General features: G+C 35.7%; 1 protein-coding gene across 1 annotated transcript; it reads left to right on the top strand.

The window, feature by feature from the left end:
- The first annotated feature begins 210 nt into the window (after positions 1 to 210).
- Positions 211 to 46849, top strand: LOC149542364 (ecotropic viral integration site protein). Its single transcript, XM_089797330.1, has 3 exons — positions 211 to 382; positions 46130 to 46237; positions 46391 to 46849. The coding sequence occupies exons 1-3, from the start codon at positions 317 to 319 to the stop codon at positions 46607 to 46609; spliced, it is 393 nt and encodes a 130-aa protein (XP_089653456.1). The 5' UTR covers positions 211 to 316; the 3' UTR covers positions 46610 to 46849.
- Positions 46850 to 72089: the final 25240 nt, after the last annotated feature.

Consider the following 72089-nt stretch of genomic DNA (forward strand, 5'->3'; position numbering starts at 1 on the left):
TATATTTGCATGTAATCTCTTTAATCCTAACAACTTAAAAATATTATAAAATTTAAAATAACATTAAAAAGTCACTAAAATTATAATTGATAATTTTAATATATTTTATTTAACAAATACATTTTATTATTAAATTAAAATTTATATTTAATTTAAATATATAAATATTATATTACAGTTTATATATTATAAATTCCTATATTTAAATTCATAATTTACAGTTTGGAAAATAATAACTTCAACTAAACTAGACTTTGTATGGTTTGAGAGGAAAACCTATCGAACTGTTTCCCTCGAGGTTTAGGGGTTGATAGCCATGGCAGCCAAGGCAGAAGCTGCAAATGCGCACCTATATCAATTTCTCAGTGATCTGATCGACCGGGTAATTGTTATAGTTATATCGCAAGTAGTTTTTTTAAACCCAATTTTCACGACATATTAGATCCGTCGTTCTATCTGCACTAGAATGAGTTGATCGGGTAGGGATCAATTTTTCATCCAGTTAAACCATAATTGAAGGGAACACTTCTGGAGTTGGATTCGTCTTATGCAATTTTTTAATCACTTTTTTGTATTTTTCGTGAAAGGAGGTTGATGCTATCGGGCTTTTGAAATGATTATGTTTCTTAGTGTTCGTCGGAATCTCTCTAGAATGTTATCTCGTATTGTGAAACCGACACACCATGGTACAAGGATTGATTGTTCCCTTTTTTTGGGGTATATTTTATTCTTGTGTGGGGTAACCTTGGGGATGACTCTTCTATCAAATTCATCCAGATCTTGCTTCCAGCTTGTATGTTGCAGTTATTTATGCAATTGGACACTTGTTTGTCTACCGGAGTTTCGCACATAGTGATTCATTACCTATACCCTGGTGATTTAGTACCCAAAGTTACCTTATTTGATGAACGATTTGTGCATGCTGAAGAGGAGAACGGCTAGAGTTTAATTCATCTTAGGGCTACTGGGTACTAACCCATATCTCCAATGAATTGCAAATGTGTTTTTTATTTGTTAAAAACAAGGTTCGGGCTTTTTTGAACTTTGAAGAGTTTGTGTTAATTTTCTAATCGCAAAGAAATACATGCCTACTTAACTCACTTGAGTTTTTAAAAAATAAAATAAAAATTAAAACAGGTGGTGAAGGTTATTTGGTTTGGAGTGGCTCTCTATGGCTTAAGGGTTCTGGAAAGAAATTTTGTCAAGTTTTAATGATATATGACAAACTTTGATGATTGTAAATGTCAAATTGTAGGGATCTGTTGCAAGTGCCAATATTGCGAAACACTTATTAGTAAAATTCAACATTAGCAATATATTATATCTCTCGAAGATCCTGGGATAATTTTCTTTTTTTACTAAGATTTCTATTGTAATGAGTGCATGTTCATGTTCAAATCGATAACCATCAACCCAGCAGTCAACACCAGATCACAAGGGCACTAAATGAACCACTATTTAACTCAGGAATAAGCTTTAATTTATTGTTTTCCAAGAATAGATAGAACATAGGTCCCGATTCCTGATGAAGAAAGTTTCACACTTGTACTTATTTTAACTGAAATTACATTGCCAATTGGGTTGCATGGTCCTCCTTGGAAATATAGAAACTCTTCTGAAACAAAAACTATTCCTTTGTACCACAGTGTCTGAAGGTAACACGATCTTCTGTAGATAATATTGCTGTTAGGGTTGGATGATGTTCTCTCTGCTGCTTATATTATATACTTCTGCTGCCTCCTTCATGGAATAATAAGACTGCTGTTTCTTGTGTTCTGTACTCTTGGGCGCTTAATCTCTTGGATGCTTAATCTGCTGCTTATATATCCCCTTCATTGGCTGGAAGGGTATGTCTCTTCCACGGACCAGCCTCCTTAAAAAATTGGTGACTCATATCATGTGATCTCTGCTGCTAATTAATTGTCGTCATTGTGATTGCTTCTCAACAAGTGTTATTAGTAATACTTGTCATTTTAAGCACAATTCTCCTTAATTTCATTTGCTATCATGCTGGTTTGGATTGCTGCCCTTAATCTTCAATTTTCATAAACTAATTATTAGTTCATATCTTACTTCCTGCAATTATGCTATGACTGATAAAGTGATGGTTGCCTTCTATTGCATATTCTTCATGAATCTGTTCTTGCCTTTCCTGATCTATCATATTTTTGTTAGAATATATAGTCCACCAATATAACTGGGGAGGAGGGGGGAGTGAATCAATTATCCAACTATTATCACAATTATCAACTTTAAACAAACTTAACCATATGAGTAATATAATCAAAAACCATAACAAGATACTCATACGCAATAACACTAGATATTTTAATTAGGGAAACCCTTGATCAGAGGGAAAACCTCGGTGGGGATGGTACCCACAAGATGATGTACTAATATAAATATTCCTTGTTAGAGGATGGACTTTGTTAGGATTTTATAACAACATTCAGTACATCAGTCCCTGTTAGGAGACTTTGAATCCCTATTAGGAGATTCCAACCTTATTAGGAGTTGTGCCAACCCTGTTAGGAGTTATGCCAATCCTGTTAGGAGTTGTGGAAAACAGCTGGACCTACTACCCAAACAGCTTCAAGGTTAAGACCAATGAACCCACTGTCCAAATGATCTCTATATTATTCCTTGTAGAATAATAGAATTGAATAGTACTTCCTTCCTCTGTCCTGTCAACTGGACCTCTACTCTGTAATGTCCCCATTTTAGCAGTTGACCAAGTGTGTGTGTGTTAGCCTTGTTCTACATGGTCCCGAGGGCTAACGAAGGGTTTAATGGGATCCTGGAGTGTCTTGGCCTAGTCATTTCCAGTTTGGGCCAAAACGAAGTTGATTTACTCAGTTTTAGGCATACTTACTATTTTTAGTAAGTCGGCAGGACCCAGTGCAGGTCAATTTTGGTGATTGGATTTGATACTCCTCGGTGAGAGCTTTCCGATGAGCTATCACTCGCATTATTCGGAGTCCGATTGCTAATACATTTTAATGCCTGAAGTTTTATTAAAGTAACGTCTAATTTAATTGTAAAATATTAAAGTGTTACTTTAATATTTATTTTATGGGGATGTGTACCCAAGGGAGACATAAGGGGTATTTTAATATATGTTTTATATACTACACATCTTTTATCCCACATTGCCCATATGAGTTGAGCGGACCCTTGGAAATAGAATAAAAGGAAGCATTTGTGGCTTCATTAGCCAGGGTTGAATATGAGAAGAAATTGGTGTGTGAGTTGCAGCTCCGTTCTTGGCATTTGAGGACGTCTATCCTCTCTTGTAACATTCTAGACGTCATTCCCTTGGGGTTTGGCCTTTGGAATTCTTTGTTATTGGCTTCATTACAGGTAATTTAGTTGCATTTTCAGCTGCAGGCAGATTTGGTATTTTGCTCATATCTTTTTCACTACTTTTCCGACGCTTATGCTGCTTTGAGGGAAATGATATTACGAAGGTAGTGGACTGATTGAAGGACAAAGCACTGTAGCAGCAAGTTCGAAAGCATGGGCTGGAGTATTATGTAAATATTACTGAAGTAATTAGTGAGTTGATAAATCTGCCATGTATTTGGTTTTATGAATTCTGAAAATAACATTTTATTAGCAGCAGTTCATTTCCACTTTGCATATTATTGTAGTTACTTTCTTGTTTATGTTGTATGATACCAATTCCATGCACAAAACACAACAAACAAATAAAACGTTTGATTTCCGGAGTTATAAGGAGTTTAAGACATTAAACGGAGAAATAAGAGGTTGAATGCAAACTATTTGACAAAATTCCTTTCAACAAATTGTTTTAGTTTTTTGAGACATCCAGGGGTGCCCATTACATACTCCTTCTGATCTTGTTACTAGATCACAAATCTCGCATCTAGTAATCCCTTGGATCGCTCACTCACATTCAGTAATCTCTCTGATCCTTTTCGCACTTCACACTTAATACAACGATCACAACACATTACAAACAAGGAAAACATCTTTCCTTTATACCCTATCTTCAAAAAATTCCTTGAGTCGGCCTTGAGGCTTTCCTAGTTAATTATAATAAGATAATTAATTAATTACAATTGAAATAGTCAGCTCACAGTCTATACAAAACTTCACACATGTGATACTAGGGCTTGCGCATCCAGTAACGTCATTATCTGACTGTCCTCTGTCACTGTCTGACCATGCATCTCTTTATTACATCTCAAATGAAAGATATAATATAAACATTAGAAACTACTTTTCAAGCACTTTATCTCTGAACTGCTCTCTGTAGATCAGGTACAACTTCCGTACGTCTTTGACTTATGTGCTGCGCATTGAACCACGTGATTAGGACACTGTACTGAACATGTCCATGGCTGTGCATCACCAGACAAGCAAAACCTTGTCCGTACAACTATGATCTCTCTTTGTAACTCTGCCAGTCTTTACAGACTTACTGCTATGTTGACATTAATGACAAACACAATCATGAATGCGATATGTCAATACTCTCCAATGCTTAGGAAACTCCCCCAATGTAGTATCGTCAGTATTTGTTGAAGATGGTAGCTGTAATAGAGATCTTTATCTCTGAAAATATGAACGTTATTACTGTTATTGTTATGTTCAGCTGAAAAGGACACTTATGTATAAATTGTAATATTAAATGTAATGACGTGTCATTCACATGCATTGAGGCATGAATATTCGAAGAATTATTATTAATTATAGGAGTTATGGGAATCTCAAGAGACCTTCGGTTATTATGTGAATAGTCTCTCCTTTTGCTATATATTCGCATCTTCCAAAGGATATTGTACACTCGAACTTTCATTATCAATAAATATATATTTTGTTGTGTGGCTGGGTTTTTTCCTTCATTCTAGAAGGGTTTTTTCTAGGATATTTCTGATGTTCCTTGTTTCAGTTTTGTCTTCTTCTTATTGCTGGTTATCTTTATGGTTTTCTAGGCTTGAGATTTAACATGGTATCAGAGCCAAGTTTGATATCAGCTTGAGGGAGTCTTCCTCTAATGATAGTCGTTCGAGCTATGGTTATGATCATACCTATTTTGAGTCTTACTATTATGGGTATTTGTTATGTGTAAAGTTTTTTGTTTGCTATAATTTCCCTCTAGAATGTCTCAGTTCTATTTCTCATGATCTCTACATCAGTATTTGTCTGTTACTTTTCTTTGGTGTTTTCAGTTGTGGTAGTGATCTCTCACCGACATTGGCTCTCTCACCAAGTTATTGAAAGTTATCATTTATGAGATAATTTGATGCTTGCATGTACTCGATTTTGTTTCACCATATTCTGCTATTAGCCTTCATGTCTGATTTAAGTTATAATTTTTATTTATTGTGGAGCATCTTTGATTGCTTGCACTTGTATGTTAGGGGTATCAAAGGGTTCGTTAAATTTAAAATTTTATTTATCTGCTTAGGCGTAGAATCTTCAATTTTAAAAAAATCACTGCAGATAAATAATCCTTATCGAAAGTTTACTTCTTGATTAAGATATCATGATTGTAGAGTTTCTTGTTTAAGTAACTTTGATAAGGTTGGCAAGACAGCTTGGAAAGGAATATCATTTTTCTTTTACAACATCTTTATTAACATCAATCTTTATATTTGCCATGTCATTATTGGTTTCCTTTTTTTGGCTTTAGGCGTTACTTATTATTTTATGATTTTAATGTTTGTATCACTCTTCTACGGGTCTTGCTTGTAATAATAATAAAAAAGGAAGGATTTGGTCTCTCCAGCCAATCACATATATGGCAACTGTCACATTTAAGTATTGAATGTCAACGTGCAAGATCATTCCTCCATCATCGCTTGCTTCAGGATAATATTCATTCTGTCAGTGATGGTGGTATCTCAAGTTTTATCGTTACCGCATGTTTTCACTTTGCATTTGAAAAGCTTCCTTCAGATATATGACATTTGGAAAAACGACTTTGTTTGTATGCACGACCTCTCCATTTCTATCGACTGCTTCTCAGATTTAAGTTTTTTTTGGTATTTTTGTTTTGGAAAATCGCATCACTCAAATTTGATGATGATAACCTTAGATAGGTGTGTTCTATAACATCTGCGAATTGCTTGGATCAGTGGTGATTTCAGTGAATGATTATTCCTATGTTCCCAGAGTAGTAGCTCTGATATATATATTGATCAACTTATCTTTCATCTGTTCTGGCATCTCACATTGAACATGAGCTTGTAATGGAAATTCCTATCTTGTCTCTGTGAAGCTTCTGGTCATGCATGGATCAATTCTGTTATGGGTCATGCACGATGAGACCAGCTCTGCTATAGATATAACACTAAGAGGGAGCTTTTTTTTTTTCTTTTTAGGAGGTTTCTTTAGCTATCTTCTTATGATACTCAAAGTTATATTTCAATCATTAAATGCATGTTACTAATAAGGTTCCTTATTTGTGATAAGTTATTGGTATTGTAGAATTTAAGATTCTTGCTGGAAAAGATTATCAGATGTGATTGCATTCTTTAGCTACAAAGTGGGACTTTGTTGTGAAATAGTATTGCATGGAATTGAAGAAGTATTATTGTTATGTTGATATCATATCCTTAATATTATTGATGCTGTGAGATTTACAAACATTATACTGAATCTCTTTGTTAATGTGTGTTTATTGAAATTCGGCCACAAAGAGATGAGTATACTATTGTTTGATATCTTTGACTGATTAATCTTTTATATCTCATTGTTGCAGCTGCAACAAGAAAGGCAATAGGTTGCTTTGGGAGATATTAGATTCAGAGGGAGACTTCATAATTAAGAGGGAGTGCTTATGGAATTCCCTTCATTATCATACATGCTTGTGATGCTTGTGGTATTTGTATAATTTGACTTAAATGGAACTTAGTCTTATTTTGTTATTTCTACTTCAATTATGTGTGAATAAATGAGATTGTAAGATCAACTATGATAACTCTTTCACTATTCGATAGTGAACATCATGTTGAGAGAGTCCACGATGTCATCACGTTGAGAGAGTCCATGAACATTGTGTTGAGAGTCCATGATGTCATCATGTTGAGAGATTCCGTGATGGGAGTTCGATGTCATGTTGAGAGATTCCATGACAATTCATGAGATCATGATAAATTGTTACAGTGTTTCATGTTGAGTGATTTCATGAATGTGATTAATTGTTACAGTGTTTCATGTTGAGTGATTCCATGAATGTGATTAATTGTTACAGGGTTTCATGTTGAGCGATTCCATGAATGTGATAAATTGTTATAGGGTTTCATGTTGAGCGATTCCATGAATGTGATTAATTGTTACAGGGTTTTATGTTGAGCGATTCCATGAATGTGATAAATTGTTATAGGGTTTCATGTTGAGCGATTCCATGAATGTGAGTGATTGTTATAGGTTTTCATGAATCTTATAGGATATAGGGGATGGGATTTCATTATTAACATATTGGTTGCAGTCTTGTGTGATTGTTTAGCTAAAGGTCTCTCTCTGGCTAAGAGGGAGTGTTCAAGATGGTAGCTGTGATAGAGATCTTTATCTTTGGAAATATGAACGTTATTACTGTTATTGGTACGTTCAGCTGAAAAGGACACTTATATTTAAATTGTAATATTAAATGTAATGACATGTGTCATTCACATGCATTGAGGCATGAATATTCAAAGAATTATTATTAATTATAGGAGTTATGGTAATCTCAAGAGACCTTCGGTTATTTTGTGAAGAGTCTCTCCTATTGCTATATATTTGCATCTTCCAAAGGATATTGTACACTCGAACTTTCATTATCAATAAAGATATATTTTGTTGTGTGGCTGGGTTTTTCCCTTCATTCTAGAAGGGTTTTTCCTAGGATATTTTTGGTGTCCCTTGTTTCAGTTTTGTTTTCTTCTTATTGCTAGTTATCTTTATGGTTTTCTGTGCTTGAGATTTAACAGTATTCATGCTAACAATCTCCCCCTTTGGCATTGATGGCAACACAGATGAAAAACATCTAAGTTCCAAGAACACCAAAACGATACTCTGCTATTGCTGTTGCTGTTCTCATGTTCTCAAATCCTCTTCATTGATCAAATCTGAAATCATCTAGAACATTGCACTATTCTTCTTTTTCTTTACGATCGGCAACAATTGTTCATAGTAAACAACTCGCAATACATATCTTCCCCATAGAGATATTCCTCCTTTACATGAATCTTTCTAAATCTCCCTAATAAAGTAGAGATTTCTCTCCCATTCATACTTTTCTTATGCATTCTCTCCCCCATTCCACTAGAGGCTGTTTTTCATGCATATTCTCTCCCCCATTGACATCAATGACAAAGTCCTTATAATGTCAATTTATTGCTCCAAGTCTTCAACCAGCTCAAGTGTCCAAAGACATCGCTCAAGACCAAATAACAAGAGTCCTTAATGACTCAGCTCATTATAGATACTCCCCCATATGGAAGCATCAACATTCAGTATAGTTTAACAATAGTGCTTTGTACCACTGGACTGATGCACTTACTGCATCATCTACTCTGAAGTAGGCAGGGGCATAACCCCAAGCATACCTCTCTAGTACTCAAATGTATCTTTAGGGAAAGGCATCGTAAAGGTATCTGCAATCTGATCTTTAGTATTCACATACTCTAATTTGATCTCCTTTTCTACTGCTTTCTGTCTCAACACATGATACTTAATAGATATATTTTAGTCTTAGAATGCAATACAAGATTCATAGACATACTCCTTGTACTTGTGTTATCACAATAAATGATAACAGGTTCTGCAAACTCAATTTTGATATCTTTTAGCATATGTTTCATCCACATCACTTGATTGCAATTATTTGTTGCTGCAACATACTTTGCCTTAGTTGTACTCTGAGAAATACAATCTTGTTTTTTGCTCAGCCAAGAAACCAATCTTCCTCCAAATAAGAATGCTTCACCACTGGTGCTCTTTCTGTCATCCATACTGCCTGCCCAATCTGCATCAGTGTATGCACATAGAGTGAAATCACTCGATCTATCATGTTGGTTATCAAAATCATTGATTAGAAACCTACGAGTCTTCCTTGCTCAATGCTGGGATATCTAATCGATTTTGGCCTACTTGACAGGATAAATCAAATTGACTTAAATCCTTCGCACTTTTGGCTCCGCTAAACCAAGGCCTGTACACCTGATCCTGGACAGCAAAACTTGGATCCAAGATGTCTTATAGCGAATTGATTATAATGCAAAGGCAATCTCCTTAAATGGCAAGATTCTAAGGAAAAACTTCTAGATTACGAATGATGAATAATCGTCGAATTTTAATTACTTTTGTAGAATTGTGAATTGCTGAAAGGAAAATTTAAAATGAATTACTAAAACAGATAAGTATCAAATCCTTCGAAGAAAAAGATTAGAAAATCGCTAGCACATGAATTGAGAAGCATGAACAGTTAAATGATCAGTGCCGAATTTCAAATGGGCAATAGAGTCAATAGTATACTTTCTCACATACAATTTTATGATATGCAGTATCTATAAACAATTCAGTTATCATGATGCATCAAATTATTATGCGTATTTAAACTAGTCTATAATGTTTTAACCTATAATAGGACAAAATAGATACAAATATGAGAACAATTTTATTTTACTGTATTTGTTTTTATCAAGTTCAAATAGCAGTGAATAATTTGATATACTTATCGTGATAATGAATTGTTGATAAATAAAAATAAAATGATCACAAAAGATGAATTATATAATATTTGACTTTAGCACAAATGAAATTCTTACTGGTTTTACTGCAAATAAGTTATGTTGAAGACATCCAATTATCAACGCTCCATTCAACACAATTTCTCACAATATTTGAAATATACATCCAATACCCTCAATATGTAGGAGCTTAGTTCAACTTTAATCTTTTCAGAAAATGAATTTAATAATATATGCCTTAGAAGGTTTCCTTTTCAAAGCAATACGAGTGGTCCCTTTTTGATGTTCTATTACATATATTTATAGAGGACCAAATGGTTACCTCACCAAGCGTTGCAACCTTTCATTAAAACTAAACAATGTTGAATAACCTTTAATATGGTTCGAATTTTAATCAGCAGTTGCATTTCTCCCATGGATAATAGTTTTTAATGCGATATTCTCCATTCCCGTGGGCGTTTATCTGCTATACTGTTTATCTACCAAGCGTTAATTCACATGGAAGTCTCCTTTACTGTCCTCCCACGCGTGAAGACTCCTCTTGACCGCATACCTGCCATAGAAAAATGAAGTTAGACGACAACATAAATAACTGTGTTCTATTTCGATATCCCTAACGATGGGAGCCATAACCACGACCAATAAACGTATGAAAACTCTCGCAATTGTTCACAGGGACTCCTCAATCATACATACTAACTTAGGTGCCATCGGTGAGCAAATACGCAAATGATTCCGATCCGATTCAGAATGAATAAAAAGAAGACTGCGAATTGTCCATTCCAAATACAGGGTTTCATTATCAGGCTCTCTTCCTTCACCTAAAGTGGCAATGATGTGCAAATCTCCCGACCATCTTGCCCATAAAGTGTTAAACTAGCCCCTTCAGTATGTTGGTGTGCGACACCATAAATTACATTCCCACCTTGTGGTATGGCCATATTTGCTTCACGAATGTCAATGCAATCGCCAGGAGAATGAATGCCAACACTACATTGTGGAACATCATATTCAACATGGCAACCAACATAATATTGAGAGCTTGATTGATCAACAGACCATTCTCCAATATCTATAACGTCAAGAATATATACCTTAACAGGAACAATAGTCTTCTCCCAATCCATCAAATATACAGTGTATTTCAAGTAAAGAATTTTTTTTTCTCTCCTAAATTCCTTTCTTTCAGTTGACGCTAGGTACCATCATAGCAACAACTTAAGCCTCCTATGTAATCTTTTCTAAGTGGACGATGATGTCTATCTTCTATAACATTGTAGAGATCACATTTGCATTCTGTACAACCAAGAGAGTTTACAACACCCCTTGTATCAATAGCATGCACATTCAACAACCATGACTCTTCATATCTTGCTAGTATTTTACTAGGATCTCCAATTGTAATTCCATATGGATCAGGAATGGATGTACTGGTATGATGTGCTTTAGACCCAAGCCCCAAGTAGTGGCTAAGAATGTTAGCTTGGCAAATACCATCATTTCCTACTGAGATATAGTCTGAAATGCCAAGTCTTTTAGTTTTTTGCCTTTTTCTATTCCTCTGTAATAGGTGTCTTGTGGTAAAACCTGCTAACTACCTAGTGATGCAGGTAAGTCTCAGACAAAGGGACTGGGTTTCCATCTTCATCTACAACCTCTGCATTAATACCCTTAAGTGCAATGTGGCCTTTGGGAAAATCAATGCCATAATACCATTCATCTTGCACTTGTCCAGGTCCTGAAATAAGTGCTGGGGACTTAAAGATGGCAGACTTGACTTTTCTAGCACTTAATTCAAAAGACGTGTCTGTTATTATTTGGGCATGCACTATTGCCATCCGCAAGAAACATGAAAGTATCCATGCTCTCATATGCTGATACATGCTGTGTCGATTTCTTTGTTCCCATTGATCTGCAACCTTATCTCTTAAGTTTATTAGACAAAAATGGAGCTTTTGAATTTTGGCTCCATCATATCATACCAAATTCCATAGTCAGACGTTCCTTTCAAATATTTGAATATCCTTTTTATTGCTGCATAATGATACTCTCAGCTTGAAATCTAGCTACAATCCCAACTGCATTTGCTATATCTGGTCTGGTGTGAGTCAGATATTGCAAACCTTCAATCATGGATCTGTACTTCTTTTGCTCAACTATAGTTGTCTCATCCTTGCTAGATAACTTGTGACTAGTTATCATCATTCTTCATTTCTTCAACAAACTTATCACTTGCTTCATCATTACCTCCAAATATGATGTCATCAACAAATATTACTATTATTAGCAAACCATTCTCAATTTCTTTCAAATACAAGTTACTATCTACCATACCTTTAGCAAATCCAAGCTTTGCCAAATAGCTGTCCAACCTTGCATACCAAGTTCTAGGTGCTTGCTTTAGACCATATAGGGCTTTCTTTAGTCTGCATACCATATCTTTGTCTTCTGTTAGAGGAAAACCTTCAGGCTGCTCAATAAATACTTCAAGTTCCCCATTTAGGAAGGTTGATTTAACATCCATCTGATATACCTTGCACTTCGTATCCACTGTATAAGCCAAGAACATTCTTACTGCTTCCACTCTAGCTACATGTGCATATGTCTCCTCGTAGTCTATGCCTTCTTGTTGTGAGTAACCTATGCACACAAGTCTAGCCTTGTTCCTTTCAACTTCACCTTATTCATTCATCTTGTTTGATATTTTTCTGCTAAGAGTTGTCAACTCAACTCTTTCTTCTGCTCTAGGCTCCAATCCCTGCTCTTCAATCTGATTCCCATTCTGCAAATCATTGTTAGTCTCAATGATAACTTCCACATTTTCATAGTTAGCCTTTGGATCAAGAATGGTTACCAAAGCTATCTCTTCTATTACTTCATCTTTCTTAACCAATTCAATCTCATCATCACAGTCATTCAAGAATCTTTTCATACTTGCTTTAAATTCTTCATCTTCATTAGAAAGCAAACTCTTTCTAGTTTTTCTTACCCTCTTAGGGCATCTAGACGAAAGAAGACCAAACTCTTTACATGTCCAACAAACTAAAATTTCCATACCTTCTAGCTCTTTTTTCATAAGTAGATCAATATTTTCTTAGATCCTCTTGACTTCTTTGGATCTATATTTGTCTATACTTTTGCTTCAGTTCTTTTGTATGCAACAAAAAGATTCTGGATTAGGAAACTCAATGCTCAATTCTGTACACAATTCTGATATCTCATCAAGAAGCTGGGTGTCGAAATTTCCTCGATCTGATTCAGGACTTTCTTTTCCAAAGTGACTGGCCACTAATCTTCCAAAGCTATTAAGATTTCTCTTTAAGGACTTGATGCTCTAATACCAATTTTTAGAATATATAGTCCACCAATATAACTTGGGGGGGGATGAATCAATTATCCAACTATTATCACAGTTATCAACTTTAAACAAACTTAACCATATGAGTAATATAATCAAAAACCACAACAAGATATTTATACACAATAACACCAGATATGTTAACTAGGGAAACCCTTGATCAGAGGGAAAACCCCGGTAGGGATGGTACCCAGAAGATGATGTACTAATATAAATATTCCTTGTTAGAGGATGGACCCTATTGGGAAAAAATGACAACATTCAGTACATATCAGTCCTTATTAGGAGACTTTGAATCCCTGTTAGGAGATTCCAACTTTATTAGGAGTTGTGCTAACCCTGTTAGGAGTTGTGGAAGATAGCTGGACCCATTGCCCAAATAGCTTCAAGGTTAAGACCAATGAACCCATTGTCCAAATGGTCTCTGTATTATTCCTTGCAGAATAATAGAATTGAAGAGTACTTCCTTCCTCTGTCCTGTCAATTGGACCTCCGCTCCTTCTGATCTTGTAACCAGATCACAAATCTCACATCCAATAATCCCTTTGATCACTTACTTGCATTCAGTAATCACTCTGCTCCTTTTCGCACTTCACACTTTATATAACAATCGGAACACATTACAAACAAGGAAATCATCTTTCCTTTATACCCTATCTTCAAAATAATTCCTTGAGTTGGCCTTGAGGCTTTCCCAATTAATTATAGTAAGATAATTAATTAATTACAATTACAATAGCACCATCGGCTCACAGTCTTTACAAAACTTCACACATGCGATACTAGGGCTTGCGCATCCGGTGATGTCATTATCTGACTGTACTTTGTCACTGTTTGACCACGCATCTCTTTATTACATCTTAGATGAAAGATATAATAAAAACATCAGAAACTGCTTTCCAAGCACTCTGTCTCTAAACTGCTCTTTGTAGATTAGGTACAACTTCCATACGTCTTCGACGTACATGTTGCGTATTGAACCACGTCATCAAGACATTGTACTGAACATGTCCATGGGTGCGCATCACCAAACAAGCAAAATTTTGTTTGTACAACTACGATCTCTCTCTGTAACTCTGCCAGTCTTTGTAGGCTTACTACTATGTTGACATCAATGACAAACATAGTCATGAATGCAACATGCCAATACTCTCCAATGCTTAGGAAACTCCCCCAATGTAGTATCATCAGAGTTCACACTAACAATCTTTTGTTTCATTAATGTGCTATGTTCTTTCAATTCTATGCTTAAATCTGCTTTTGCGCTTATGAGTGTTTTTCATTATGTTTCCCTTTTGATTCTCATTCTATTAATCTTAAAACCTCCTCACATTCCCTTTCACCCAAGGAGGCAACCATTTGTAAAATGTCAGCCATTATTAAGAGAAATTAATTAATTTAATTTTTTCTTTCACCAAAGTGGCACACATATGAATGGAGGTCGGCCACTTTACTAAATATTTTTTTTTCATTACACTTTCATAGTGAGCTCAGCCAAAGAAGGAAAACATGTTCTCTGTATAACAAAGATTCGCCATGAACAGTAATTTAAATTATCTGCCCTAAGACTTAAGTGCCAAGAAAGTTGGCGAATAGTAGTATAAGTTAGTTTTCTTTGGCACTAAATTTGGTACTAAAAGAGTTTGTAACTTAATTCGTTTGTAACTTAATTCGCTAGAAAGACTAGGATCTGTTTGTTTGTGGGGGCATGCTAGTGCACTCCTCCCAAGATTGCTTGTCCTCTAGCAATGATTTAATGATCATGGAGTCCAATCTGTAATCCACCTATTACTGCACTACTATGATTATCATATATTTTTTCTTTCTTATTTAGAGTGTGAGTTATGATCAATAGTTGGAATTCGGCAATGTTTAACTTAAGACAATTTTTTTTTCATCTTAGAGATTAAAGGATCAAGGCCATCTCATAATGTTGCAAACTGTAAAAAATAATGTTTGCATGATAGCATGACTCAAATGTAATAAATTCATACCTTTTGGTTCATTGTAGATATTGTCATATTCTAGATGAACTAAAAATATAAAGCAAAACACAGGTTATACACTTGAAAACCTGAAGTCCACACATGAATGCATGAAGACATGGAGCACACATGAAGTACACACTTGATTATATCTAGACACAAAGCATACACAGAAGTTCATGCATTTTTAGATCCTTCTTATTGTCTAGAATGCACTCATTGCTTTGTCCCCTAGGCTGGTAGGAATAATGCTCTAATGCCACTTGTGATGTGCCTTTCTTGGATTGCCTTGTAATCTGCCCTAAATTCACTAAGTCAAAATGTCATGTCCCCTATTCAAATAATTAAAAAAAATAAACTTTGTTAAGGTAGGCAGGCTCCAAAAAGAGGCTGCCAAACCTGTGGAGAAGGAGACCCAAGAACGGGAGTTTGCAGGTTTCCAGGAAGGCTAAGGACAGGAGTTTGAAGCCATTCCATGTGCATGCTCATACAGAGTTTGCCCTTGTGCTGAATAGTGCCGATTTGGGTGTTTTTCGGGGTTGTTTTTGGTTTGAATTTGGGTTTTCAGTTGAGTGTTTCATATCAGTTTGGTTTGCTGTTGTATTTCAGACTTTATGATGTTAAAATAGAGCTGAATATATGTATTGGGTCGTGATTAAACTTTTGAGATAATTTATGAGTGTTTTGTGGTGTTTCCGGGCATTTTTGTGTTAATTTCGGGAGCCCGATTGAGCATAGTTTTGCCGTACATTTGTGATCTGTTGTGTAAGGGCTATACAAATCTGGAAATGTCATTTTGTAGGCTGTTATGTTGCTGAAATTTCTGTAAAAATGTCCATTTTCAGATTTATTAATAATTTGTGAAGTTGTGAAGTTTTTGGCACTAATTTGGACATACCCGATTTGGGTTTTATTGGAAAATTGGCAGATCTTTGTAATATTGGTTGTTTGATTTTAAAGTTCTGATTTGAGGCTGGAAATATCATAAAAAATCAGTAAAGGGACATTTCAGTGGTATCAGAGCCATGATCTTGCCAGCCTGAGGGTTTGTAGAAGTTGCATGTCAGTTTTAACAACTACCCAGATCTTGCATGTCAAGTTTTGATAACTACCCAGATCTTGCATGTCATATTTTATGATTGCATGCAACTAAGTGAAAGAGAAAAAAGATATTTGCAGCGAGAAAAGAATAAAGAAATTTTGATCAAACCCCCAGTTGAAAGCAAAAGTACAAAATCCAAGGAAGAAAAAGGTATGGCTGATCCAGATGAGATGGCAAAGAAATTCTTCCAAGACATCCAAAATACTCAGAAGCAAACAGTGGATGGTTTGGCGGAAACTAGAGAGGCTTTGCGAATATTGACAAAAAAATTACAAGGAATTGCATCTATTAATGAGAAAGGGAGCACTTCAGAGGAGCCGAGAAATGGGAGATCCACACCATCTAAATCAACCAAATCTATTTTCTTGCCTGCAGATGAGCCACCAGTACCAAATCCAGCCATTAATCCAGTGGAAGAGGTTACAGGTAATTTGATTACATTAAGAGCTACTTACAATGGCTTAGATGATGACTTTCGTAGTTCAGTTCCTTTTAGAGAATATGTGGATATGATGAACGCTTTGATGCCCAAGAAAGAGAATAGGAGGGAGCATGACACAAGTGGAAGAGAGCTCAAAAATAAAATAAGCAAGTTTACAGCGCCTACTTTTGATGGAACAAATAAAATTTCAGCTAGAGCATGGCTACAAAAATTACAAACTTTCTTCACACTTAACCCCATGAAAGAGAGTGATGCTATTCAATTTGCAAGTCTAAACTTGGAAGATGCAGCCTATGATTGGTGGTATCATGGAATGACTACTCAAGGTCACGATCAGGTAACTACATTTGAAGATTTCAGTCAAAGGGTGATAGATAGATTTGACCTCAAGGATGATGAAGAGTACTTTAAAGAATTGTCAAAGTTGAAGCAAACCAAATCAGTTAATGAGTATATAGAAGAATTTCAAAAAGTGGCTGTTATGGTACCTGATATGAGTGAAAAGAGGATTGTTTATCTTTTTCTTGATGGTTTAGAAGATTCTGTTAAGGGTTTGGTTAAGGCTTTCTCACCCTCAACCTTACAGGAAGCTATCAAAAGAAGCTTGCAACTTGAAACTTGCGTGCCTATGAAATCAATCACTAATCAAAAACCCCCAAATCTTTGGCAACATAAGGGAAATTCTCAGAAAAAGACTTTCCCAACACTACCACCAAAAGATGTGACAAATGTGGCAAAAAAGAAGGTAGATGAAGAGACTAGGAGTGAATTACGAAGGAAAAAGCTTTGTTTTACTTGTAGAGAACCATGGGTTCCAGGACACAGATGTTTGGGGAAAGGTCAAGTGCACTATATTGAAGTTGCTTCAGAATCTGATTCAGATGAGCATGAGGAATTTCATGATACTAAGGAGGAGGTAGAAGAAGAGAAAGTAAAAGAAATCAGCAAGGATGGCACTTTAGCAGCATTATCAGGAGTCCCAAGATACCATCCCTTCCGAATTCGAGGGGTACTAGCAGGGCAAAGGTTGACTGTTCTTCTTGATAGTGGGGCAACTCACAATTTTATTGATGAGGGATTTGTCATGAAAAGAGGGCTTAAAGCAGAAGATTTTGAGGGATTCAATGTTACTGTAGCTGATGGATTCACTATGCCTTGCACACGGGTGGTGAAACAACTCAAGATGACTTTAGGAGATTATGAGTTATGTGATGACTTCTATGTGGTTGGTATTGGGGAGACAGATCTTGTATTGGGTGTTCAATGGTTGCACTCTATCGGAGGCTATTACATGAACCATCAAACTATGGAGTTTAAATTTCATTCCAATGGGAAAGAAGTCATATTGAGAGGGTTATCGAATGGAGCACCTAAGGCGGTCTCTGCAAAGAGGATGGAGAGGACTTTTCGAAGAGGACAAGTAACATGGGCAGCAGGAGTCATAATCCAACCAACAAGCTCTCCCAAGAATCAAGGTAATTTCCATTTTGAAATTCAAAATATTCTTGATAAGCATAGTATAGTTTTCAATGACTTGCCTCCAGGATTACCACCAGATAGAGGTTTTGAGCATGTTATAGAGTTAGAACAGGGTGCCAAACCAGTTATAACAACCCCATACCGCCATCCAAGAGGTTATAAGGAAGAAATTGAAAAAACTATTAAAGAACTCCTGGACATGGGATTCATAAGGCCTAGCTCTAGTCCATTTGCATCATCTGTGGTACTTGTCAAGAAAAAGGATGGTACAATGAGAATGTGTATAGACTACAGGGCTCTAAACAAGAAGACCATAAAAAATAGGTATCTCATACCACGCATAGATGAACTCATTGATGAGTTACATGGTGCTGTATACTTCTCAAAAATTGACTTAAGATCAGGCTACCATCAAATCCGAATGAGGAGTGAAGATGTGGAAAAGACTGCTTTTAGATGTCACTATGGGCACTTTGAATTTCTTGGTATGCCATTTGGACTCACTAATGCACCAGCAACATTCCAATCTTGTATGAATAAGGTATTCAGTCAGCATCTTCGAAAATTTGTTTTGGTATTTTTTGATGATATCTTGATATACAGTAAAACATGGGAAGAGCATCTAAAGCACATAGACACTGTTTTGGGAATCTTGGAGCAGCAATCCTTCTATGCTAAGCTATCTAAATGTGAGTTTGGTTTGACAGAGATCCTATATTTGGGACATATTATAAGCTCTAAAGGAGTACAGGTTGATCAACAAAAAATCCAGGCAATTTTGGATTGGCCTCCACCCACTAATCTTACACAGTTGAGAGGTTTCTTCGGGTTGTGTAGCTACTATAGGAGATTTGCCAAGGGATTTTCTCAGCTTGCTGCCCCCTTGACTGATTTGACAAAGAAAGGAGCTTTTGTTTGGACAGAAGAGGCACAAAAAACATTTGATAAGCTTAAGGAGGTAATGAGTTCATGCCCTGTGCTTGCAATTCCAGATTTCTCTTTACCTTTTGTTGTTGAATGTGATGCTTCGGGAGAAGGTATAGGGGCTGTCCTAACTCAAAGGGGACATCCAATAGCATTTGAGAGTCGAAAATTAAATCAATCAGAGAAAGGGTACTCCATCTATGATAAGGAAATGTTGGCAATCATGCATGCACTTCATAAGTTTAGACAATATTTGGTATGTGGGAGATTCATTGTAAAGACAGACCATAATAGCCTCAGGTTCTTCTTGAACCAAAGGGATTTGAATGATCGTCAACAAAAATGGGTAAGCAAATTGCAAGCTTATGATTTTGATATTGAATACATGAAAGGAAAGAATAATGTGGTTGCTGATGCTCTCTCAAGAAAGCCCACTTTGTGTTCCTTATCATCTATCTCTGCTGATTGGAAAGTCTCCATAATTTTAGAGTATGCTAAAGATTCATTTGCCACCAAGATTTTGGATAAGTTAGTGGATGATAACAGGTACAAGGTTGTTGATGAATTGATTTATTACAAGAACAGGATCTTCTTAGTGCCAGGGTCAAAAACTAAGGAGAGGATATTGAGGGCCTTTCATGACACACCTTTGGCTGGTCACCAGGGATACTTCAAGACATACAGGCAAATTCGAGAGCGGTTTTCATGGAAGGGTATGAAGGAGGATGTCCTTAAACACATTAAGGAATGTATGGTATGCCAACAAAGCAAGAGTGAGCAAAATTTTCCTGCAGGGTTGTTGCAGCCACTTCCTATTCCTGAACAAAAATGGGAAAGTATTTCCATGGATTTCATCACTGGGTTGCCCAAGGTTCAAGGTAAGGATTGCATATATGTGGTGGTAGATAGACTAACTAAGTATGCACATTTCTTTCCTATCACATCTGATTTCAAGGCATCACAAGTGGCCGAATTGTTCTTCAAGGAAATTTTTAGATTACATGGTTTGCCTAGAAACATTGTTAGTGACCGGGACAGTAGATTCCTCAGCTCTTTTTGGAAGGAGCTCTTTCATTTGGCAGGAACTGAACTCACTCCCAGTACTAGCTATCACCTTCAAACAGATGGACAAACAGAGATAGTTAATAAATGGATAGAAGGATATTTGAGGAACTATGTTTCAAATCAACAACATGCTTGGGTGAAATGGTTACACCTAGGGGAGTATTGTTACAATACATCTCATCACATGTCTATTGGTATGCCTCCTTTTCGTGCTCTTTATGGTTACGATGCCCTTTCCTTTGTTGATCTAATACTTTCCGATAGCAGAGTACCCGCAGCAAGTGATTTCATCAAGCAAAGCCAAGACATAATAAGGTCCCTCAAGGATAATCTACAACATGCACAAAACCAACAAAAGATATATGCTGACAGGAAAAGGATTGAAAGATCTTTTGAGGTGGGAGATTTGGTATTTGTTAGGTTGCAGCCATATAAGCAAAGCACCTTGAAGAGAAGTGGGGCAGAGAAACTCAAGCCAAGGTTCTATGGACCTTATAAAATCATCAAGAAGGTAGGAGAGGTAGCTTATGAATTAGAGCTCCCACCAAACAGCAAAATACATAATATTTTTCATGTATCTTGCTTAAAGAAGGTTCTAGGCCAGCAAACCATAGTATCTACAGAATTACCACCTCTTGATGATGAAGGGAAATTAGTTTTGATACCAGAAGAGATTTTGTATACAAGAGAGAAAAGGTTGAGAAATAGGAGCATCACAGAGCATTTGGTCAAATGGAAAGGATTACCACTAGAGGATGCAACTTGGGAAGGAGAACATATTCTTGAGAATTCCAACCTTCATTGCTTGAGGACAAGCAATATTTGGGAGGGGAGGACTTGTCATGTCCCCTATTCAAATAATTAAAAAAAAAAAACTTTGTTAAGGCAGGCAGGCTCCAAAAAGAGGCTGCCGAACCTGTGGAGAAGGAGACCCAAGAACCGGAGTTTGCAGGTTTCCAAGAAGGCTAAGGACGGGAGTTTGAAGCCATTCCATGTGCATGCTCATACAGAGTTTGCCCTTGTGCTGAATAGTGCCGATTTGGGTGTTTTTCGGGGTTGTTTTTGGTTTGAATTTGGGTTTTCAGTTGAGTGTTTCATATCAGTTTGGTTTGCTGTTGTATTTCAGACTTTATGATGTTAAAATAGAGCTGAATATATGTATTGGGTCGTGATTAAACTTCTGAGATAATTTATGAGTGTTTTGTGGTGTTTCCGGGCATTTTTGTGTTAATTTCGGGAGCCCGATTGAGCATAGTTTTGCCGTACATTTGTGATCTGTTGTGTAAGGGCTATACAAATCTGGAAATGTCATTTTGTAGGCTGTTATGTTGCTGAAATTTCTGTAAAAATGTCCATTTTCAGATTTATTAATAATTTGTGAAGTTGTGAAGTTTTTGGCACTAATTTGGACATACCCGATTTGGGTTTTATTGGAAAATTGGCAGATCTTTGTAATATTGGTTGTTTGATTTTAAAGTTCTGATTTGAGGCTGGAAATATCATAAAAAATCAGTAAAGGGACATTTCACAAAATGAAACAAGGAACACAATATAGCTAGAGACATAAACCTAACCTAGTAATAAGACAAAAGAAGCTTGTCTAGGAACTTGCAACCAAATGAGAATATAATATTATAATCATAATACATGCAATATATCCATTTTTAGGGTTAAGAGAGAAATACTCATAATGTTGAAGATTTTAGCTGCGATAGAGATCTTTATCTCTAGAAATATGGGCGTCATTATTGTTATGGTCTCCTTCAGCTGAAGAGGACATTTACGATAATAATTGTAGTATTAAATATAAAGACATGTCATATGACATGCGTTAGGCATGCACATGGAAATACGAGGAGTTGTGTATTTGAAAAATGAAGTAATGTTTTAGGAAATTCAAGAGACCTTTGGTTGTAATGTGAAGAGTCTCTCTATTTGTTATATATATCGCATCAAACAAAAAGCATTGTACACTTGAACATTTCATTATCAATAAAGTGATATTTGGTTGTGTGGCTGTGTTTTTTCCTTCATTTTGGAAGGGTTTTCCCAGGGTAACTTCTGGTGTATGTTGTTTCTGTAATGTTTTCTTTATTGCCATTTATCATTTATTTCTAAGCAATTATTCAGCATGGTATCAAAGCTAGGTTAGATAACAACAATAAAGAATTTTTGTTTTGTTCATTAATTTGTGCGTTTGTAGGCAATATATGAGTGTTTATAACTTCGATCTTTCATACTTGAACAATATTCTTCTTTTTGTCTCTATTGTGCTTGGTCTATTTCACGGATAAAGAGACTTAAATATTTATGTATCTGTATATGCTGAAGCTAATGGTTATGGCAATAGCTTATCTTGAGGTTTTGGAGGCATCTGTTCATGATTATTTTTGGTCATGGATCATAGTATTTTGTTGTGGTCAGTGCATTATTTTAGTGATTTTAATCATAAAAGATTCATTATGTCTTTCCTTATTTATTGGCGGCCTTCAATGTCATGAAGACATTTATGATGTTTCCTATCTCCTCCACTCAAGGCAAGACGATCTCTCTCTCTCTCTCTCTCCTTTTGGGAGTATAATAAAATCTTGTATCCGTTTTATATGCATGTAGTATCATTGCGTGGAGTATATTGCGTCACTGTGTGAAGTACGATGAATGTGGTCTCTACATATTATGAATGCTGTCTTCTATTGTCTTGAGAGTTTTATGTGTCTAGATTATATACTTTCTTAATCGCATTTATTGCTTAATTACATATGGGTTTGTAGATGAATTGAGAAGTTATAAGTGCTTCAATTCCATAATGATTATAGGAAATTGCCTACATTCAATCCAATATTAGGTGTTATGTTTCTAATCACATATGGTTCGAGTTTTATCATATGAAGAACGAACGAGGAGCTTGTTTTATTTTCAAAGGCATGGAAATTATTTCAAGCACAATCAACTCTAAGTGATATCAATTTCTGCATATGTGACTACATATTTTCCTTCTGCTAAAATCTGAGTAGAATGATGCCATTGTTGGATTGCTAACGCATGCAGTTTCGCAAGGAGGAGTTGTGCAATTTTGGTGCTCTTCCCTTGGTAATTCAAGAAATACTTTCGGAGTACCTTGTTCATGCCACAGTTGTGGTCTTCCTTTTTGCAATGATTGACTTTTAATCACATCAGAAACTATTTTTCATCTTCAGTATTGATAGAGAAACTCAACATAGATGAATGTATGGGTTTAGAAGATGTCAATTATTCTTGATTTTTGCAACTCGTTTTAATGCCTCAAGTATGGGAAGATGAAATGACTCTGTTATTCTTGTACCATGTTTTAATATGTAACTACTCATCTATGTGGAGGACCTTGTCTTTGGTGCCAGGGTTCATTAGCATTGAAGCATCAATTACATGATCTGCCTCTTTGGTGTCCTTTCTTTCAGCATTGTTTCTCACCTAGTTTCTCTGTTTCTCCTTATTGTCCTTTTAGGCGGATGGATCTTTCTATATTTGTTCAAGATTGAGCCCTTGATGGTGTTCAATTGAACATACAACAATAGGAAGGTGCTTGGCATTATGTTTGTGCTTGCCATTTTTTTTTCTAAGATGCAATTCACTAGGAACCGCTCTTACGAAAAGACAATTCACCATGCATTTTCATCAATGATATTGAATAGGCAATGCGTATTTTGAAGCTTCGAATTGCAAAAGATATGGAGAGCATCGACATATGCTTTAACAATGTGTTTAGAGTTATTCTTGCCATGTTGGAGGGCGGCAAGGAGAAGAGCATTCTTGGGATTTTGTGCAAGCATTGGCCGCTCATGTTGCTTCCCTTGTTTGGTTGATCTTGATTTCTTTCAATTCATTTCTAAATCATATTTCCCAGGCATCTCCAATCAAGATTTGGCTGTCATTGCCACATTCCTAATCTCTGAGAATGCAAAGCGTTGGTCCACTACTTATTTTAACTCTCATGAGCAGATTGGCGATTGTTTGCACACATGGGGCTTTTAGGAATCTTGAAAACTTGTTTTTGGATGAGTAGGAGCCGGTTGTAGGTTCCATTTCTTTCTTCGGCAGTAGGGCTCCTCAACCAGCCATTTGTTAGCTATGTCTAAGATATGCTTTAGAAGCAAAGACTTCGTGTTGGCATCTTGCTGTGGAGACACTTCCTATTTATTGAATGGACTTTGGTTTGACACCAACATAAAGATAAGCACTTCATTTTTATACAAATCATGAATTTTTTAAAAATAATTGGAAATAGTGTATGCAACTGTATTGGTCTCTATGATTGATTAGTCTTAATCTCTATTGGTTGTAGGAAGCAATGGGATGTTGAGAGATTATGCAATCTGGATGAGGATGATACTTTAGAGGGAGGTTTTATTTTCTGTCTTCTTATGATCAAAGTAGTTCTTGATTGAGAGGGAGTCCTTAATCCCTGCTATTCTTATATATGCTGTTAATGTTATTAATATTGTAGAATTTGACTTTGGTTGGAAACAAGTCTCACTAGTAATTTTCCCTTGTTGATTATGAGTTCTTATTTATGTGAAATCAATAAAATTGCAAGGACAGCTATGAAAACTCTTTCACTTATGAGAAATCATAGTGAACATCGTATAGAGAGTCCATGATGTCATCATGTTTAGAGATTCCCTATGTTGCCGGATTTGTCCTCTGCTGCCCGGATTTGGGTCCGGGTCCGGGTCCGCACGGGTCCGGATTTGTCCCCGAGTTTGCTGCGGGTTCGGGCAGGGTTCGTAGTTTTGACTTTGGATTCATCTGGGTCCTTGCTGGAGCGAACCCAGATGAACCCATAGTGAACCCTGGGCTAAAACAACTTTAAAGAGTGTTTTTTTAATTGTTTTCTTATGTAACTCTCAAAGGAACTTAATAAAAAACATTTCACTCATCTAATCCCTTATGTCAAGGAGGAGGACGATGATATAGCAGCATATGGGACTAGTGGAACCAATTTAGGTTCCAATGATGAAGATCTAGATATAGTTGCAGTTGGGGATGAAGCCATTGATACCTCATTTTATGATGATCCATTTGACCCTTGAAGGGCATTTGATACTATGATTATTGATAAACTACTAAACATTTGTCATCTATCATCATGTTTCAAACATTATTATTTGATGAGCTAGTCTTTGTTTTGCAATTTAGTAATTCAATGTATTATTTGATGAACTAGTCTATGTTTTGCAATTTCATTTTGCAATTTAGTAATTCAATGTATAATTTTCTTTACAATCATGAAGATAGATTAATGAGCGAGTATTTAATGTTTTTAGATTTAGGTAAAAACAAGTTTTGAAGGGACTTGAAACCCTTTGGCATTTGGCATTGATCAATGATCAAGCAACAATAGTTCATATTGTGAAATGACTTTGTTTTGCAACTATGCATGTTTCTCTTCTGTGTGTGTCTATATATATATATATATATATGTATAGATACTCATGAACCCACCTATGAACCCAAATGGGGAAAAAAATTTGCCCGAACCCATGAACCCGAACTCCGAATTCGAACTCGTCCCCGAACTCGAATCGACAACTTAGATTTCATGATAGGAGTTGGATGTCATGTTGAGAGAGTCCACGACAACATCATCTTGAGAGGGTTCGTGATGTCAGCTAGCTGTGATTCTTGCAGGCTTGTTATGTTGAGAGATTCCATGACAACATCACATAGAGAGAGTCCGTGATGTAAGAGCCTTGCAGGATTGTCATCTTGAGAGATTCCACGACAACATCATGTTGAGAGAGTCTGTGATGAAAGCTGGTTGTGAGCCTTGCAAGCTTGTCATGTTGAGAGATTCTATGACAAGATTACGTTGAGAGAGTTTGTGATGTGAGAACCTTGCAAGCTTGTCATGTTGAGATATTCCATGACAACATTACGTTGAGAGAGTTTGTGATGAAAGTTGGTTGTGATTCTTGCATCTTTTTTCATGTTGAGTGATTCCATGAATTATGCTTTTTTACGAGAAGCTATGTGATTAGAGTTTATCATTGACATTTTTGGTTGCATCTTGGTGTGACTGCTTAGCTAAAGATCTCTCTTTCACTAAGAGGGAGTGTTGAAGATTGTAGCTGCAATAGGGATCTTTATCCCTAGAGATATGGGTGTTATTATCGTTATGACCACCTTCAACTGAAGAGGACATTTATGATAATAATTGTGATATTAAATATTAAGATGTGTCATATGAGATGCACATGAAAATACAAAGAGTTGTGTATTTGAAAAATGAAGTCATGTTTTGGGAAATTCAAGAGACCTTCAGTTGTAACGTAAAATGTGTCTCTATTTGTTATATATATCACATCAAACGAAAATTATTGTACACTTGAACATTTTATTATCAATAAAATGATATTTTGTTGTGTGTCTGGGTTTTTCCCTTGATTTTGGAAGGGTTTTCTCAAGGTAACTTCTGGTGTATGTTGTTTTTGTTATGTTTTCTTTATTGCTGTTTATCATTTATTTTCAAGCAATTATTCAACACATCATTTATTCTCATGCGCTCAACCATGATTAGGGTTGAGATAGGGAAGACACAATGAGGTGCCCTAATTACCCTCGACTTTAGGCCCAAGAGTGGGATCATGCCCCCTTGGCCTCATGTGGTTGTAACATGAGGTGGCATATGTAGTGTAGCCTGTAAATTCTTCCCCTTTATTGTGTTATCCTTCTTTCCTTTTATGATTGGTCATGTCGTTGAAATAGTAAGGACATGATGTGGTGATCTAATTATCCTTGGCCTTGGACCCAGGAGTGGAAATTCCATCCCCCGTGGCCTTTAGTGGTCATTAACACAATCATGAGGTGGTGTACCTAGCGAATCCTATACACTCTTCTCCTTCATTATGCTATCCTTCTCTCCTCTTATGATTGAGGATCCTTTTCTTAGCTCCCTTAATAACTAACCCACATAGGTAGGATGGAAGATTGCAATAGGCTGCCCTTGACCTTATGCCCAAGAGTGGAATCTTTGTCCCCCTTGGCCTTGTGCAATGCTTAACTGATCTTATGAGGTGGTGTACCAAGTGAGGCCTCACTGTTCACTTCTTTTCCTTCCTAATACAGTGGACTATTTGTAGGTGTATGATATTGCCAAAAGCATACATTTATATTGCATGTTTATATATATATCGTCGTTACCGGATTCGTGTGTTTGACCTGCAAATCGGCTTTTGGTTTGAATCACTTTCGAATTTGTGAATTTGTATGTCTTGGGTCTGCACAAGGTCTAGATTTAACCTTGTGAGTTTGTCTGGATACATTAGCCACGAATCCGAGCAGACCCACAAGGTCAAATCCGGACCTTCTACAGGTCCAGGCTGGGCTGGTCGAGGATCCCTGCAGACTCGGTGGAATGCGACACAAATCCACAGGGAAGAACATGAAAAGTGGGGCCAAAACTTGGAAAATTATTATTTTTTATTGTTTTTTTGTTATAAGCCTAAGATAATCCTTATTTGGACTTCGCAAACACATTTCATCATGCATTTGCTCTCTCATTTTTCTCTCTCCGTCTTGTAAGTTTGACGTGAGGCGATTGTATTTGAAAAAGATCGATCTTGGAGTGACAAATACCTTCCTGAAGGCAGATTTGAGTGTTGGTATGTGTAAAGACCCCAAATTGACCTACACTAGCAAGACATAATATATGTGAATTTTGTAGTGTATGTTGACTTCAAATTTAGTTATGGGAATGTAAGCTTAAGTTTCTTCTCAAAACGATAATAAGTTACCACTCATCAATTATAGTCAAACTGAATGATTGGCAAGTAACAATCAATTCAAATGAACAAATCCCATTTTCAATTCCGACTTAGCAAAAGATTTAATGAATTTCCTCACAGAGATATAATTAAATATTCCTCCAATAATATCTATGAATCTGGTTTTACTCTGCAATTAGAAAACTCGGTACATTATGCAATTTATTTAAGGAACACTATGTTGCACAATTATAAAGCTTTCACAAATGTAAAGAGAATCTGATAATTTCCTCATTTGTTTTGCAGCAAAGACAGGGCATTGACTGAACCCAAACTGTCCAAAATCAGCCTTCTAGCAGCCTTCAGTGCTCTGTGCATTTGCCAATGGCAGTCCTTGTGGCTTCCAAACGCTAACACAGACCACCAAACTTGAGCCCGGGATTCAAAAACCTGATCACAGGTCCTCTGAATGAGTTTGCAGCCCCTTATAATTTGTACGCAGGCCTCCATAAGTTATAAGCAGGCCTCCAACAACAGACGCAGCCCTGAAAAACATAAAGCGCTGCCTCTTAATGAGACGGCAGCCACACTAAAATGCAGGTTGACCCTTTACCAGGACTCACAGGTCACGTCAACAGCAGACACATTCAATCTCTTTCTCACAAATGAATCTCAGTTTCAGCACAATTCTTTGCACAATTCCACTCCTTATTTAGAGTAGTCACAAATGAGAAGCTTTCTCCAATTGTAATCCCTCAGCAAATTTATTGAGAACACAAATTCAATTCAAACCCCAGACTCCCAATTTCAAACCCTCAGAAAAATAATAGATAATTCAGTTGAATTCAAATTCCCCTGAGCAATAAAAATTATAAATATAGTAAGAGATTCAGCCAAATTCAGAATTAAACCACTCTACCTCAATAGGGATGCCAAAATACCTCTCAGCTTCAAACCCTTATACCTCAGCAAGGGCATAAATCTTCAGACTAAAAAATTCTCACAAAGACAACAAAAGAAAATAAATAATCAGATAATCGGATGCTTTTCTTATCAAATGGGCTCATATTTATAACCCTTCAATGGCACAAATTTCCCAAATGCAACTCCGCTTAAGAGCTTCCTCAACACAACATCATTTTATAATATTTAAATATAATAAAGTGCCATATAATAATGTTAACTTCGTTAATTAATTAATAAATAGGAGCCCATGACATTGTTAGCCCAATCCTCTATAGGCGATGACCAACTACCAGGACCACCATCTGCCCTACCAAATCTCCTCGTCAGCTCACGAGGGTCACTATAAAGAACTGACTCAATTAACTGCAAAAGCTCGTAATAAATCGGGACATTATAGTATGCATTTCAATCATATTCTTTAGTTTTTTCCGTAGTTACACCACCCTGGGGTCGAGGGGACAAGTTTTCGGGACGGGGGGACAGAGGGGCCTTAATTTGGGGACAACAGGGGGACGATGGGAGGATTGCAGTGAGGGACCGGTGGGATTGTATATACTATATATATGGTACTTAAAATGCTAGTTATGAAAAGATGTATTGCAATATAAGATATAAAGATGTAAAATAGTAAATATTTGAACATTGCATTGAATTGGAAAATAGAACATTGTGTTAAAATTAGAGCCCATAAATCCATAAAATAACCAGCAAATAAGAAAGAGACAAAACTGAAAGGAAGAACACCAGAAATATCCTGGGAAAACCCTTTGAGAATGAAGGGAAAAACCCAGCCACACAAAAAAAATATCTTTATTGATAATGAAAATGTTCAAGTATACAATATCCTTTGCATGATGCAAATATATAACAATAGGAGAGACTCTTCACATGATAACCGAAAGGTCTCTTGAGATTCCCATAACTCCTATAATTAATAATAACTTTTCGAATATTCATGCCTCAATGCATGTGAATGACACATGTCATTAAATTCAATATTATAATTTAAACATAAGTGTCCTTTTCAGTTGAGCATAACAATAACGGTAATAACATTCATATTTCCAAAGATAAAGATCTCTATTGCAGCTATCATCTTCAACACATTGAACATAAATAGTCAAATCAGCTAATAGTTGACACCAGGATGTCCCCCTATCCTCAGCAAAGGTGGCGGAATCTAGTGGCACCATTGGGGATGGGGGAATGGGGTCCCCAAGTCTCTGATCCGTCCTCGTATCTAGTGTGCAAGACAAAAAGGGGTGGTGGGGGGCGCGTCCTCATGTTACTATGCTTTTTTCATAGGTTTCAAATTTTTTGAAAAGTTCGAATTTTTTTCCAAGTTTTTGTAGAAGTCTTGAAGTATGGTTTTTTTCTCTTTTTTGTTATAGATTGCAACAATGATCAGGAACTATAATGAATTGGCTCAATCAACCGCAGAAGCTCGCGAAAAATGGGGACATTACAGTATGCATTTCAACCATATTCTTTAGTTTTTTCATAGGTTACAAGTTTTTGAAACGTTTCGAATTTTTTCCAAGTTTTTGTAGAAGTTTGTAGTATTTTTCTTTCCATTTTGTTATAGATTGCAACAAGGAGTAGTCAAAACAAAGTGGGTGGGGAGGGATCCCAACAATTTAAAATTGATAAAGGGTCTCCTTTATGAAAGCACACGACAAGAATTTCTTAATGTTTGGAGGTGGTTTATTTGGAGATGTAATTTTTGCAATGTACAATATAGAAGCTCCTACTTCTGAGTCAAACTTCATTTTTCAGGCCTTGGGGATAGAGGGATTATGATTGGCGAGGGGCCAGATAAGAAGGGGTTTCCACCTGTGCAAATAGCAGCAATCTTAAAAGAGCAAGAAAATGTTGACAAATTAATAACAAAAGGGAAACAAGGTGCTTATTTTGGGAAACAAAAAACAATGACACCACCCACTCAACAAGCCTCTATACATCCCTTGTTGCCTATGCCTTCTAGGGAGGATGATGATCTAGAAGAACCACAAATCACCACTTGCAAGAGAGGTCCATTTGATAAGGCATTCCAAAATGAGTTGAGAGATGTTATTGATGAAAAAATTGGACAGATTCAATTTAGTCACATCACCTTATTGGAGGGAGATGGTGGAAGCAATAAATAATGTACCTTGTAGTTGTTAAGGCCTTATATATGAAAAGGTGCACTCCACCTTATTGGATAATGAGAAAAAATGTAGAGGTCTAGCTAAAACAAATAAGGGATTCTTGGGTTCAAACATGGTGTGTATTGTCGTTGATGGATGGAAAGAGTGTGAAAACCGTCCCTTGATCAATGTTATTGCCATATCCCACAAAGGGGCAATGTTTTTGAAGGTGGTTGATTATGAGGGATCACTAAAAGATGCAAAGTTTAATGCACCGATTATCATAGATTCCATAGAGGCAGTGGGTAGTCATAATGTTGCCTGTTTTTTATGTGAGATTCTGAGAAAAGAAGTTTGAAACTTCTCAGCAATAAATTCACCACTCCTGGGCAACTTCTTGCGATAAAGAAAGAACTTCTCACAGGCTTTTCTAGTAAAACTGGGACACCCAAAAAGAAGTAAAACCATAAATCATTTGCAGCGTTTGGCATTTTGGAGAGTGGAGAAGGGTGACTACATCGCCATTCCACATTAGGATGCAATTTTGTTACCTATATATATATATATATATATATATATATATATATATATATATATATATATATATATATATCAGCTTGTTTGGCTTGTCTACTCATTTGCTGACTCATTACATGCATCTAATTATTGAATTTTGTAAAAAATTACATTTTAAATTAAATTTAAGTCATTTTTAAAATTCCTGGCATTTTCTTGAGAAGTTGCTGATTTCTCTCTGATATTTGCCGAGAAATTTATTTTTTGCCTTGCAGATAAGTGGCAAAGAATGAGATTATGAACTATGCATAAAACTATTAAAATATTTTAATATTACTGAATAGATGCAGGTTCATCCATAAAAAATACATACAAAATTATGAATATGTACATTAAGTCTAAAACATTATATAAATAATAATATCATATACCTGACATATGTATGTACATATATTAATAAACAAAATTACCATTAAAACTAAATTCAGACTATATATATGCAATAATAAAAAAATCTGAGCACATACAATATAATTTTAATAAGATAAAATTTTGAAACTTAAGAATGACTGTTGGTTAGATAAATTAGAGGATAATATAATATTGATCTGCTCAAAACTTCATAAACTTTGCTTAAATTATTTATTTCAGAATGCTGATTATTATATTCTTATTCATCAAGTCTGTTATCTTACTCCAAGTTTTTGTTCGATCTGCTCATACAGATCTAACATTTGATATTTGATATTCTTATATATGATCGGGTTATGATCAGTCAATGTGCTCTCATATATTCTGCCTTATCTGGAGTGCTGCAAATCAGACCTGTAGATTCAGTATTTATAAATATTGGATCAAACTCACATTCAAATGAAATATATCTAGATCATTATACTCTGATCATATTCTGCATCATTAAGACAGAGATTAGTAATCTCAGAGCTCTTCCTTAAAAGCCATTTGATATAAATTCATTGCATTTACATGGTATCAGAGCCATGGTTTATAAATTTATCAGATTGCCAAGATTGCGGACTAGAGAAAGAGCTGAGTCGAGTGATTCTATATATTCAAAGTGATACCTACTGGAATGCAGTGCTCAGTGAGAGTTCTCAAAATTGTGATGCAACCAGCTTGCAGGCTGAAGCTATTGACCTGTGACGTAATTTTTGGTGTCAAAAAATACCTTGCTGATGGACACAGTACGAAGCATCCTGGGGATGAAAGAAACAAGCATAATATGAGGAATGTCATGCAGCATGCCTATGCAGATGATGTTTAATTCTAGTGCTACGCATGGGGCAAATGTTGGGGATACAAACAATGTGAATTTGATGTGGATTGAAGCATCATCTTCAATTCTTAATTTGACCAAGAAGAACATTGCTCGAAAGAATTGCAGTATCTAAAATTCTAAATACAATTTTTATAATCAGTACTGAATGTAGGTTCATTGGCCACATAGATCACAATAGAAAACCAAAATATTAAAATAATGTACTTTGTTGTTCTCATTATTCTCTCATCAGATCTGCTACTCCATCGAAATAGAAGTATCAAATGAAGATCTCAGCAAAAGGATATGATATCTAGTGAATCAAGATATTTCCTTAAATTAGAGGGTGCAATGGGATAAGGGACGCTTTAAAAAATAAAATAAAAGAGATATGTCGTCAATTCAATCTCCTGCCTTTTTGCTGTGGCACCTGTGACAAAATCTTCTGCATGGAGCTCGACAATTTTGTGAGACACAGTCGCCCTTATGCAAAGATGCATGACTGTGTGTTCACAATCTGCCCTGCCTGTAAAACCTCGTTGTAGAAAACAAAGAAGATTCCGTGGCGCTGCAGAGGCACAGGTGTGATCCAGTGAAACTGAAGATGACCATTATGGCTCCAATGAATTCACCACAGACACTATTGTGTTTCATCCCACATCGAATCACCAAGTGTAGTTCTATCAGTGTTCTGTAATTTGGAGGATCAGTGCTTTGTTGTGCACTAATATTGGAATAGTGGATAGTTCATTGTCTAGGGGAATATCTCCGACTTCTTCCATAGGCCCGAGCCGTTAGATGTGCAATGGACTGCTAATCAGGTTCTTTAAAAGATATATGATCTCATGGATAAATTTAGCGTGAAGATGTATTCATCAATCTTTGAAACAAAGCATGGGTATTAATCAAAGCATAATGGGGGATGTTTCTGCCAGATGTTATAATGGGAAATGCTCTTGAAGATATTCACGCAAGATGTGGAAGTAGTGATGTGGCATTTGAATCATCTATGATCTCATAAGAATGATATCTTAGTAACGTTGAATCAGATACGATGTCAATGATGGTATTTTAATATCCCTGTGAGATCTGATGCTGCTTATATCACACTCTCAAGTTTGTATTATCTGCAGGAGCTTTCACACAATGTAATATCACTAATTCAGAGGAACCAGGAATTTCTTCCAACCCTGCAGATTCGAGAGTAGAGAGAATTGAAAGGGAAGCTTGTGGGGTCAAAAACCATAGCTCACTCTCATCAAAGTCAGAATCAAGTAGCAATGATTGTTGGATATCATGTAAGCATAAGAATCAGAGGGGATGCAATGATACTCAATTCATTGGCCATGATGAATTGGATGTGATGCACAGTTCCATGAGGCAATGACAGTGGATAGACTGACTCTTGTGACCCAGGTTTCAAAGCATTTGAAATTCAATATTTAGGGCTCAACCTATTCAAAGTAGCTATTATAGTGAAAATCAAATGCAATAGAGCAGAAGTGGTTGTTCAAAGGGTCCTTGTACACAATAAAATGAGAGCTTACGGAAATCAACATTTATAAGTGATCTTCTTCTGACAACAATTGTGAAGAGATAATAGCATGGTTCTTAGTTTTTGGGAAAATTAAGTCTATTCACCTTGTTCTTCATTTACAATGCGACCAAAGGGGAGGCTGAGCTACAAGAAAATTTGGCTTTCCTCTCAGGTACTCAAAAATGATAGAATAGATTGGCACAGTTGGTTTATGGAGTCTGAGTGGGATGATACAAATCAAAATTGCAATTTCGGGCTCCTTGCTAATTTCAAAATGATCTAATGGTAAAATTTTACATCAGAGGAGGCAATAAGTCAGTGAAATTCTGCACACCCTGTATTAAAGACAGGGGAACCTGTGTACTGTGCGTATTATTCTTGCAACACATTCTATTGTGGATACTGTAACTGGATGCCAGCTTGTAGTAAGAGATGCAACATCTATGGAGGTAGTATTAATGAAGACACTGCAAGTTCTTCTAGCTTGTATGAAAAGAAATGCTTCTGTAGTTCTCAACATCTAAGATATTTGTAACATAGTAAATACATGTTTCATCTGACAGGTTTCTACAAGAACCAATGAAGATGAGAAGTCTTATGTCAATTCTAAGAGATTATGGAGACTACTTCATTGATCCATTTAGTTGTATCTCCCACCCACTACAAGAAATACAAGGTAGATCTATCCTCTGTGAGTATGCAAGATGGTATTATAGAAAGAGTCCATGATATTGAAAATCGCTCTCTAAGACAGTCATGGTGATGATGTGAATATTTTAAATATTTTGAATCCTCTCTAGCTAAGAGGGAGTATTGAAATTAGCTAAATTGGATTCTAGCTAATTAAATTCTAATATTGTATGAATGTTGTTCCTATTGAGAGAGACACCATTAAGAGGGAGCAGAGAGGATCTGATTAAATTATTGTTCAAGGATACATGGATACTTATATGCTCCTAGTCATGGGACTAAGTTTATGGCTGAAACATTTTTGAAGAATAGGAGAAAAGCATTCAGAGGGACTCTTACATTACATTAAAAGCAATCTTGGACGAGGAGGTTAGGAGATTGATGAATGTACTAAGAGCTTTAGATGTTGAAGTTTGTAGCTGCGATAGAGATCTTGATCTCTGAGTTTATGAGATAGAAATATGTTTTTTTATGACCATTATGGTCATCTTCAGCTGAAAGAGATTTGTAATTATATATTAATAATATTATGTAAAATGACATGTCATATGTCATGTGAAGAGGTATGCGTATAGAAATGTGAAGTGTTGAAAAAGTGGAAATATAAGGGGTCTTATTTTTGGGACTCAAAGAGACCTTGTGTGAAAGATGAAGAGTCTTATGCAATCTATTATGTGATTGCTAGGTATATTGTAAATCAATCAAGTGGAAAGCCTTGTACTTGAATATTTTATGATCAATAATAGACATTTTTTTGCTGGTGTGGCTGGGATTTTTCTTTCCAATGGAAGGGGTTTTCAAGATAAATATATTGAGTGTTTTGTATATTATTTATGCTCTTTTATTGTTGTTTTATCTCTATTTCTGGGCTAAAACATTAACATGGTATCAGAGCCAGGTTGATAACAACAATAGAAAGAATGTTTAAGCTTATTGTTTATTGTCTTGTAGCTGTTTGAAAAATCCTTCATTTCATTCTACCGACAAATGATCAAGGTTAAATCTTTTCTGTATCTTTACCCACAATGTTAAATCTAGGGCTCCATTATTTGCTATATTCCATGTCTCTCTCCTTGAATATTTTTTATTATAAGGCCTGCTTTGATTGCCAAGGTTTCTATGTATGGGTACTACATATGAAACATAAAAAGTGGTGTTGGTGTTGCATCAACGGGTGTCATAAGGACAGAGCTTGTCATGAAATCAATTGTGCTAGTTTTTATGGCTTGTGTTCTAGACCTATCTTCTGGATTGGTGTAGGGCCTTTTTGGTCTTTCTGCGAGCATGGCTATTGGTATTGTTGGTGTTGCTGGAGTAAGGGAGACGGATATCTTCATGAAGGCAATAAATGAGAAAGCAGTTATAAAGATTTGTATTGCAACAGTGATTGGAGTCAATATCTTCAAGACAGGTGTAAGTTTGGTATCTGCCTAGGTTGCTATGCTGGCTTATCCCTCAATGTCGGTTTCTCTAGCCAACATAAAGTTAGTAATTCCAGGTCAGAGGCGTTATGCAGGGGAGCCTAACGGTTGTCGGGTACCAAAGGAATGTGCCAACGTTCCCAACTTCAATGCTCGAACAAAAAAAGACATTGTCCTCAGTTATTTTAGAAGGCATGTATAGTGGGTGGTAGAGACTATTATAAGTTTTGCTAAAACTTATGATTGTTCTTGTTTTATCTTCAAATTTCATTCAGGTGTTACCTCTCTTTTCACAGCACTGCTCTTGTTTGGGAGTTATCGATCGACCCAAGTTTTGGTCATTGTATCATGTCCAATTTCTTATCAAAGGGAATCCTATTTACTAGCTTTTGCGTTTGTATTTTCTCGTTTTTAATTTTTGAGTATCAAATTAACAAGTTTTTCTTTTGCAGCAGCATATATACAGTTTTTTTTTCATATCTGGTGGTGTGAGGAAGATTGGTCTTTGCTTTTCTAGTCTAACTCTTGCCTTATTGTGCAAAACTACCAATTTTTGTATTTGTTTGGACGCCTTCTGCTAATCCCTTTCTAATTTTTATCGTGCTAGGATTTTTCCATAATTATGGTCATCCTCCTATGTTATTTTGAGTGTGGATGTTACCTTTCATTGGTGTATTCGTGCATGAGTTTTGTTTTTGTATTCTCTTTAGAGGCTTTTCACGTGCTTATGTGATTGCATCGGTATCGTTATTGAAAGGCTTCAGGACACTTTCATATAATAATTATCGTGTTACATGTTCAAGCAGAGTATTAAGGAATATGCAAAAATATATGATTGCATAGTGTTTGTTGAGTGTGACATTCAGGAAGAGACCTACAAGTATTGTGTTTAGTGATTCTTCAAATTTTCAGTAAATTTTTAGTCTGTCATCTTTTAGTTGTTTTATTAGTGATCACAGATTGTTATCGTGGTTAATGTTTGATGTTATTTACTTATTTGTAATAAGTCATGAAGGGCAACTCCTCTTGACATTGATGATGATACGAGGGTTGTTGAAATTTGTAGTTTCAGTCTTTTAGCTTGAGAAGATGAAATTGCTTTGTGCAAAGTAGATGGGAGAATGATTTTGAAGCTGGTGGTGATCAGTGTAACACAGGGACCTGCACCTCCCTCCAAAACCTTGAAGTACTTGTCCCCAAGACGTCTCCACCCCACTGTCGCCATCCACAACCATGCCACCTCTAGGATGGGTACTTGAATTTCTATTTGAATCTTGATTTTGAATGTTACTATTGGATATGTAATATGCTACTACATTGAATGTTCAATGGTTGTAGTTAATGTTGCAATTTTGTTATACTCAAGTATTTTAATTTGTTATGTTCTAGTGGAACATTATTTCATAACTAGAACTTCAAGTTCTATATGTATACTATACAACATCCCTCCCTGCCCCGTCCTCCCCTTGTTGCTATACCCTCGTCGTCCCAAAAATGAGGCCCATTTTCCCTGTGTCATAGAAACTCGTCTTGTTGTCTTGTCGTTTTGATGTACCCTAGTGCTGGGGTTACATTGGTGGTGATTGAGCAGTTGCCTCTTGTGGTTTGGTGATTGGCCATGTAGTGTTGGAGTAATAGCAATTGGAAATATTTGATAGTTGGGCCCAACTAGGCCTTTTTTATGGACAAGTATCTTGGGGGACTTTAATATGATGATTTTCAAAGGCCTATTTGGGTGGTCTCCACCACACATACAACTTGTGATACTTGTTTTTGAAGTGTCTGAACCACTAGAATCACCATTCTCATATTTGCATTCCACTGTAGAGGCTGTACAAGTTGAAGATGATGGAGCCATTGATGAAATTGAAGATGTGGAGCCACCTCCTGTAGCTGTGCCATTTTGAGGTAGCGGTTAATTAAGGAATTAGATATTGAAGCAAAGAGTAGCCGATTAGTTTGTTGCTCACATGCATCTGGATGTGTACTGCATTCTATGAACAAAGACTTAAGGTAGGGTTGCATATGTACTGTCATAAATGATCACTCTTTATGTGACAGCTTGTTCAGGAAGTCGTGTAAATAATTTTCTCTCTCAAAATAGAGCTTAATGTTGTGGTAGCACCTATCCTGGAAGTTGATTCGAGTCTTCTTGTGGAGTGATGTTATTTGTTGTTTGTGATTCTATTTGATGCCTGTTTCATGAAAAGGTAATCGGCACATATTGAACAGTTTATGCTAGAATCACTAGGTTCATCAATTGAAGTCAAAATATGTCAGAGGTGTCAGCACATGCTCATTTGACCCTACTGAGCTAAATTATTGGTGAATTTGCATGAAAGAGAGTCTATGTGTTGAATTGATGATGCATATTCATATATGAGATTCAGAGGGAGTAGTTCAACTTTAAAGGGAGTTTTGATTCAAGATTCAATACTTGATTAGATAAGTTTTACTATATCAATTTTTTAAGCCCTCTATATTTTAAATATAGATCATGAATTCATTAGGATTAGAGTAGAGAATTGATCTCCATATTTGATGCAGGATGTAGGGCAATGCAAACTACACAGAACACTGCTTGCAGTCTTAGACTGACTTGTTGTTGAGGGGCATAGGCTATTGACTATCACTGTGTAAGTTTTGATGGATTAGTGCCAAACATTTCTTGTATATATTTTCTGCATGCATAGTTACACTATGAAATGAAGATTTTGTATTATCTTTTTTCTTCTCATCATCACCGTGTGTCTTATTTGTGACATTCGTTATGGAGCTAGAGGCTCAGGTATTCAATTGAAGGCTATGTTTCTTAAGGGGCTTTTTATTTTGCAAAGATGTTGATGATTGGTTGAAAGAACAACCATACATAACAGGTTTTAATGTTTGGTGTCGTTAGTCATGATTGAACTAACTTGACTTTGTGCAAAAGCTAATGATTAGATTGGCAGGGAGCAACGACATTGGTTGCAGTCTTGATACTAAATTGGTGGCACATTACATCTTCATTAAAAAAAGGAAGATCATGTTTAGAGAAAATTCAGCTTTAGAGGGAGGTTCCGTGATAGAGGGAGATGTCCAACCCTTTGCAAAACTTGTGTGATAGTAAAGCAATTGGAATCAACTTCCTTTTATGGTGATTAAAGTTGTCCCTACTGAGAGGGAATCTCTATTAAGAGAAAATCTCAGTTATTAAGGCATTCTTCTCTAGGAGAAGTTTGAGGTGAAAGCCTTCGTTCCACTCTCTGCGAGTAGGTATGGTGGACCATCATTTGCAAGTAGGAAATGTGGATATGCATTCTTCTCTAGGATAAGTTTGAGGTGAAAGCCCTTGTTCCACCCTCAACGAGTAGGCATGGTGGAAATGTATCCTTCTTTGGGAGAAGTTTTGAGATAAAAATCTTCGTTCTACCCTCTGTGAGCAGGCATGGTGAAAGTCATGTGTGCGACTCCATTCTATGTTCTTATGAAATATCTATGGTGGATTATGTTATGGTGAGATAACATATGTGAATTTATCATCTTTGGTTGCATCTATGTGTGTATGCCTGACTAAAGATCTCTATCTTGCTAAGAGGGAATGTTGAAGTTTGTAGCTGCGATAGAGATCTTGAATATCTGATTTTATGAGATAGAAATATGTTTGTTATGACCGCTATGGTCATCTTGAGCTGAAAGGGATATTTGTAATTATATATAAGTTAATATTATGTAAAGTGACATGTGTCATATGTCATGTGAAGATGCATGCGTATAGATTTGTGAAATGTTGAATATGTAGAAATATGAAAGGGTCTTATTTTTGGGACTTAAAGAGACCTTTGTGTGAAAGATGAAGAGTCTTATGCAATCTATTTATGTGATTGCTTAGTATATTGTAAATCAATCAAGTGGAAAGCCTTGTCTTGAATATTTTATGATTAATAAAAGACATTTTTTGCTTGTGTGGTTGGGTTTTTACCTACCAATGGAAGGGTTTTCCCAGGATAAATGTATTGAGTGTTTTGTATTTTTTAATGTTCTTTTATTGCTGTTTATAAAACATTAACATTAGAAGGAAGCCAAATTAGCATGAATGCATGATGTAGCCAAATCAGAGGATAATTCCACCGTTTATTACATTCACTTATGTTACTATGGAATGTGATAAGTACATTTGTATATGGAAAGTTTATGCTGTGATTATTAAAACTATTAAATCATATGCTAGAGGATGAGTCCTTTGGAACAAGATATTTTCCATGATTGAATTATATGAATAGAACATGCCTCTATGATAGAGGAAGTAACATAAGGATTTCCATCCCCAATCATATTGATTCAAAGGGAGTTGACCATGTCGAGATGGTTTCTCTAACTTTCAGTTGAGGTACATTATCACAGAAGAACAAAAAACCGACATTCTTGCTGAAGCCTCATGCTAGAGAGAAGTTCTGTGTACTATTGGTACAAGCTTGATATGTTGGAGAATGAAGCCTTAGCTGAAAATGAACTTCAACATTAGTGATCTATTATTTTTATCCTTTTATATTGTTTCCTTTGTGAAAGAAGTTTGATGTGAAAGCCATTGTTTTCATCCTATGGATTGAGCCATAGTGGATCCACCCTCTGATATGGTTCATGGTGGATGTCATGTATGTGATGCCATGACAACACCACGTGAGAGAATTCGTGGTGTCTCCATTTAAAATCTTTAATTGTCATGTGTGACTATGGCTTTATGGGCCCTATGGGTGATGATCTTTCAAATAATATACACTTGTATCTAACATTGTAAGGTGATGACTTTACAATATTTAATATCATGATGAATATCATGTGACTTGACATTCATGGAGATGTCATGATAGTTGGTAGCTCTTGAACATTTTGATAGATATCATGAGACTTGATATTAGTTGTAGATCATTATGTTCTTTATGAGATAACCATGGGGGATATTATGTGACGTAATATCCATGGATATGCCATGATTTGTTGTGGTAGACATCATGAGACGTGATGTCGGTGCACATACCATAACATGGATGTATATGAGAAGGCTTGTGACTTGATATTCTTGAGCATACTGTATCCTCATATATCACGAGTGAGGTGATATCTATCTTCACTATAGATGAGCCTATTGTGATATATATTTATACTTGGTTAAGATTCTTTATATTCCCAGAATTAGCGTTGGTCAGATAAACTAGAGGATGATATAATATTGATCTGCTCATAACCTCAATACACTTTGCTTATATTATTTATTTCTGAATGCTGATCATTATATTATTATTATTACGAAGTAATTGGAAAATATTTGCTTGATATTAACAGAGACCGAGAGGTCAATTTATACAAGAGATTGAACAATGTTTCCTTAAGAAACAATCATAAATAATAGAAACATTCTATTCTAGAAACAGAAAACTAAATATTAGAAACATTCTAATATTTACAGAAACATTACGATAGATAACCATTAGATACTAAACAGAGATAATAGAAACTATTATTGTAATAATTATTCATCAAATCTGTTATCTTAAATCAAGTATATCTTCGATCTGCTCATACAGATCTATCATTTGATATTTTATCTTATATATGATCAAGTTATGGTCTCACAATTTGCTCACAAGTATAGATCAAATCAGATTGAAGTCTGATGAAATCTCCTATATAGGTCGGTGATAATCACGCTGAGGATTGACTAAAATCAAAACTATGTATTAGACACTGATTAAGAGTTTGGTTTGTTTACGAAGAGACACTTCTTGTGTGGACATGTCTCCTTATATATATACTTACACTCGATTTGGCAAAAAGATATAGATATTAACAAATATTCTGCCTTATCTGGAGTCCTGCAATTCAGACCTGTAGATTCAGTATTGATAAATATTGAATCAAACCCACATTCAATTGAAATATCTAGATCATTATACTCTGATCATATTCTGCAATTATTAAGACAGAGATTAGTAAGCTAAGAGCTTTTCCTTAAAAGACATTTGATATACATTCATTGCATTTACAGAGATAACTGAGTTTGTCATGTCGGGAGGAAGCCTACGCTTTAGCAATATGTTTGATGATGCAGCTAATTGGTTATGAAGGGCATGTGATTTACGTCTACAGATAAAACTGTTTAACAAAGCTTTTCTTATAAATTTTTATCGTGTTTTGGAAGGGGGTCAAGCTCGTGATTTAGAACGGGGGCATAGAAAGTTGAAACCCATGGAAAATGCCAAACCGTAAAAAATGTGAAAGGGAACTCTGGAAATTGTTCTTTTCAAATTTGTATTATTAAAAAAGTTACGCCCATCAGCTAGCTGAACAACAGTCGAACTTCAATGACTTATTTACAGTACTCTGAAGTTCACTGAATTTCAAACCAAATGGCTGAAATTGGGTGAACCTTGCGACTTAGGCTTAAAATGAAGACAGCAACACAAAGATTTATTACATGGAAAACCCTTTTGGGTAAAAAACCACGGTTTACTAATAATCAGAAATGGGTTCCAACCCAGTACAATAGCTGAGCTCCAACTCAACTCAAGGCTTCAACTTATCTACCAAAGAGCTCCAATTCAGCCAATCATATGCCATCAACCTTTATAAAACTGCAACTCAATAATACTGAAAACAATCAGCTCGTTTCTTCATTACACTGATCAAACAACGAAGATTGCTGAAGCTACAGCAATTGGTAGTCACTAGAATTTCTTTTTACACCCGAAGACTACTTCAAGAAGGCATTGCTACTGCCAAAACTCCAGAATAGTCTTCAGTTGAACAGCTTCAATATCCTATTGATAAAAGCCAGCACCAATATTTTGCATCCCGACCTCACAAAATATCATGCAAAGACCAAATTCCCCTAAACAGAAATCACACGTTTTAACAGCTCATCGCTTCTTGATAGTATGTGCTCTTCAAAAAAATTCTCCTAATTTTCAGCAGACATTTCAAATACATCCCTGCAAGATTGGATTAAATTACTGAATGAAATGGTTTGAACTTAGATATATGAAACTCTCTAGCGTGTCTGACAAATCATCATTAATTCCATTCACCTTATTTTGGAGGTTACCTCAGAACAGTTTTCTGAAAAAGGCTTGAAAATGATCACGAAGCTGGTAGTCTTCCCGCATGTCATATTCACATCATCCTGAAGGTGATTCTTTGACGGTTTTGATAATTTACAGCATATTGTTATGCATTTTAGGCAAAGACAAAAAAACACATTTTTGCCTCCTTCATTCGAACCAATACATGCTGCTCAACCGAATGTCTCAACGTTTCAATAAAGGTTAAGCTAAAAAATGGATGCTGCACTTGAAATGATATTTCCTGGTACTCTCAGACGGCTCTGCAAGTGCCAACTTCACCAACTCTGGTAATTTGCATTTACTTATGGCACCACAAATAATCCAACACAGGTAGTTCAAGTGCTCGAATCCAAATCAAGAGTCAGCAACTGTAGTGTTCTGTCCAGAATCAGTAATCACACGAAGTCTATTCAGCCGGCAACAGCACGTTGTAACTTTCGCACTGGAGAGTCCATCTCCCTTGGGTCTGACTTAAGCTTTCAAAGTGACAATTCAAATGCCTAGCTCATTACCAGCAGCATCCAATATGGCTTTCACACACAAAAATTAATCCATGGAGGTGCCTACTGTTCTCCTTTCCACAAATAAATTGGAAACCTTCAGAGGAAGCAATTACAGGGTCATCATAGTCATTTGCCCGCTCAGAAAATCCTTTCATTACTCATTCATTGAACAAAGAATGTTACATGGTGATACACAATAGTGTGTCTATACTATGGACTGTATAGAGGATAGTCCGTCTCCAGCCTCACAAATTGAACAAGACTTACCGGTCAAAATGATCCATTGATCAAGCACACTAAAAGATGTTTGCAATTTACTATGCTGGACGGGCCTAAAAACCAACAGACCTTCAACCTCATGCTGACGTGCATTCTAAAAATCAGTCAAAACAAAACTGTTGGAAGATATTTTAATAAGGCACATATACCAGCTCGGAAACAAGCAATCACCGTTGCAATCTACTGAAGCCATTAAGTATTGGCAATAATGAAACAATCAGCACATAACTTGCCATCAATAGAAATACCAAACAGAATTGTCTTGTCACCCTACTCCGACTAGATAGAATTGTCTTGGTTAGAGGATTCCAAAAATTGTACCCTTACACACCAATCCCATAACCAATGAGATATATTTATAATACATGAGTATATGCCTTGCAACTAAAAACTCACAGATGTTGAAGTAATTAACTGTCCAAACCTTCTCAAGGGATTTCTTAACAAGCACTAATGTAGGAGACCCTTTAATCAGGTAACATGTGTGATGTAGTACTAACTGCCTTGGTCCATTCTAGATCCTTTGATCATACTTTTTAGTCTTACTCTTCTCTATTAACATATATTCATTATATCTGCAACTCCTTTCTGTGAGGATGTATGGTGTTTTCTTATACCTTTCTATGTTGTCATCTACATAAAATTTGTTAAACTTTGTCAAATAGAATTCCCCACCATTCAGTTTTCAATGCCTTGGGTCTTTTTATCAGTTTAGTTCTCCATGAGAGCCTTAAACTCTCTAAATTGACTGAAGACCTCAGATATGCTCCTACAAAAATAAATTGATGTTTCTCTTGAAAAATCATCAACCAATGAACATAATATAGGGATTTTGTTAAAGAATATATGTAAGACCAAATATATTATATTGAATAAGTCAAAATTCGTGTTGATATATGAGAATTAAAGTAACTATACATGGATTTTCTTTTGATACATGTAATTTTCACAAAAACCAAACTCGAGAATAAACAAGCAGCCTTGCTACAAGATATATATTTATCAAGGTCCATATACATTTCTCACCAATATGGCCCATATGATAGTGCCATAATATTGTTTTCTCAGTGGTATCTTTGTGACGTAAGAGTGTGCTTAAATACCCAAAATGATGATCATTAGAAGTGGAAACGATGCATCTCTTCTTTGTAGGTTCTGATGTCATTGTGTAGATTCTACATATCTCGTCATTGCATGTAGAGAAGAGTTATTGCATTATATGTGAGTGCTAGCATCAAGAAAGAAGAGAGCACCAACTCTTAACCTCATCGTAAGCACTATTGCTGCTCAAATCATCTCACCCATTACAGTGTTAATTACAACCTGCACAGTTGCAAATTTGTTTTATTGATAGCCAACGTTGCAACAAAGGCATCTCCTGCATCCTCTTGAGATGATTTAGAATCAGAATCATTATAAGATTTGACCTTTTCTTTTTTCATTTTTTTTCTTCCTTGCAACCTTTTCTGAAAAGACCCATCTCGTTGAATTTACAACATCCATCTTTGGGCTTATCCAGTAAGCTGAGATTTGAACAAAATTTATAACTGCTTTTCCCCCATGTTTTGTCCTTTTCTTCACCTTCCACAAACAACTAAGGCTTCCTCAGTGGATTTAGTAACTTTCTGCCCATCTCCTTTATGAGGAGCAAAACCAATCTCGTCCATCGTAAGCTTTGAAATAACGAATCCATTACCTGGTTGTCTTTGCACTGTATAAGAATGCGACTATATAAAGTTCTCAAAATTTTAGAGATATAATGTTGCTTTTATTGGGACAGCTCAACGTTCTTTGAACATGATTTTGGTTGTCAACATGACTGGCAATGTTATTAGTAGATATGATAAATGTTGAAAGATAGTGTTTACAAATGGTGTTGTATTCTGTTGAATTGGATTTGATTGTTGTGCACAGGTAGAAGCTGAAAGTAATCAACCGGAGACTGAACTGAGGTCGAAAATTAAGGATCTTGTTCTGGAAACTACCAAAGTGCCTTCAGCACCATCAAAGCAACCAGATGAGGTAAGCTGTTTTTATTCTCAGTTCGAATCCATTTTTCAGAGTACATTGGAGCCTCCATAGAAGCCAGTTTCTAGTACAACTTTAATTTTTTTATAAAGTTTTATTATTTTTCTATTTAGTATGTAACCATATACCTATTTTGAATTTGTGTAGGTCGAAATAGCAAAAGAATTGGACAAGATATCAGCTAAATTGGATTCTTTTGATAAATTGTTATCATCATCATCTGAAGCAGATCGTGAGGTACAGAGCCTTTTAAGCGGAACTGCAGATTTATGGATGCCTGTCATCACTGCTACTGCTGATGAACGTAGGGCATTAGCAGCTTCTGTTGTTGCCGAGGAACACGACATTATTAAGCAGCAGTCTTAACTGCAAAAGCACATGTGTAATATCTTTCTTGAAATAGTAAGAGTTATTTTTAATTGTATTGCCTTTATTTATGTAAAACATAAATTGGTTTTACCTACTCAGTGTGGCTATGCTTTATGTCTTTCGAAATTGAAACTGAATAACAATTGGTGCATCTTGTTGGATAGAAATGAGATTGTAATTTTTTGTAGAGAATAAATTTCACAATTTTCTTTGTACTAGCCTGGTTGGCTGGTAAAATCTTTCTGTAGACGTGTCATTTAAAAGCTTATCTTACAATGGCAGCCTATTCTGTGGTTTTAATACTGGTAACATGGTTGATGATTATTTTTTTAACATTCTTTGATCTCTGGTCATTTGAAGAAGGTATAACAGGATTTCAGCACGAAAAACCTATAAATAAATCAGAAGCAAAATATTGTATTGTCTGAAATTGTGTAAAACATTATTTCTGGTAATTGGTTTTCATCTGATATACTGTTCTTTTCTCCATTATATTAATTTTCTCCCATTACCGTAAGTTATAAAAAAGTTTACTAGTTTGGCAACGGGTCTACCATAACTTGTATGCCCCATAGCATAAAAAATTATCAGCATTTTACCATGTTTGAGGGTTTCGGAAGCAATTAAAGCACCAATGTTCTATTTGGAAATACTTTTGTAAAATATAAGATATCTGGAAACCTTAAGGAGCTTTAATAGCGGCTTCAGTTTTAACCAAGTTTCTAAATCGTAACAGTCAACTATGGACCACAGAAGTGCTTGTAAACTACTTCTCAGATATAGATCTTTTGGATATTCTGTGCTCAACACTGGGGAATTACCCTGCCTGTACATTTAGGATGTAGCTGTATGTGGCAGTACTTTTATTGGATCACTATAATGGTATCATGTCGTATCCCAATAATGAAGTCTCCATCTTAGTGGTTGATAAAATGTTTTAGTTGGTCAATATCACCATGAAGACAAGATCTTTGAAGTAAATACAATTACATCGATTATTCTTTGGCATAGAAGATCTGGTCATCTATATTTGTGTATCATCTTGCATTTGAGTAAATGAGAATGGTGAAAGGACTTCCTGTGTAAAGAAACGTAGGGCATTTTTTCCTGCTGTCTTGCCACTAAACATCATCAGACTACTTTTCGAATTGTAGAAACATAAGCCTCTAATGCCCTTACTTTGGCGTATACTTATATGTGTGGATACATGACAGTGATAATCGTGCTTAGTACTTTCAGTTTTTTGGTGGATGATTACGCCATAAAAATGTTGGTCTTTTGCTTGAGTAGCAAAGATAAAGCCATTTGAAAAATTCAAGAAAATTTTGAGCCTTTTCAGAAAGGTCATTTAGTCACTCCCTATAGGTCATCTGCTTAGATCAAAGGGAGAAAACACCAAGGAGAAGTTTCCAATCTACATTCAACATGGAGTCAAAATACAATCAAACACAATATACTAGCTTCAACAACATGGTGTTGTAGGGAGGTACAATCATAGGAAAGTGGTGCGATGTATGTTAAAAAATGCATACCTGGCTCCAACATTTTGGGCTTAAAGGACTTGTATACTTGTTGAATTAGGTACTCACCAAATTACTTGAAGAATCATGGTTAGGGAAGAAATCTTCAATTTCTTATATATGGGTGTAATAGTGTTTGGGTTTTTATAACTTCGTGTACATTTTTATGGTGTAGAGGCAGAAGATGAATGCAAAATTTTAAAAATACAGTTTTCTTGGAAATGGTTTGAGAGTTGAAGGGCTGTTGACTTTTGAATCTAGCTTCAAAGAAGTTACACCTCAATAGGGATGTTTTTGATGAAAAGTAGGTTATAGCTCATCTCCCTCACCATCCACTCTAAGCCACCAACTATAATTACTGAGATCGAAGAGAGGACACTTGAGAGTAGAATGATGAAGTTTTGTTTTCAAATTAGTTCCCACCTTTGTTTCTACCCCATCCCTATTCTTGTGTACAAAATATTGAAGTGGTAGTATACTATCATGAAAAATGCAAAGGTGAAAGTTGTGACTATATTTAATACCAAGCCAAAGAACCCCAACAAATCTTTTGAGGAAGTGCATTCGGCTCTTATTAGTTATTCACAACTTAGCAAGAGTAATAATAGACCAATCTCAAGTCAGAACCTTGTAAAAACATTTTCTCTTATGGGTATAATTATTCGTATTCTAGAAAGAGAAACAATAAATCAATCCCTTGAGTTACAACCTTGCAAAAATGCTATGGATGCAATATGGTAGACATTAATGAGAAAAAACACTTGAGAACTTGTTGATTTTCCACTTGTTTATGTTTGTTTAAAAATAAACATAAACTAGATGGTAACATTGACAAGTGTGTAAAGCTTAACTTGTGGCAAGGGATGCACTTAGAAAGAGGGCATTGAACATGAAGAAACACTTGTCCAACATTTTAAAGTCTAAGGCTATCAAAAGGATTTTGGTGGTATTCGATTGGTAGGTTCATCAAATAGATGATGTTGAGAATGTCTTCCTAGATGAAGATATAAAAGAAATTTATCCAACTCAACCTAAGAGTTATAATGCACCTTGGTAGCAAAAGGAGGTGTGCAACCCTTTAATTTTATGGTAGTGCTCATTAACCACAAGCAAACCATTATATATGTTGCCTTCACATCCATATATGATAAACTCTTACCATCTTCGAGCACACTAAAAATTCTTTTCATTGCAAAATTCATTTTCTGTTGATGCAATAATGACCGTGCATATATATGATTCAATGCCTCTTAATAGACCTCCAACCGACCTTGTAGTTTTGGCACCAAGAATAGGATGGGACCTATTAATTAAAAGTTACAATCATATATGTCTCGACCAATATAATAGGTCTCACCTAATTACATCATCACAAGTTACTTGAATTGCCCAAATAAGGCCAGATTTAATTAAGGATTGATATGATAAATTTTATTAGCAACATGGTGAAGGCTAATAGGGCAATTAACCATTAGGTGTACTAGATCGATCCTAGAAGGGATTCGACGTACCTACACATTAATGCTTTCTTTTAGCTAGGGAAGATTCCTTCAAATTTGAGTTACATAGTGACAACCATCATGGCTAATCCCATGCAAAACGCAAGTGAACATAACCACCATGCCTAATCCTAGAGGGTGGATCCATCATGGTTACTTTCATGAATGGAAACACAAGTGCTCATCATAGAAATGTGATGACATTCACCATGGCTACTCCTAGAGGATTGATAAACATAAGTGCTACATCATGGAATTTCTTCCATGACATCGATCATGCTTACTTGTAGAGGGTAGATCAATCATACCTATTCATAGAGGGTGGAATGAGGGCTTTAACCTCAAACTTCTTCGACAAAAGAATGCATCTCGATCATGCCTACTCATAGCAGGTTGATTTACCAAATCTACCTACACGTAGAGGGTGGAATGAAGACTTTCATCCAAACTTCTCCAATAGAAGAATTCGTCTCCACCATGCCTACTTATAGAGGGTGGATCCACTATACCTACTTGTAGAGGGTGGAACGAGGGCTTTGACCTCAGACTTCTCCAAGAGAAGAATTCATCTCCACCATGCCTACTCACAAAGAGTGGATGCACCATCCTGCTCATCGAGAGTGGACCGAGGGCTTTCACCTCAGGCTTCTCCCATAAAAGAATGCATTTCCACCACACCGACTCACAGAGGGCAGGTTCACCATACTTATTTGCAAAGGGTGGACAAAGGCTTTCACCTCAGATTTTACCTAGAGAAGTATGCATCTCTACCCTACCTACTCGTCGAGGGTGGATCCAACATACCTACTCATAAAAAGTGGAATGAGGGCTTTCACCTCAAACTTCTCCTAGAGAAGAATGCATTAACAAGAGATTTCACTGCAAACTTCTCTCACAAAGAATAACTCATTAACAAGGGATTTCACTTCAAAGTTCTCTCACATAGAAGAGCTCATCAACAATTAAACTTCTCTCATAGAGAATAACTCATTAACAAGGGATTGCACCTTGAACTTCTCTCACAATGAACTGACTAACAAGGGATGTTACTTCGAACTTCTCCCTCATAGAGGACTCATTGAAGCACATAAGATATCATCTGAATGCCGAGACTCCTTCTTCGTCAAGTCTCACTCTCAACAAGGACAACATTCTCATTGCTTTGGTTATCACAATACCAAGAAATTGGCTCCAATATTTTTCCAATGATCTACTTTTGCAATCAACCTACTACACAAGCTTGTTGATCCTATGCAAAGGACTTGGCATTCTACATTTGCTACTCAAGCTCCCTCTGAATATGATATTTGCATCTAAATTGTCTCCCTCCTAATGTAATTTCTACTTCTTTAAAGAAACTAATCGCAATGACAATCTAAAAGGTTCTTTCTCATTAGGAAAGTTATGTGACACTAATTCTGACCTGTGGTTGAAAGCAACATTCCAATGTTCATGACTTTTTATGTAATTTCTCATCATCCCATTTCTTCTTGATCCATCTTGCAACTAAAAGAGTTTAATAAAATTTCATAGACTCAACCTATCACCAAGAGAAATATATAGATTAATGCTAAAAGCATTCATTATTTCTAGTGATACAACATGAATTAAAGATAAATCATGAGCAATATTCGAGGAAATATATAAAATAATCTCATCTCAAAATTGTCTAATCTTCCTAATAATTATCAAATAATCTTTCATCATCACACTATTATAGTGCACACAAAAAATGCAGATTCGAACATAAGCACAATTTCTATCCTCAAAGACAATTTCAAACATGAAATCATAGATGAGAAATGACAACATCATAGTCATTAGATGGTAAAAACGAATGAAAGCTTTGAACAAAGTTGCACGAGAAGGCTCAATAGATGAGACAATAGCCCCCACAACAAACACACAACAACATATTTGCCACCCATAAGTTATCATGATGCTTCTAGAATCCAAATTCCTATTATGGTTCAAGATCTTTTCTTAGACATGCTTTGATACCATGTTAAGTTTATGGTAGTGCTTGCTAACCACATGCAAATAATCGATTTTTTTCCTTCCCAACAATAGATGAGAAGCTCTTATCCTCACCCTCGAGCACACTACATATTATGTATATCACATAGTTCATTTTTTGTTGATGCAATAATGGCCTTGCATATATATGAATAACAGCCTCTTAATAGACCTCCAATCGACCTTGTAGTTTTGACACCAAGAATAGGATCATACCTATTAGTTACAAGTTACATTCATATAGGTCTTTCCCAATATAATAAATCTTTCCCAATTACACAATTACAAGTTACATGAATCACCCAGATAGGGCCAAATTCAATTACGGATTGAAATGAAAAAGTTCACTAGCAACATGGCTAAAATTGACATGCCAATTAGCCATTAGGTGTACTAGGTCACCTCTAGAAGTGCTCCAACCTAGCTATACATCAAAACAAACTTGCGATGTCCCTCTAAAGTTTGAACTTGCTCCTAAAGCATAATACATTAAAGATTGGTGAACAACATCTCAAATGCAAATCACCATAAAACTCTTGTCGTTGTAATCTCTACTTGAAAGAGTATAGGGTAGGTTGTGATTTTTATCTATATGTCAAAATTTTTGTCATTGTAGGAGTTCTTAGTAGATTGAGAATTCAAGACTTGCATTATTGCTTTCGACTAGTGAGGTAACAGATGTAGATTTTCTTTCATAGAGAAAATATGCCAAGGCATTAGTTGGGAAATTCAAGATGTAAGATTGGAAGTCCACATTGATGCCAATGGTGATAGGATTATTGAAGTGATTTTTTCTCTTTATTGTTGGTTGGGAGTTTCATTTATTTGACTTATACAAAGCTAGATAAAAAAATATGTTGCTTTCTATCTTTCAAGGTTTGTACAAGCACCTTAGGTCTTAGATTGGAAAGAACATCATAATAGAGTATTCTAACACCCCGCCATGGAATCCATGATAAATTAACCTAACTTTGCACTAAGTTGATGTAATTCTTTTTCTTAAATGTTAAACTAACATGACACAATACTAATGAGCATTCAACAACACAAATGTGGAAGCAAGTAGAACATAAGTTTACATGTCAATGTTAACACATGATGAGATACTATACTAATTCACACAAATTTAGTTAACCATCAGAAGGGTTCTAAGACAAAGTTACTTTTAACTGCATTAACTAAACTATTAAGAAGAATTACAATTTGATCACTTGATATATCCGAAGTTCATTATTCAATTTAAAATTAAATATGGGCTAGTTCTTTACTTAATCATTATGAAATGATCACATATCAAGAGGGTTACTAATGCATACAAATGATAGAGAAGTAATCAAGATATATTTATTACATTCATATAAGAAAAGTACAATCCATAAGATTCAATGATACATCATGACATATGCATGAGCACATCTTGTACTACACATGTCACAAGGATAAGAATAATTAGGAATCAACTCCTAATACAATACAAGTACAAATATACATCTTCTAAAGGACATTTCAGACCAATTGTAACATAAAAATTAAAGAACAATATACTAGATGATGATTGTTTGTAGCTATGTCTTTTATCGATCAATTGCTCCTTAATTTGAAATGTCACATTAGTAAAGTGAAAGAAGACTTAAAACATAAACCTTCAAAGTGGCTCAAACTAGATTGACACAACCCTAAGAAGATGGAAGTGGTGCCAATGTCAAATCCAAAGCCCTTTTTGAGATGTATACTCAACGGACTAATTTCTATATGACATTCTTTGCCTAGTAGTAATTCTATAGATTGATTTGATTAAAATGCAAGTAAATTGAGTAATTGAAATGCATACACTGCATACAATTTTATGATAGCTAAAAGAATGAAAGGATTGTTAGGTTTCTTTAGACAAAAAATAATAATTACATAGAAATGTAACCAATAATACAAAGGAATGAAGTACACATAAATAGAATAGAAGACACACAAATTTAATGTGATTCACTCAATCTTGGTCTACTTCCACAAAGCAGAGAGTATACTATTATTATCTATTAACTTTAACATATTGCAATCTTCAATCTCCCTTACAACTTAATACTATTGGATGAAGCTATATATTCTCTTTAGAAAATCCTAACCCTAAGCCAATATTTAATGACTTGTGTTGGCTTAACAAGTTTATTGTAAACATACTTGATGAGTCAACCCTAGGAAATGGTTGACGAGTCAACTCAAGAATGCTTGACGAGTTAACCATTTTTTTCAGGTTGTTTCCTGAACTGTACACCTTATGAAAAGTGTACAATACTTGCTTGATCAGTCATCGCAAATCAATAATCTGTCATTTGGAGACTGATCAGACTCCACACTAAACCACCTCCCACTTGGAGATTGATCCTTTAACCATACCACTACCCTTGAAGCTCTCACTAGATTAATACACCCTAGACTTTCACTATTTTAAATTTTTTTTGTTTAGTCTAGAAGACTAACTAAAGCTGAAGATGAGTTCAACTTCTCCCTTGACATTGTCTTTGCAAACATATCTGATAGTTTCATCTGCATGTATATTTTTTTATCTTTAAATGTCCATCATCCAAGATTGATTGAATAAAATGGTATCACAACTATATGTATTTTTCCTTTGAATGCAGCATAATTCTTGGCAAGATGAACAACACTTTGACTATCTATAAATAGATAATTTCTAGTCTACGAGTGTGCCAACTCTTCCATGAAATATTCTAGCTATATTATCTCCTTGGTTGCCTTTGTAGGTGCAACATATTCGACCTCTATGGTGGATAAGGTATTCACCTTCTGCAATTGAGAAAACCAACTCATTGTTGTCCCGCTAATGTTAAATACATATCATTTAATACTCCACCTGGTATCTAGATCCCCTACTGAATATGAGTCAACATAGCCTTGTAAATTAGTAGTAGAGCCCCAAAATATAAATTTTTGCTGGATGTACCTCTCAAGTATCTGAGAATCCATTTGATTGCATTCTAATACTTAATTCCAAGATGACTCATATACCTACTAATGAATCCCAAAATGTGAGGCCTCACCTCGACCCATCATAGCACAACTGTTTATTTGCATTTTGGTTACTTTATATTTTGAGACCTTGTTATAGTTTAAACTTATTTGGGATAGTTATTCAAACTATTGGATACCATGTGATGGTTACTTTATGATATTTATTTATGATTATTTTGATTTATTATGATGATTGATGATAATTTATATTCATGCACCTGTTTGCTTATTCTATTGATGAATGTGAAATCATGTTTTAATGTAGATGTTAGATGGATTATATCATGTTTGAGTAATTATGCACATTGATTTAGACATAGAAAATGTTATTTGAAAGTTGGAATTGAGAAATGGTTTATATATATATATATATATAAAATTTTATCTTGGACTACTAACATGTGGTTTGAGTTGTGTAGGATAAATAATAATAGTAAATCCAGAGAACAAAGACTAAAACTTTTTGTCAAATGAGAATGCCAAGGTTAGATCTAATGAAGAGATCTTAGCCTCGTTATTTAGTATTTTACTTTCTGAACGTAATGTGAATTAGTGTTTTAGATTAGATTCATTTTGTGAAAATTGATTTGTCACTCGTAATGTAAATTATATTTTATAGTGTTACTTGACACTTGTGATGTTATGTGTATAGTGGCAAGTCAAATTAAGATATTGGCAAAAGAAACGTAACCTTACTTTAAACCAATCAGTAATGCGTAAGTTTAAGCCTATTGCATAATATTTTCATGTGAAGGCTTCTATTAGATAAAATTCGAACTCTAAGTTTAGGGTGACATTAGAGGGTTTTTTAAAGGTTCTAGAGTGTTCTTTTAGTTAAATTAATTTACTAACATGTTAGTACTATATGTTAGGGCTTTAATTTTTACTTGACTTATGTTTAAATCACTATTCTAATCCTTTCAAAATCTCTTTTACGAAGTGTTGCAAAAATTGAAGAAGTCTTAACCAACTTGCCATCTTATCTTCACTTAGTTGGAATTTCAATCAAGCAAGGAGACTTAGGTGGAGTAAAGTGGTTTCTCTCATTCAAAATGAGAAGAAAAGTAGGTATTTAGAGGCCTATTAAAATGACATTTGAAAATAGAGTGGTTGTTCACCCATTCTCTAATTTTAGAGATCTATTGGTTTTTGGAGATCGTCAAGCAAGAAAGGATAGAGGGCTCTTCTCAAGTTGCTCATTTTCCATAGCTTTGGATCAAGGTTGGCGGCCTTTGTCATGGAAGAAATCTCATGTATATGGATCTTTTCATTTTTTAAATGTAGCAAGAAATTGATGTGAATGCATATGTCTATTGTAAAAGTGTTCATGATTTGTGGTATTGGGTATGCTTGATTTTCTTTTCTTTCTTTTTTTGTTTTAATTTTTGAAAGCATGATGTTCATGGGTGTGGAAGGACATCACTAACCCTTGGGAGGAAAGAAGCAGCCTTTGGGTGAAGGGGCTAGTTGGGCCTTTCCTTGAGTACTGAGTCTCTTCCCTAGAAAGAAGAGGGACAAGCATGAAGTATGAGCTTCATGTGCCAATACAATGTTTTGGACTTTAGGGGAGATAAGGAGAGAATTTCTATGAGTAATGGTATATGCATTTGAAGCCTTGTGAAGACATTTTGGTATTTGTATTTGGCTTATCCTCATGGTTTAGGCACACCTTCACCCATCTTATTGGGTTGCTATGATAACCCGTTGTTAACCTCAAAATGGGAGTTCAATGTTGTATTATGTAATTGTTGATTTGTGAGTTTATGCTTGTATATTACCTAGCTGGTCTTGGTTCTCCAAGCTCGGTGGGTGGTCTTATAGAGACCTAGGTTGGGAGGTGAACTCTTTGTAGTTGCATTTGTTGTTTCTTGCAAGTTTCTATGTGGATATATGTCGAAGAAAAGGCTTGGAAGAACATTACTATGTTGGTGCATAAGAGAAGAAAGATCAATAATTTTGAGAATATTGTATATGTGAATATGAAATGTTGTTCTTCATTTTTTTTTTGGAAAAAGTGGATGAACCACTGAATATATTATTTTAGTAAAATTGGTTCAAGTGCTCAACTAGGAAAGAACCAGAAAGAAAACCCAACATTGTCGCGATATGCACAAGTATTAAACATTGATATTTACAACATATTATATCAATGAGCACAATCAAAATTGTAAAGTGAGGGGGTATTCCCATTAGAGTTCAAAATTTGTTCAAGTATTGCAATTTTAAACATTTCAACCAAATGGGCATGAAGGTCCCAAACTCGACCAAAAAGTACAAAACGATTAAATACATGCCAATTGTCAAAAAATCCCCCAAAACGAAATACCTTAAAACCTTAAAATTTTCATTCTTCCATATCCTCACATGAAACACCATCAATAGAAGTTGAGGCCGAACCAATTTGCAGAGAATGTCCCCACCCAGAATCCAAACTTGGCAATGGAGCAACCTCCCAACCTGAGCCCAAACCAACAACAACATCGTCTTCAGTATCTATGACAAGAGGCTCCTCCATAGTTATACATGCCTCCTCTCGAACATGTCTTGGTTCATGAAATGTAGTCTCGGTCAGAGTACCAAGCCAATGCACCCAATTAGTAATCACTATGTCATCTTGCAAATCAAGACCTAAATCTTGGAATGCACCTGAAGGAGGCCCTTCATGAATCTGATAATCAAAGTTGGATAGGCTCAACAAATCCAATAGAGAAAAACCAGTGCGCCTAACTCTATCTTCCAATTGGTGACCCAAAGCCCTTGCAGTAATTTGGAGAGAAGATTTCATAATGCGGGGATTCAGTTTTTCAAAGGCTTTATGAAGAGCATCAAACATGACCATGTATTCATTTTTCCTTAATAACTGAGATCTTTGAAAGAGACCACCCACTAATGCATGCCCAGACCAAAGATCATACTGCTGCATGGCATTTGCAAGTTTATTTTCATTCCAAAATTGAGGAAGAAGCACTTTTCATGCCAAAATTTCTAGCAAATGAACCGATTGTAACAAGTCCCTGGAGTTTGAAAGAAAGATGGACACAACATTTGATGGGTATAGGAAATGTTTCACAGAAGGGCATAGAATTTCTTCACCATTTACCTATCAAATACCCCAATGAATTAAAGGAGACTTGATAAAGAACATTGTTTCCATGGCCCTATCATCAATACGTAGGGGCAGAAAAACTTCATTGACATCAGGGTTAATCCATATACGATAGTTTTTGGGCAGCAAGGATTAGTGAAATTGATTGTAGGATTCACACTTAACAGATGACTCCAAAGGAAAAGACATTTTCGAATAGGGTATATCAAAGATTGCTTAACTCTGTCAAAATATGAAGCTAAATAAGCCACTATCACCATTTATAAAAATAAAAGCAAATATCTTCATAGTACCAGTGCAGGATAATAATTATTCACCTAACGTGAATACGTGCTGATCATATAAAGGATAAAAAACCATGTGAATATATTGCAAAATCGATCTCCGTATTAATCTCATCATGTGTAAAAAAACCATGCGGTCAATGTGAAATCAAATCGTACCTGGGTGATGATAGCTTACATGATGTTGGGCTATGAAAAAGAAATTTGTAGTAATTGTCGTAACATCACCAAGTACATGCCAGAATGATTTGAGAAAGGGGCAATAATCATAATCAATACTTAATTCTGACAATCTACGGATTCATAATTAATTAGAATTTGTAAATCTTTGCATTTCTCAATGAGAACTGAAGGTTGCATTGTGAAAATTTTAAGCCTACTGCATCCTAAATTGGAAAGATAATCTGCAACTCTATTCACCGCTCTGTATGTGTGTGAAAATGTGATTACATGAAGCTGATGGATAATGTCCCAAATTTTTTGCAGTGCATACTTAAGTTGCCAAGCTAAGTACAACTTGGTGACAACCAGTCACTCGGTCAACACTGCCCACTCAGTCATCACTGCCTCGCTTGGTCAACACACCACCACTTGGTGCCCGACAAACACTTGGTCATCACTGGCCTGAGTCACTCGACAAGACACTATGGCCGAAAAAATTGGTCAACACTAGGCCCGAGTTCACTCGACAAACACTATGCCCAAGTAACTCGGCAAGAACATCACCCTACCTTGCTCGACAGGCACTAGAGCTCAACAAGCACTAGAGCTTGGCAAGTGCTGAAGCTCGACAAGAATACTGTAACTCGACAAAGACTTCAATTTGGGCCTGTTGAAAATCTTGGTAAGAAGTAAACCTAAAAATAAAGCTCTTAATTTTGACAATCCACTAAGTCGTTATTAATTAGAAATTGTAAATCTTTGCATTTCTCAATAAGAGTTGATGGTTGCATTGTGAAATTAGTAAACCCATTGCAACCTAAATTGGAAAGATAATCTGCAACTTTGTTCCCCTCTGTATGTATGTGATAATGTAACCTCATGAAGCTGATCAATTATATTCCAACTTTTCTGAAGCACATACTTAAGCTGTTCTTCATTGTTGAAATGTAAAATTTGAGAGTTTGAAATTGGATAAATGTTTCCAATTGGAATTGTAAAGTGAAAATGTTTTTGATTAGAAAAACAGGTTTTACAGGGATCCTGAAACCCAAAATTTAAAACATATCAAAAGGTTAATAATAAGCAACAAAAGACTAGCCATAGTCCATACGTATCGAAAGGCTGATAATAAGCACAAAAGCCTAGCCACAGTACTACGGCCAACCAAAAGGCCTGAACAACGAATAGGAAAAAAGCCAAAAGCCAAAAACTATAGAAACTAGTCAGACCAAAGGACATGAAATGAAAAACCTATGTTACTCCTTTGTCTTTCTTTCTAGCTCTTACAATGTTTCTGCTGCTTCATAGGCCTTCTAGATCTCCTCAGCCATATGCTCCTGCTTCTTCTGACCCATTTGATCCAAGTTACTGAAGGTAATGTCCATAGTCATGTCCTCATCCATCTTATCTCCAGCTCTGTCCATTTCCTCATTATCCTTTAGGAAGCCCCTGGCTTTCAGCTTTTTGATAAGAGAAGAGATATTTTTATTAAGAGAAGTCAGTATTGGAATCATCTGGTTTGCCAAATTATGATTGTAATTTTCTAGATTCTAAATTCTTTTTTCCACCAATCTGAGGCCATCCCCCTGATCTATCAAATTGCCATGTTCTAACTTCTTTCCTTGGTTTTCCATCTGACCCACTCTTTCTTTGACCTCCTCTATTTCATGGTAGAGCCATTTAATTGACCTGAAATTGTCTATCATACTATTTCTAGCATTATTTATCAAATTCATGCCAATTTCCCTTGCATTATTAGTAATAGCCACCAAGGTCAGATCAATGAGTTCCTCCATCTGGAGCTTTCCCTCTTTGCCTTCAAGGATTTGAGGGTTCATTGTTTCTCTCACTATTCCCATTTTTGATGTTCTAACATTAAAATTTTTCAAAGAAATGCACTTGTCCTTTATAACTACCTCTCCACTCTCATCCTCTATCTTCTCCTTATCATGTTCCTGAGGAGGGGAAATTGGGGAAAGAGGAATGGTTGTGATCTCTAGCCTTGGATCTGTTTTCTCCACTAGGGGACGTCCTCCTCCTTAGACCTAAGTTGTTTCTTAGTTGTCGACTCCTACCTCTCAACATCCTCCTTCTAATTATTGTCTTCGTTAGTATCCATCCCATCCCCTTCCTCATTATACTTCTCATCTACTTGTCCAAAAATTTTAAACCCTATCCGCCTGGGACTTTTCCTGCACATGGTTTTAGTTGACGAAGGTGATTTATTCTCAAAAGCCTTATCCTTCTTTCTAGACGAAGGGTTTACATCTTCATCCTTTGAACTTATACTCTGAGTATCATCCGTGTTAGATGAGAAGTTTAAACTCTCTGTCTCCTCAGATGCTGCAACTACTTGGGTGGGGGTTTTGCTTCGAGATTGAGCCTTGAAATGCTCATATATCAAAAGTAGAAAACCCTCACGCAAGGATGGATTAGAAGTTGGCTTTTTCTTGTGCTTTGAAATATTCTTATGCATAGAAGTATATAAATGGAAAGGAAAAGAGACCTTAATCCCATAACAAAAATGATTTAGTAGAACAAAATGGTGTGTCCTAACTCTATCAAATCTCAGGTCTAAAGATATATACTCAATAATAGCCCTCAAAACATACCTCCATAGTTTCTTTATTGAATCCATCTCATAGTATGTTTCACTCTTGACCAATTCATTCTTTTCTTCTGTATTTTTTGTAAAATCTTTCACAGCATTTGCAGACACCTTCTTATCTCTGTAAAACTTCAGTCCTTCATCTAAAATGTCAGTTATATGAGAAATGATGTCCACAGTCACTTCATATGAGACCCCATCAACTTTAACCCTCTCATCTTTCCATGAATTTACCATAAGATTAGTAATCGCCGAGTTGTAACCATGGAGCTTGGCTATATAATTGGAAATTCCTCCCTTTTCTAACTTCTCCCACACTTTAGTTCTTTGCTTCCATTTTTTGGCCTCACCTACTGGTTCTTTCTTGCTTCTTTCCTCCACCATTTGTGTAGTCTCAGTGCTAACTATTCTCATAAACTCCTTCCTCTGAAACCCTTTCTCAGCCCTTTGAATACTCTGATGGAAACCGCTTTGATTTTCAAAGCTCTGTCTTTCAATACCACTAAAATGGTATATACAAAAATTGACCCATAAATCATGTCAATTTGACACTAATAACATCATCCGCTTGTTCCATTCGTATATACCATTATTACACTTCCTTACACCCATATTCACATTAATATCCATAATTATCTTTGGATTTCTCCCGTACCTCCATGGATTTTTTCCAATTCAATTAGGCTTTTGGCATCTATCAAAATATTCCCACTGGTATTCCAAGTCATCGCCATGTCATTCTTTACTACCTCATTGGCTAACCAATCAACCACCAAGTTTGCCTTCTGATATTCATGACTGATGTGGATGTTGTCAAATTTACCAAATGTTAAGTGGATTTCTTCAATGATGTTAGCTATTGCCCATGATGGTTGGGTATCCCCTTTAATACATCTAATGATGTTATTTGAGTCCGCCTCCAACCATAGTTTTTTAACTCCCTTATTCAAAGCTAATTTCACCATGTGTAGAGCTTCACTGGCTTTGGCATAATGATTTGTTTGATGTCCTAGTGGGTAAGATAAAGCAAAAATCCCTTCACCATAGTAGTTTCTTATAATACCTCCACATCTTGAGGGACCAGGATTCCCTTTTGCTACACCATCAAAGTTTTCGTTATGCCATCCCTTAGGTGGGAGCTTCCATTTCACTTCCTGTCTTTTAGAGCTCTTGTCTGTTTCCTTCTCCTTTTTCTTACCCCCAAATTCAACATCTCCCCCCTTTCTAATTTGGTAATTTTCCTTCATATGTCTATTGATTTTATCTACCAGGACATAAGCAAGTTCCTCCCTATCTCTAAATATCCTATTGTTTCTTTCCTTCCAAACTCCCTAATAGAAGTGAGGCAAAAACTAGGTGCTTAAATCCTACAAGTTTGAGCCTTTATAAATACTATTCCATTGACAAAAGAAATCCAACACATTACCTAGCTTGCACCGACTCCCAAATTCTTAGTAAGAAGATCCCAAACTTTCCTAGAAAAAGGATAATGGATGAACATATGATTAACTGACTCCTATTGTTGTTTACACAAAATAAATCTATTAGGGATATAATGGCCTCTTTTCTTCAAGTTTTCCAGTGTAAGAATTTTATCTTGTAAAAGCTAGCTAGAAAAACATATTAATCTTTGGAGCAAGGCTAGGAACCCAGGCCCTAGCCCAAGGAGGTTTCTCCTTCAAGCTCCAGAGAGAATTATATCCTGAATCAACTGAGTAACAACCATTAGGATTATCTTCCCATATTAGTTCATCCCTCTTATTATTAAGAATCATTGAGTTCAACATTAACATTATCGATTTGAGATCATTCAAGATAGAAGGCAGGTCTCTCCATCCCTGGTCAGTTTTGTAGTCCCTAACTTTTAATCCAAATTGCCTGATACAAAATTTTTCCTAGTTCTCATAAATAGGATTATTAATTAGGGGACCCTGAATCAACCAATTATCATGCCAGAAGAGAATGTCATCACCATTACCCACTTTCCACTCAATCTTAGCTTTGGCCAAATCTCTTGCCTTAAGGATACCATTCCAAATGACTGAACCATTCGGTATGCCATCATTGTTAAGCAAGAAATTTAGAGAAGGCCTTCTTATATACTTCTCCACTAAAACATCTCTCCATTCCCCTTTACTTTTGAAAATGCACCATATCTATTTGGCTAGGAGAGCCTTATTGAGAGGTTTTCATTTCCTTATACCAAGACCACCGTAGCACTTAGGGAGACCAACATTATCCCAAGCCACAAGAGGATATCTTTTACATTCCTCTAGACTAGACCACAAAAAATCTCTCTAGATCTTTTCCATTTTGTCAACAAATTTGGCTGGTATCCCAAAGAGGCTCAAGACATACACTGAAAGATTTTGAAGAGTGGAATTAACCAAAAGACATTTACCTACTTGGCTTAGTGTAGTTCCTTTCCACCCAGCCAATTTCTTGATAAACCTATCAAGAATCCCATTCTAGAAGGAATCAGGAGGCTTAGTTCCCATTGGGAGACCAAGATAACTTCAAGGTAGCTTACCAATCCCACACCCAAGAATCCTAGTAATCTTCATTTCTCTACGAATAGGAGTATTGATAAAGAAGATTGAGCTCTTCTCCCAATTAATTAGCTATTAATTAGCTAGCTAGATCCTTTGATATACACATCCAAAAGATCCCTCATTGCTTTAGCCTCCTTAACAGAAGATTCCCCTCCCATAATAGTGTCATCCACAAATTGTTGATGAGAAAAAGAAACATTCCTAGAGGAGGGTCTAATCCCTCTTAGTCTCCCTTCATGTCTATTCTTCCCAATCAACCTACCAATACACTCACCCATAATAGCGAACAAAATAGGAGAGAGAGGGTCACCCTATCTTAAACCTCTTGAAGGTTTGAATAAATCAGAAGGAGCCCCATTGACCATAATGGCAAGTGAAGAAGTAGAAATAAGTTGAGAAATAAGCTTGTGAACATGTTGATCAAAGCCAAAATCTTGGAGGATAGAATCAAGGAAAGTCTAGTCCACCCGATCATAGGCCTTTAAAAGGTCCAAGTTGAGTAGCAACCCTTCCCTTTTACCTGCTTGAAGGGAGTGAATAACTTCATGAACCATCATGATATAGTCCAAAATTTTCCTACCAGGGACAAAACCAGTCTATTGCCGAGAAATGATCAAAGGAAGAATCTTTAGTATTTTGATAGTTAACACCTTCAAAATAATCTTGTAAAAAAAATTATAGAGACTAATAGGCCTAAATTGCTCCATAGAATTAGCCCCTAGATCTTTGGGAATTAGAACCAGGAAAGTAGAATTAATTTCTTTAAGAAGACTTCTAGCCCCAAAAAATTTCTATAAAGCCTTAACCACATCTTCCATAACCACATCCCAATAAACTTGAAAAAGGAACGTAGGAAAGCCATCTAGCCTAGGGGCTTTATCAGGTGGTAATGAAAACAAAGCTTGTTTCACCTCCTGAGCTTTATGAATTGCCATCAACATTTTATTGTGATGAGGCTAGATAATTTGAGGGAGACAAGACACAATTTCATTCTGATCCACCACTAATAGCAAGGGGTCCCAAGAAAGAAGAGAAGAGAAAAAAGAAACAACTTTAGCAAAAATATCATTTTCCCTAGTCAAAGTCTCATGTCCTTTTTTAATTCTTGATATCCTATTATTAGCTCTGTGCTTAAGAGTGGAAAGGTGAAAAAACCTGGTGTTCTGATCACCCTCTTTAAGCAAGTTAATCCTTGATCTCTACCTTCAGAAATTATTAATTCAATGTTGTAAATGTACTTCATTACATACAATTTCTTCAAATTCAATGTGTAAACTTGAATGAAATGAATATTAGTATTCATGAAAGATTTATTGCAATATGTTTTCTATTGTTCAAAGGAATATAGATGTTTGATATCAAATTTATAAGTAAATTCAAGAATGTAAATGAATGATAGATCATATGTTGTTTAAAGATTAGTGAATAGTAAAATTGTTGATTCGAAATCATACACAAAATAATATAAAGTAGACTATGTTAGAGTGAAAATAAAGTGTAGAAAAGATACTATTTGTCCTATTTCAATATGTTTAATTTCAAGTTGAATATCAGATTATACATCTCTTTCAAATCGAATAATTAAATTCTTAAGTAATACTGGTGGTATATTAACTAGTGTATTAGATTATTTCATTATCTAGCTTTAAAACCCATATGTTAGAAAATAAAATAGATTAGTGAAAAGGGTTAATATGTTAAGTGGAAAAAGATAAATTAAGAATACATGTGACAATTTCAATTGGAGACCTATAGGTCTTTGGAAATTGTATGGAGTAAAAAATAATTCCCTGACAAGAAATATTAGAGAGCAATAAATAAAATTAGTAAACTAACTCCTATGATTACCCTGTCAAGAAGGAAGTCAATAAGTCAAAAGAAAATAAAGTAGTAATGACAATCAAATTAAAAAAAAAAAACTCTTTTAAAAAGTATTTGTATTGGGGGTGGTACATCCCAAGTGGGCCCCACCACCCCCATTTTCCTATCTTATTAAGCACTCACATGCAAATTTGTAGAGGAGACATGTTTAACAAAAAAACATTTAATATGCAAATTATATGGGGTGGGGTACCCACATGGGTTCCACACCCCTGACTCACCTATTCCTTTCACACACATAATCTTCACTGAAGACAAAATATTAAAATCTCTCTCTCTCTCTCTCTCTCTCTCTCTCTCTCTCTCTCTCTCTCTCTCTCTCTCTCTCTCTCTCTCTCTCTCTATATATATATATATATATATATATATATATATATATATATATATATATATATATATATATATATAAACTACCAAGGTGGCTCGGGAACTGAGTTCCTTGCGGTACCATCGCCACCCAGTGGATATTAATAATGAATGCAACTATCCTTAGAAAAAATATCCACTCGTACTAAGAGACTAGAACTATGCATACATACCATCCATCTTTGACATACAAATGGAATAAACAGAGAATACTTTGTCAATGAAAGCAAACCTGACTCGATTTGATTGATGGAAATTAATCACACACATTATGCATAATTTAGTTTTAAAAGACGAACTTTATTTTCTAATTATATTATTATTAAATTTTTTAAATTACTACTATTTTATATTATTATTATTTTCTAATTTAAAAAGTATTAGCTCAAATTGTGTGTTTTGACATCGAAGGAGCTTAGCTTATCATAGGAAGATTTTATTGCTCCTTTGACATGATCGTAGGCCGAAATTGTTCTCTAGAGCTTGAAAATATTAGGTGTTTTTGGCATCAAAGGAGTTTCCCTTATTGTAGGAAGATTTAAGTTCTCATTAGATATGATCGTAGACCGAAATTGTATATTTTTGACTTTTTGCATGATCACAAGTGGGTTTGAAGAGAAAAATCCTGGTGCAATCCCTTCTTGCACAAATGACCAAGCACAAAAATACACTATAGTTTTGAACTACGTAACATTGCAACGTTGAATGAGAAAAAAGGCTTCTTACAATAAGCCAAATTGATTTGACAAGCTCTAACAATGTCTAAAAATGCACAATACTTTTGACTTGTGTAACATTGCCACATGACATCCCTTCTTGCACAAATACTTGCGATGTCACATAAGAATGAAAATACACTATAGTTATAGCCTATGCAACATTGCATCATGAAATCCCTTCCTGCATAAATAACTTGTGATGTTATGCAAGCATGAAAATATGCTATAGTTTCAACCTATGCAACATCACAACATCAAATGAGAAAAAAAGGCTTCCTACAATAAGATAAACTCATTTGAACAACTTTTAGGATGCTAAAAAATGCACAACATTTTCAACTTGCATAACATTGCACCAAGTTTTAAAATCACAAAAAATGTCAAACACACACTATTGTTTCAACCTCATGAATGTCAAAGGGGTTGTCATCAAATGAGTTTGGGCATTGTAGGAAGCCCTTTTTGCTCATTTGACATGTTTTGCTCATTTGATATGTAGAGGGGCCAAAATCGTACTGTATTTTCATTCTTGCTTGACATTGCAGTTCTTTTGTGAGGAAAGGGAAGGCACGTTGTGATGCTATGATAGAGTATTTTTGTGCTTTTTGTAACATCGCAAGTAATTTGTGAAGAAAGTAAAATCATGTTGCAATGTTACACAAGTGTATTTTCATGTTTGTGTATGGTTGGAAGGTCTTTGAGAGGGAAGAGGTTTCTTGTTGTGATGTTAGATTAGTGTATTTTTGTGCTTGTGTAGCATTGCAAGTAAAATTGCAAAAATGTAAAATCATTTTGCGATGTTATGCTAGTGTAGCTTGCACAACATTGCAAGTATTTTGTGCGGGAAAGGAAGTCATATTTTGATGTTATGCAGATCGAAACTGCACTACATTTTCATGCTTTTTCATAACATCACAAGGTCGATGAGAAGGAAGAGATTTCTTGGCTTGATGTTATGCAAGCTGAAACTATTGTGTAGTTTCATGCCTGCCTTAACTTTTAGAAACATTATTGTAAAAACTCCTTTGACTTTTACAACAATTTCTTCTATTTCATGAATTTCAATTTTAGTAAAATTGAATTGAAAAATGAACTTATAAAACTCCTTAGAATTTTAAAACAATCTCTTTTGTTTGATGAAATTTGATTTCAGTAAATTGAATTAGAAAATGAACTTAAATAAAATTTTAGAAATTTATTTCTTATTGTTTCTGAATTATATAAAATATTTCATATATGAAAAAAGTAGTTTATGAGTGTAAACATGGAAAGAAAAAAGAATAACATTATTTGGAATTACAATATATTATTTAGTGAGGAATAATAAAAATGAAAACTACATAATCAAAAAAGAAAAAAATTAAACTATCTTTTTTTCCTCAAATGAGTATAGTCAATGATTTTTCTTGAGCAACCATTATAATGAATGATATGTGAATAAATTATTGATTGATTCAAATTTTTTTTTATAGAAATTTTCTTCGCAATTTAAACAAAGATCTCTTCATATACAACACATCTAAAGATTACTTATATGACACAAGGAGGGATGAAGAACTAGGGCCAAAGGCACACCCAACAAGCCAGACCACCTTACAGAGTTAACACAATGAAAGCAAACACACAAAGAGAGAAACACCAAAGAGAGAATGAAACACTTTTATTAATTCATCAAATAGTTAGCATACATGCCCAACTATAAGGCCTTCTAGTTTACAACTAGATACAAAATCCATTCAAGATTCATGATCCAACTTCAAAATTTGCATTTTCAGACACATACTCATCGAACTTTCTTAGCCCTCTCAATTCTACTCCCGCTACTCTACCCCTAACCTAAGCCTAAACACCCTATTTATACTTGCTAAAAATGACTTACAAAAGATTCTAGAATATTACATAACATAAAGGCTAACTTTAAAATGGTCTACACACACCTCAAGACAAGATCCTCTGATTAAATTCATTATCAAAACTAAACACACAAGTCAGCTCCCACTAAGAACCAAAACATAGAAAACTCGGCTAAAGAAGGAAGCGAGTGTCAACAAATAATAGGCCCACTCGGCACATGAAGGAACACTTAGCCAATACTGGATAACTTAGCACACACTGGATAGCTCGACACACACTGGATAACTCGATCAAAACTGTAGAATTACTGGCACTCGACAACTATTATAACTCGACAATAACTGCAACTCGAAAACAACTGGCAGAATGAACACAAATGAGTAGGATAACATGTCAACCTAGGATGCTCTTGTAACAAACAACTAGGGTAGAAAGAAATGATTCTACTGAATCATTGAGATGCCACAACTTGAGGTGAATTGAACTTAGGTTGAGAAATCCATGTAGCATCTTCAACTGGTCTTTTCTTCCACTTTACCAAATATTTATAGTAGTCTTTTCCTCTTGTGCTTTTACTAACCCTCTAATCCAATATCTATTCTATTGACCTTAGATTGGCTTTGATGAATGAGTGTCTATACATTTAAGTCATCTACTGATGGGGACACAACCCAAGAATAGAATGGACACAACAAAAAAGGGAAATTATATTAACTGAGAAAATAAGCTAGTACAAATAGTACAGAGAAAATAAACTTCAGAACATGCCCTAAGGGCTTACAATAGCATAAATCTGGAGAATATTTCTCCTTTTAGCACCTCTTCTCAAACTCCACTCCGAACTTCCTTTTACAATGCCAAAAATCTCCTTAAGTAGACCCCGGAGGGTTAAGGACTAGGAGTACATTCTAGAAAGTGCTAGTAGGCATCCACCGACAAAATAGAAGGTTCCAGAAGCTGCGTTAGAAGTCAGTGCAAATCTAGAAGAATCCAGAAACGGTAACTGAACTTCCAGGAGGCATAACTTTTGAACCATAGCTCCGATTGACGAACCGTTTACATTTTTGAAAAGCTCTCGAAGCGCTCTATAGCCCTATGGACAAGCTGCACTCATCATCCATTTTTTGACCCTTTTCAAGGTCATTTAATGCCCCAAACCTGACTTTGAAGCATTCTTAGGAGGTCTCCAAAACCCAAAAAATTGCAATAACTTTCAAACCATGGGGCCTATTGACCTGATTCTTTTTTTGGAATGCTCTAAATCATGATTACATTCATCTGGCCAATTCACACCTTCTAGTTTACCAAAATGATGACCCAAATACATGCTCCTATTTTTTTTGGGATTTTCAAACGCATTGATAGTTGAACTATGAGAGTTGGAACCTTTATTTGAGCCAAATGGGTATCCAAAAATGTAAAGACATGAAACAGAAACTAAGTCTAAGTACATTTTTTTGGGTGACACAGGATTGCCCTTATACCTCTGGATGCTCCTGCATCAGACACCCAGGGTAGATTGAAAAGTGACCCTGTCACTTTATGGATGGTAGAGGAAATCCCAAATGGGAAACCTCAGCTACTGAAATCCAAGTTGAGTCCTCGATCGACCGTCCTTTCCATTTGACCAAATACTCTTCATACTGCCTGTTTCTGGTACTCCTACCCACACGATGATCTAGAATGTCTTCTATCTCCTCCTTCTTAGAAGCAGGAATTGGACATGGCTCTAAAACTAGCTCCTCATCTGCACCATCATCATGATACTCTGTTAAATCTGCAATGTTGAAAATGGGAGAAATGTGAACACCATCTGGCAGCTCCACCTCATATGCATTTCCTGAGTTATGTTTCTTCAAAACTTTGCAGGGGCCAAATTTCTTCATTTTTAGCTTGTTGTAAGTACCAACTGGAAATATTTCTTTTCGTAAGTGCACCATGACTAGATCCCCTACTTGGAATTCCTTATGTCTTCTCCTTTGATCAGCCCTAGCTTTATACTCTTGATTCATCTTGATAATGTGTGCTTGAACCTCCTCATGTAGACGCTTGATGTGTTCAGCAAATTCCTCAGCTTCAGCACTTGTCCTCTCCCCTTGTTCTATCTTCCTCAATTCTGGTGCAGTCCTTGGGCTATTCCCATATACAATTTGAAATGGTGATTTTTCAGTACTCCTATTTACAGAGTTATTATAAGCAAACTCTGCCTGTGGTAGAATCAAATCCCATCCCTTGGGCTTATCTCCAACTAAACATCTCAGCAAATTGCCCAAATTTCTATTTACCACTTCTGTTTGGCCATCAGTCTGTGGGTGATGCATGGAACTGAATTTCAAGTCTGTTCTCAACTTCTTCCACAATGTCCTCCAGAAATAACCCACAAATTTAGTATCTCTGTCAGAAACTATACTCCTTGGAAGACCATGTAGTCTTACCACCTCTTTGAAAAACAAGTCTGCAATATGGACAACATCATGAGTTTTGTGGCATGGAATGAAATGTGCCATTTTGGAGAACCTATCAAACACCACGAATACTGAGTCATTATCCCTTTGTGTCCTTGGCAATCCAAGAACAAAGTCCATACTTATGTCCTCCCATGGCCTTGATGGAATAAGCAATGGCTGATATAGGCTAGTATTTTGACTAAACCCCTTGGCAACTTGACAAACCTGGCAACTCTGTACAAACTTCTTCACATCCTGTGTAATTTGAGGCCAAAAATAATGTTCTCTAAGAATGGCAATGGTTTTATCCCGACCAAAATGTCCTGCCATCCCTCCACTGTGTTTCTCCTTAATCAGATTTTCCCTCATGGAACTCCTTGGAATGCACAATTGACTACCTTTGAACAACATGCCATCTTGAATCAAATAGTCTAACCACTTGGTTCTATCTACAACAACAGGTTCTTTACAAGCTTTCCATGCTTCAGCAAAATCAGGATCCTCGGGGTACAAATTCTTGAGTTCATCAAACCCAACTACTTCAACCTGCATTGTTGTAAGCAACAACTGTCTCCTACTTAGTGCATCTGCAACCCTGTTAGATTTTCCACTTCTATGCTTCAACACAAGTGTATAACTCTGCAAGAATTCTAACCACTTCATATGCCTCTGATTCAATTTACCTTGGCTATTTAGGTACTGTAATTCCTGATGATCAGTATACAAAACAAATTCCTTTGGCAATAAATAATGCCTCCATTTCTTTAAGGCCTGAACTATTGCATAGAACTCTTGATCATAAACAGAATACTTCTTCTTTGCATCATTCAATTTTTCACTAAAATATGCAATAGGCTTACCTTCTTGGCTTAATACAACCCCAATAACGCTACCACTAGCATCACAATCCACTTGGAATACTTTTCTAAAATCTGGAAGTGCCAACACAGGCTGTTCAGTCACCTTCTTCTTCAACAATTCAAAACTTCTTGCAGCTGCTACAGTCCATTTGAACTCTTTTCTATCCCCTCTTATTGTATCAGTTAGGGGTGCACATATGCCACTGAAATTCTTAATAAACTTCCTGTAAAAACTAACCAGACCATGAAATGATCTTACCTCAGTAGCAGACCTTGGAGTAGGCCATTCCAAGATGGCTTTTACCTTCTCTGGATCCATTTTGAGACCTTCAGGTGATATAACAAATCCCAAATAAACTAACTCCCTTTTTGCAAAGACACACTTCTTTAGATTAATTAACAGTTTCTCTTCTCTTAGCCTTTCAAGAACACTACGAATATGCAGTAAATGTTCTTCCAAAGTCTTGCTGAAAATTAAAATATCATCCAAATAGACAATAACAAATTTTCCCAAGAACTTCTTAAGTACCTCATTCATGAGCTGCATGAAGGTGCTTGGGGCGTTCGTCAATCCAA

Source organism: Cupressus sempervirens, chromosome 8 (assembly GCF_028749045.1).
Source record: "Cupressus sempervirens isolate cs-2001-9-10 chromosome 8, ASM2874904v1, whole genome shotgun sequence".
Lineage (NCBI taxonomy): Eukaryota > Viridiplantae > Streptophyta > Pinopsida > Cupressales > Cupressaceae > Cupressus > Cupressus sempervirens.

Excerpts from the sequence above, each read along its gene's own strand:
- LOC149542364 (XM_089797330.1), top strand. The coding sequence starts at position 317 with ATGGCAGCCAAGGCAGAAGCTGCAAATGCGCACCTATATCAATTTCTC. Across the intron at positions 383-46,129 it reads TCAGTGATCTGATCGACCGG|GTAGAAGCTGAAAGTAATCA; the intron begins GTAATTGTTATA and ends TGTTGTGCACAG. Across the intron at positions 46,238-46,390 it reads CATCAAAGCAACCAGATGAG|GTCGAAATAGCAAAAGAATT; the intron begins GTAAGCTGTTTT and ends GAATTTGTGTAG.